Source organism: Pelobates fuscus, chromosome 1 (genome assembly GCF_036172605.1).
Source record: "Pelobates fuscus isolate aPelFus1 chromosome 1, aPelFus1.pri, whole genome shotgun sequence".
NCBI classification, from domain to species: domain Eukaryota; kingdom Metazoa; phylum Chordata; class Amphibia; order Anura; family Pelobatidae; genus Pelobates; species Pelobates fuscus.
In genome coordinates, this window is record NC_086317.1 from 292,218,838 (window position 1) to 292,290,926 (window position 72,089).

At 41.7% G+C, this 72,089-nt stretch overlaps 2 protein-coding genes across 3 annotated transcripts; one reads left to right on the top strand and one right to left on the bottom strand.

The window, feature by feature from the left end:
* Window positions 1-7,207: 7,207 nt before the first annotated feature.
* RPP21 (ribonuclease P/MRP subunit p21) lies at window positions 7,208-22,250 on the bottom strand. The gene is made up of 6 exons (XM_063457520.1): window positions 22,117-22,250; window positions 20,670-20,745; window positions 18,931-19,031; window positions 15,001-15,083; window positions 12,920-13,051; window positions 7,208-7,412 (listed from the first exon to the last, which is right to left on the bottom strand). Exons 2-6 carry the CDS (start codon window positions 20,724-20,726, stop codon window positions 7,339-7,341), a joined length of 447 nt encoding a protein of 148 aa, XP_063313590.1. The 5' UTR covers window positions 20,727-20,745; window positions 22,117-22,250; the 3' UTR covers window positions 7,208-7,338.
* Window positions 22,251-22,289: 39 nt separating this feature from the next.
* ZBTB11 (zinc finger and BTB domain containing 11) lies at window positions 22,290-47,568 on the top strand. 2 transcript variants are annotated; one of them, XM_063457475.1, is made up of 11 exons: window positions 22,290-22,700; window positions 25,716-25,945; window positions 26,331-26,562; window positions 28,376-29,475; window positions 33,166-33,342; window positions 33,921-34,133; window positions 38,188-38,332; window positions 39,624-39,741; window positions 44,159-44,290; window positions 45,573-45,748; window positions 46,712-47,568. In XM_063457475.1, exons 1-11 carry the CDS (start codon window positions 22,391-22,393, stop codon window positions 47,230-47,232), a joined length of 3,354 nt encoding a protein of 1,117 aa, XP_063313545.1. In that variant the 5' UTR covers window positions 22,290-22,390; the 3' UTR covers window positions 47,233-47,568. The 2 variants fall into 2 exon arrangements, with proteins under 2 accessions (XP_063313545.1, XP_063313544.1); XM_063457474.1 differs by having other exon boundaries at window positions 22,291-22,700; window positions 44,132-44,290.
* Window positions 47,569-72,089: the final 24,521 nt, after the last annotated feature.

A 72,089-nucleotide genomic window follows, 5' to 3' on the forward strand; every position in this document is an offset into this window, starting at 1 on the left:
TAGTAAAGGGACACTGTAGGCACCCAGACCACTTCAGCTCATTGAAGTGGTTTGGGTGCCAGGTCCCTCTAGTGTTAACCCTGAGCATGTAATTACTGCAATACTTACCTGCTAGGGTTTACTCCTCCTCTAGTGGGAGTCTACCAGACTAGAGGGACGAACGTGCTCAAAGGTGACTTTTGATTCGCCTAAATGATGCTGGGCATCCTCACGATATGCATGAGGACTTCCAGTGTCACCGGAATCCCCATAGGAAAGCATTGAATAATGCATTCCTATGGGGAAATCCTAATGCGAGCGTGGCCATTGCCGCGCATGCGCATTAGGTCTAACGATCGTTGGAGAAGGAGCATGGGCATAGCCAAATCGGTGCTGGACACAGGTAAGTGACAGAATGGGTCATTAACCCCTTCTGCACCAGGGGGGAGGCCTTGACAGAGGGGGAAGTTACAGTGCCAAGAAAACAAGTTTGTTTTCCTGGCATTATAGTTTTGTTGTGGGCATAGTCTTTAAGTCTGGAATCAGATTTTTATTGGGATGAGCACCCCTCTCTTTTGCCTGGCTGGGGGCCAGGGGTGTATCCTGGTTTTGTGCTGCCCTAGGCTGCCCTTTTTATCTCTTAAAGGCGCAGTACATCCAGCTCCGGAACCCTTTGTCATCATGCCCGACAGATTTGATGGTAACTACACGTCCTTCCAGTCATTCAGGATGGATTGCGAGGTATTGTTCTCTTTAAAGCCTCGAACTTACGCCACGGATTTCATCAGGGTCAGAGCGGCTATCAACCTGTTGTCTGGACGCATTAAAGCTTGGTCTTACCAAATGTTGCAGAGGAAGAGTCCTGTCCTTGTCAGCTGGGAGTCCTTTATTATTGCTTTGGACTCACAGTGCAGGATCACTAAGCCCAAGCCAGCTCCAACTACTAAAAAATCGCGGAGTCTACGTCACCACACCCCAGTGATACCCTCTTATGATCCAGTTCCCAGGAGAACTCCAGAGGTATCCTGTGTTCAACTTGATCCTGAGGAGCCTATGCAAATTGGACGTGTCCACTGCAAAGTCACACCGGGAGAGAGGGACCGAAGGAGAAGCCATGGTCTGTGCTTTTACTGTGGAGAAGGTGGACACTTCATCACGCTTTGTCCTGTTCGCCCTCCTAGACCTCCTGCTCCAGAGTCGTCTGCCTTTACTACCAAAGTTGCTTCCTGTATTACCACCACTACTTCCTACCCACTTGAAAAGGATTTACCTAAGGATTGTGTCATTTCTTCTAATGGCACTACGGTCTGTAAAAAAGACTTGGAAGTGTTCGAAAAAGCACTGCTAGCTGCGAGCACTGTCCCTTCCGAAGTTGTGGAAGTTTTTGTCACCCCTACCCGGAACCTAGACCGATCGTCCGCTGTACCAGAAACTGGTACTGGGAAATCCCGAGCTAATCAGGGATCCCATACTGAGGACTTTCACTATGGGGACTCGACGGATTCTGAGAGTGACTCTGGAGAGACGGATTACTTCGATGAGGAGCCTGCTTACGCCCAGAGGTCGTTTTTGAAGGGGGAGGTACTGTCAGGGTACTCACCTGTGAGACAGACAGCAAGACGTGGTCGCTCCTGGAATTCCCAACAGGGGACTTGAACCGGGGTACTTGTCCATCCCAGTCCTGCTCTCTACCTCTGAGCCACAGCGGCTTTACCTGAGACTTCTGATTCCGGCCTTGTTCATTCTGGCTTGGCTACTACACCGGGGGCTGCACCATAACTTGCCTGCTTCTCACCTGACTCTGATCTCCATTAGCAGGGTATTTAAACCCAGCCTCGCCCTGCACTCATTGTCAAGTCTTTGATCTTTGTTCCTGTGTCGTACCAGTGTTCCTGTTTATTCTGCTTCGTGTATTTGACCTCGGCTTGTGACTACGTTTATTCTACCTCTGGCATCCTTTGACCTCGGCTATCCCTCGACTATCCTGCTGGTTCTGTCCTTGCCTGTCCTGCGAATTTGGTACTGCATCCTGCACAGCCCCCGTGCACAGACCCACAGGCCAGGTGAATTCTTACCTGACCACCTCGGCCTGTGGCTATCTGCAAGGGTGAGCGTCATATCTGCGCTACAGACTCCCAACTCAGGTAAGACCCTGACACTTCTAAATACACACACACTGACAGATACGCATCCATTAGCTAACTGTTAGCTAATGGATGCGTATCTGTCAGTGTGTGTGTATGAGTGTGTCTGTGTGTGAGTGTGTCTGTTAGTGAGTGTGTCTGTTAGTGAGTGTGTCTGTTAGTGAGTGTGTCTGTTAGTGAGTGTGTCTGTTAGTGTGTGTGTCTGTTAGTGTGTGTATGTCAGTGTGTGTGAGTGTCTGTTAGTGAGTGTGTGAGTGTGTCTGTTAGCTGCTAACAGACACACTCACACACTCACTAACAGACACACTCACACACACTGACATACACACACTAACAGACACACACAGTCAGACACACACACACACTCTAACAGACAAACAGACACACTCACACTCACTAACAGACACACACTAACAGACACACTCACACACACTAACAGACACTAACAGACACACACAGTCAGACACACTCACACACACTCTCACACTCACTAACAGACACACTCACACACACTAACAGACACACACAGTCAGACACACACACACACACTAACAGACACACTCACTAACAGACACACACTAACAGACACACTCACTCACATTAACTCATTTTTTTTTTATTTACCCCCCCAGCCTCCTTACCTTTGGGAATGCTGGGGGGGTTCTCCCTCTCCCTGGGGTCTAGTGGGGCTGCCGGTCGGGCTGCTGGGCTGGTTGCTGGGTGGACGGCTGGCGAGGGAGCACTTCCTCTGAGCTGTCTGCTCAGCTCCCTCGCGCGCCGCAGAGTGAGGCTGGGAGGCGGAGCCGGAATATGACGTCATATTCCGGCTCCCAGCCTCACTCTGCGGCGCGCGAGGGAGCTGAGCAGACAGCTCAGAGGAAGTGCTCCCTCGCCAGCCGCCCGCCCGCCCAGCAACCAGCCCAGCAACCAGCCCAGCAGCCACCAGCCCAGGATGTCTGTTAGCCGCAAGGCTAACAAGGCATTTGCCCTGGGCGTTTGGGGGCGGCTTTTTTTGCCGCCCCCTGGAAAATGCCGCCCAAGGCAAATGCCTTGTTTGCCTCGCGGCAAATACGCCCCTGCTGGGGGCGCAAAACAATTTTTACATTTACAGTAGTGCGATTTCGCTACCACGACTACGTAAAATTAAATTACATACCTAGTAAATTTCTTTTTCTGACTATTTATCATGGCAGCATCACTTACAGGTAGCTCCACCCCTAACCAGATCAGGACAGGATTAACAAATTAAAAAAAAAAAAAAAAGAGAGAGAGAAAGAGCCTGGAGTCATAAAAAGTCCCTCCTACTTCCATACCCTCCTCCTAATTCCTTGAAGAATATCAATCTTGGGAGAAAACATTCGTAGCCAGTGCTGTCGGATCTGGTCTCCAACTGAAAAAACGGGTTGAGCATTTGGGGCTTGAGTTGGGGAGAAACTGCAGACCGCAAAGGAACCGGCCAGAAGTTCCAAACAATTGATGAGTGTCGATTCCAGGTCTGATCATCTGCCCTTGGGGAAAATATTTCCGCATTGAGCGCCCCAACCGTGCACACATACGTCGGATTTGATTATCAAATCTGGAGCTGTACCGAATATGGTGCATTCATTCCAAGCTTCCATGTGAAGAAGCCACCATTGGAGTTCGTCCTTCACTTCTGAGTCCAGACTTACCATATCTGTGTATGATGCGCTGCCCTTGAGATGAAGTTTGTATTCGTTGTAGGGCTCAATAGCAAAGAAGATCTGGAAAAATGGCCTGTATAGATGCCGCTAGAAGGCCTAACATTCTCGACAGTTGTTTGAGAGAGAGTTGAGAGGTTGCTAGTGTTCGCCTATCTCCTTCTTGATATTGGCTAATTTTGCCACCGGAAAGTGTAGAGTTTTAAGGGTAGGAATCTACAATAATCCAATATAACCCAGAAATTTGATTTGTTGCGTGGGAACGATAATGGATTTCTCCCAATTGATCAGGAAGCCTAGGTTCTCTGACAGAGTCAAAGCCATGCAAGGTATGTCCAGATTAATTGAATAGACTGAGCCAGAATTAAAATGCTGTCTAAATATATCATAAGACGTACTCCCAGGCTCTGTAGCAGGGCGACCATAGGTTTCATGAGCTTGGTGAAGTACCATGGAGTCGAAGATAGTCCGAATGGGAGGCACCTGAACCTCCATTTCCTGCCCTACCATGTTAACTGCAAGAAGTTCTTGATCTTGATGGAATCTTGATGTTGGACTGCGATGCAGATCTAATTTGGCCATCCAATCTGCTGGTTGGAGAAGATCCCTAATGCAATGCCCTTCCATCTTGGAAGTGCTGATATGCCTCATAACCATTGAGCTGTCTCAAATGTATCACTGGACGGATACCTTTGCCTTTTTTGGGAACCAAGAAAAGGTTGCTCACGTAACCCAGGGTATGGGCCAGAATCTCTACGATGGCTTGTTTGTGCATCAGTTCTTTTATTTCCACAGAGACAAGGTCTGTGTCTCGTTTGGAAAAAAACAATTTCCCTCGATGGGGAACATTGAACAGGTAGAGAAAGGAAGTCTATGCAAAACCCTTTTACAGTGTGAAGAAACTAAGCATCTGATAAAATGAGGGACCATACATGGGAAAAGTTTTACCACAAAAAACTGGGAAAACTTATTGACTCGAGTATAAGCCTAGGGTGGGAAATTCAGCAGTTACTGGTAAATTTCTAAATAAAATTAGATCCCAATAAAATTACATTAATCAAATATTTATTTACAGTGTGTGTAAATAATAATTACAGTGTATGTATATAATGAATGCAGAGTGTGTGTGTATATATATATATATATATATATATATATATATAAAATGAATGCAGTGTGTGTATATGATGCAGAGTGTGTGTGTTTGTGTAAACTGGGTGGGGGGAGGGCATGTTTATTATTTTACTTTTTTAAATTTAATATTATTTTAATTTTTCATTTTTTTTGTCCCCCCTTCCTGCTTGTTAGGGATGGGGCTATAGCAATCCCTGGTGGTCCAGTGGCATGGGCTGTGCGGGGGGCAGGGGGGCGGCAGCAAGCTGTTACTTACCTTTGTAGCAGCTCCAGTCACCTCCCCGTTCAGCTCACAGTGTAAGTCTCCGAGGTCCTGGTCTCTATTATGGCAATGTAAGTTGCTATAATACAGACCTTGACTCGAGTATAAGCAGAGTGGGACTTTTTCAGCACAAAAAATGCAGAAAAACAGCTTATACTGTAACTATAATAATAACTCTATTAACCACAGTAATGATATGAATAAAGTAAAAGATCCCACAGTTAAGAACCATGGGACCCAGTGTCACTTAACTGGGGGAGCAACAAAGAAAGAGGAAGTAGTTTACTGGACACTGCCTATTATGTTATGAAGACGAGGCTGATTGGCTGTTCCTGTTCCCCTGGAAGAGCCTTAATGGCAAAATGCGCATCTGGACATAGTATGGTGTTGGTCTAGAGATTTGGGACGACATGCATTAATACCTAAACGATATTACCACCCATACTTTATCTATTCATTTTATTTCTTTTCTCCATTTTTTTTTATTTATGTTCGATTTATTTCATCTGGTTACTATCCATTATAGCCGATTATATCTACGAGTTATCTTTACAGCCACTCAGCTTTCCTTGGGTTATCAGGCTGTACATCAGAGAGGAGGTGAGGGGGAATAGCATTTTTTTAATGGGTGCCCTCGAAGGCACAGCAGAACAGGGAAGTTACCATCTATCTATATTCAGGTTTACCCTGCAGGGCTTTCTTCTCCCTCTATTATTATAGCTGCTATTCTGTTGTGTCTCTCCCCTCCTGGCTAATTAGTTATGCTACAAATGTAACCTTTATGCTTTTGTTACTTTATCTTTAGTTTTAAAAAAATGTCCACACATTGCAACGCATGGTGCGATCACCAAGCCATCACTTATTTAATTATCAATTATTATTTCAAGTTTTTCATTGTATTTTATTAGTTTCACCTAGATTACCCATCTACTATATTCAAGATCTTCTTTATTATTATATTTTTTTGGTAATATTTTTTGTAGGATTTATTCCTATTACAGAAATCAATTATATCCATGACAGAGTATTTTAAATTAAATATTTTAAAAGTTATGTTTTATTAGGGTTACTCTTTGCACAAAAGGGTTTATCTTCCAAATGGTTAACGTTTGTGTTTCTTTTGTTTAATAGCTTATTCAACCTGGGGGTTACCTCCCCTCAGAGTATCCTAACACTTTCTCCCTAAAAGGTTTCCTTTACATAGTGCTAGGAAGATATACCTGTTATTTACTGGTTTATTTTATACTGATTTAATATTTTTCTTTGCTGCTGAGGGAAATAAAGAAAGAGTGCAGCATAATAGGAGCCTCCGTGTATTCAAGGGACACTATAGTCACCAGAACAACTACAGCTTATTGAATTTGTTCTGGTGTGTAGAATCATTACCTTCAAGCTTTTTGCTGTAAACACTGTCTTTTCAGAGAAAATGCAGTGTTTACATTACAGCCTAGTGATAACTTCACTGGACACTCCTTAGATGGCTGTTGGAGATCCTTCCTGGGTAATGGCTTCCTAAATGCATTCAAACATTCAGCGTCTCCTCCCTCTGCATGCAGACACTGAACTTTCCTCATAGAGATTGATTGATTCAATTCATCTCTATGAGGAGATGCTGATTGGCCAGGGCTGTGTTTGAGTTGTGCTGGCTTTGCCCCTGATCTGCCTCCTTGTCAGTCTCAGTCAATCCTATGGAGATGCACTGTGATTGGATCAGGCCACCACTTCGGATGATGTCAGCAGACAGCTTGCTATTCTGAGGCAAACAGCATGCAGAGCTACAGATTCAGGCTTTTGCTATATTTAGAGAGGCATGAGGAGCCCAGTGGTTTTAACACTATAGGGTCAGGAATACATGTTTGTGTTCCTGACCCTATAGTGTTCCTTTAATTATGCAGGGACATCAAAAATTTCAGAACAAAGTTTAAAAATAAAACAAAAAATGATGAGTAACTTTCAGTGAGCCATTTATTGAAATAAAAAAAATAAAATAATAATAAACCCCCGAAATATAAAAATAAATCTTTTTTTTTTTTTTTACATCTTGCTCAAAGTATGTTGTAAGGTGTATAGGATATGTACATAAATTAACCAGCCATGCAAAACAAATTACAAAGCTTTCAGTTTGATATAAGAATGTCATCTATGAAGTAGTTTTCTTTTCTTCATTCTTCAAATTAGTTTCTCTCTCTTTTGGTTCTTTTTGAGGATTTATATCTGGCAAAAAAAAATAAATAAAAAAATTACATATTTTATAAAAGAAATAACGTATGTATATTATATATGTGTATAAAAAAAAAATTAGAGGGTGTATATTTTCTAAATATACAAGTAGAAAAATGAAATGTAAAATGCCACAGTTGAACAACTTCTGTTATGGGAGTCCACACATTTTTTTGGGGGGGTCTCACATAAATTTTTAAATATTATGCACAAAGTACCAACAATTGCTATCAAAATTAGCAGCAGCTTCAGTTAGAAAGTTGTAGGCAGTAGCTAGGTACATTTAAGACACCACTCATATCGGCTTCAGATCACTGTACAAAGGGTTTTTGGAGGGAGTGAAAAAAAACCCCAAAAAACCAATACAATATGGCCATATAAAATAATTATTGTCACTAGATGCTACAACTACTCTCCAGTATTCCCACCACAAAATCCAGTGCCCATAAAGTGATCATGCACATATTACCAAGTGTTCCTACCACTTAGAGTTAACAATTCAATCTTTTCACCCCACCCAGCTCAACAAATGTGTACAAATAATAGAGCATGAATAATTTTTATAACTTTTCCCCCCCACTAGGATGAGCAAATCACAGATCTGTGTTTCAATTAACCCCTTAAGGACAGAGCTTCGGAAGCTTGTCTTTCACTTTATGACAACGGCATTTTTTGCTGTTTGCGTTCAACTGCAATTTGCATTTTACTAATTTATTGCACCAACGCATATTATATACCGTTTTTTAAAGGACAGAAAGGGCTTTAATTTGATGTAACATATATATATACACATAAATGCTTATTTATTATAAAAAAATACAGAAAAATGCAAAAAACTTTGAACATTTTTGAGTTTTTTTTTGTTTTGTTTTTACAGTTTTTGCAATAATAATGTGTGCATAATTAGTGCAGGTTAAGGAAAGTAATTAAAAATAAATTCATTTAGTTGTTCTGATTTACAGAATATATAATGTGTCTGGGATTTTAAGTTTTTTTTTTTTTTTGTAGTTACAGGTCACAAAGCACAAGGAGTAAAATAAACTTTTAATGTGGAGCGATTTTAGAATTTGGTAGGTTTGTCTTGTAAGCTTAATAGCCATAAAAGAAAACAAAATTGCCACACAAAAGTATATATTTATATAAAGTAGACATCACAGGCTATTTACCTAAGGTTGTTTTGACACTTTCTAAGTAGCCATTTTACCGCCAACTCTGCTAAATATTGAAGTAAAATTGTGTTTTTTGGGGGGTTTTGGCACACAAACTTATAACAAAGAACTTCTCATGTGTATTTTGTAAAGTTGGTGTGTGCTATTCCTGTACAAAGTTTTATTATGTGTTCAGTTACTTCTGCTGAGTACAACGGTACCCCCATTGTATGTCTTTGGCACTATTTCGTGAAGCTACAGTGCCATATAGGAGACCTGTCCTTTTCAGTATTCACAGTAGAGTTTTGAGAGACTGATTTAATGAGCCTTTTCTTCCATTCGGGGTATTATAACAGTTTGACTGTTCAAAAAAAAAAAAAAAAAAACACACAAAGGCCTACCATTTGTAAAAGTAGACACTCCAGGGTATCTCATAAGGTGCATATTGTGCCTTAGCATGCCCCCATTTTTCCACCAATATATGCCAAAGTATGTGGTAAAAAATTATTTTGGGCATTTTTTTTTTTACATACGGATTGCATTTTTGCTGGGCATTTTGTATATTTCATATGTGCCACTAAGTTCAAAACCCCCAAATTATGCTCAACCAAGTCTTCTGAGTAAAAAGACACCCCCAATGAATGTCTTTGGCACTGTTTCGTGAAGCTACAGTGCCATATAGGAGACCAAGCCATATCAGTTTTTACCGAACTTTGAATTTTGACGCTGGGCATATGTGCAATTTCCAAGCATCTTCACAGGTTTTAAATTCAAACTACCCCACAAAGGCCTACCATTTCTTAAAGTAGACACCCCAGGGTAAGGGGTATTTCAAAAGGCATATTTTGAACCTTAGCGTGGGATCAGTTTTCCGCTAGCTTGTACTAGGTGTAGTGGTAATAAGCGTTTTTTATGCCTTTTTGACAGACAAAGTGAGTTTGCACAGTATATTTTGCAAACCTTATGTGTGCTACGACTGTATAATACTTCATATGTTGCTCAGCTATGTGGTCTGAGTACAGCAATACCCCCGTATGTACCTTTGCCAGGTATATGTGGATGTTGAAGGGGCACATTTGAGACGCAGCCATTCAGTTTTTTTCTAACTTTGAAGTTTTACGATGTTCCAATTTGGAGTAGTTTAGATGGTTGGTTATTGAAACTTCCGCACAAACACATACTATTTATTAAAGAATACACCCTGGGGTAATTCAAAAGGCATATTTTGAACCTTGGCGTGGGATCATTTTTTCTCTAGTTTGTTCCAGGTGTAGTGGTAATGAGCGTTTTTAAAATGTATTTTTTAACTTTTTAAAACTTTTTAAACTATTTTTTAAACGTTTGTTTTGCTTATCAATTTTATTAAAGTTTCCTAAACTTTCTTAAAAAAAACTTTTTTTTTTTTTTTTTTTACAGATTTAGCATTTTTCTAAGCTTTTTCTTTACCGTTAACCCCTAACTAGCAGTAAGCAGCACTAAAAGTAAATTCCCCAGTTTCCCATAACTCCCACCCACCCTAGCTAGCAAAATATTTAATTAAACAATATTCAAATTAGTTAATTAAATAAATTTAACCCTTGAGGGTTAAAAAAAATAAAATAAAAGTTCATCGTCAGGGGTTAAAAATAATTAGATCACAGTATAATACTGTGATCTGTATTTTGATCACTGTAGGCAGTGATCGACTGGCAGGGAACGGGTTAATTTTTATTTGGACTGGGTAAAAGGGGGGGTATTTTTTACTTAAACGTTATTAAAACTTTTTTTTAACTTTTTAAAGCTTATTTTAAAGCTTTTTTTTTTTTTTTTTTTTTTAACGCTAACCCCTAGTTAGCTTAACACTAAATCCCCCAATTCCCCACTAACTTCTACCCTCCACAGCTAGCTAAATTTCGAATTTTAAAATATTTAAATGAATTCATAAAATAAATTTAACCCCTGAGGGTTAAAAAAAAATAACAAATAAATTAACCCTCAGAGGTTAAAAAAAAAAAAAAAAAAAAAGTCAGATCATAGTAAAATGAAATCCCTGCCAATTGATCACTGTAGTCAGTGATCAATTGGCAGGGAAGGGGTTAATTTTTTATTAAAATGGGTAGAGGGGGGCGGGATTTTAATTTAACTTTATTTTTTTTACAGGGGGTAGGATCAGCACTGATCCGTCTCCCTGCACTTCACAGTGGACCCGGAAGTGCAGGGAGGCGGAAGGTGAGTATACTGAGCACATGTGCCCGCTCTGACATGATGTCAGAGCGGGCACATGAGCTGGGACAGCCGGATCCGGTGCTCCCGGTCTGCCTCTAATACAGAGGCAGACCGGAGCACCATTAACCCCGCGATCGCTGCGATCTGGGGTTAATTTTAACGGGTGACGGACAAGGTCCGTCACGTCGTCGTTAAGGATTTCCCCTGCGTGACGGACCTTGTCCGTCACTCGTCATTAAGGGGTTAAGAGAAGGGAGATGCAGTCTTCAGAATTTAGTGAATGAAAGAATAGCAGAAAGGAAGGCTGTGCTAAACAAGCTGAATTCCAGAGAGAACAGTTGGACAGCACAGCGTGTATGCAAAGGTGGGCTCTATAGTGTTACTTTGCTTGTACACTGCTATCCTGGAAATGCATACATATATTTATTTATAAGATATTTTACCAGGAAGGATACATTGAGATTTCCTTCGTTTTTAAAGGGACACTATAGTCACCTGAACAACTACAGCTTAATGTATTTGTTCAGGTGAGATCTATAGCTCCCTGCAGGCAATCTAATGTTAACACTGTATTTTCAGAGAAAATACAGTGTTTACATTGATTGATAGGAATACCTCCAGTGGCTGTCACTCAGACGGCCACTAGAGGCACTTCCTATCATGCAGGGCCCTAAAAAGGCCCTGTACATGTCAGACGTTTGAAAATACGTCTGACGTGTGCGGTAGTGCGCTGAGGACTTCAGAGGGCGGCATGAATGCCGCCCTCTGAAGTCTGTGCACATGTGCGGCGAAGCTGCGCATGCGCACAAGGGAGCAATGACGTTTCCAAATGGAAGCTTCTGATTGCTCCCTGCTCGCGCTGCCTATTTCGTCATTTTGACGAAATAGGGGGCGCAGCTTCACGAGGCTCCCGGCGCTGGAACCAGGTGAGAAAACAGGGGCTGCCTGGAGAGTCCCTTTAAGTATGTATAATGTAATCACTCACAAATAAGGAATTTCATGGCTTTTAAATACCAATAAAGATAGGTCTACATTCCCTTAACTAAGACACTGATCTATAAGTACTCAACGGCATGATCACTCCAGTACCTGAATGTTGGTGGTGATCACTCAGCTACAGCTACCCCTTTTTTGTAAGGGCTATTTTTTTATTGTAGTTACAAGGGCTCTACTACTTCCACTTTTGGAAAGTAAAGGAAGATTAAAGGGACCCTATAGGGTCAGGAACACTAACATGTATTCCTGACCCTATAGTGCTAAACCCACCATTAAAGGTGGCTTGCCCTCCCCCTTAAAAGCATGAAAAACGCACCTTATTTCCAGCGCCATGCGAGTCTGCTGGCACTGGCCCGCCCCCTTGGTAACATCATCAGAACTGCCGATTTTTAACCAATCCAATGCTTTCCTATGGGGAAAGCATTGGATTGGCTAAAATCGACAAGGGGCGGGCCAGATGCTGTTTTGGCCACTCAGCACCTCCTCATAGAGATGCACTAAATCAATGCATCTCTATGAGGAAAATTCAGCGTCCCCATGCAGAGCGTGGGGACCCTGAATGGCAGAGCTGCCTACTGTGCAGCACTGAGCCAGGAAGCACCTCCAGTGGCCATCTAAGGAGTGGCCACTTGGAGGTGTTCCTAGGGGCAATTTAAACACTGTCTTTTCTCTGAAAAGGCAGTGTTTGCATGAAAATGCCTGCATATAATGATAATATTCACCAGAACAACTACATTAAGCTGTAGTTGTTCTGGTGACTATAGTGTCCCTTTAACACCTATATATCGTAATAGAATATCTAAATGTTAAGATAAATGTTGCAGGGTGCTTTCATATAAAGTTTCTCTCTTTGTAAATGAGAGGAAGACAAGCAGAGACCCAAGATACACTATAAAAGGTTTACACTTTGTGTTGAGGGGAAAAATTACAGCACATAGGAACTTATGATAGAAGACCTTATGTTATATTGTTAATTATGAAACTTCATAAAAATAGAATTATATATTTATAAAATCAAAAAAATCTGTAAACTGTAGTTAATTGTGGTTCAAAAGCTGAAATTGACAGTCTGCATGATAACATGTTTGTGTATGACTTTTAGTAAGTTTGCTGAAAAGCAAACAACATTCATTAACTAGAAATATAGTTTACCTGCTTTTGGCTGATTTTCGAGTAGAGCCTCTGGCTGTTCACACCATAACTTGTAATTTGGGTTACTGAGAAACCGTTTAATTAGGCCACAACTCAAACATCGTACAACAGTTTGCCTCTGCCCACGGTGTTCTATATATAAAAAAAAAAATCAATTTTAAAAAATCGTGTTCAAAAGACATTACTTTTAATGGGGAAAAAAAAAAAATTCAAAACATGATAAATTAAAATTATTTTACTAATTAAAATTTAAATCGAACACTTCCCAACGGTCCCAATTTGAGATGGACAGTTTTGATTTAGGAGTTATGTCCCACCAAGACAGTCCGCATTTATTCTCCATGCATTTATGACAGCCGGCTTTAGAAAAACTAAGCACACAGTGCTCATAATTCACATACCATGGGGGAGACTTCGGAGTGTGCCTGTTATTTCAAGGGATGCTCCTGGTTGTAGATCACCCACATACATGATTTATTATAACAGAGCTAGACAAATCCCAGGCGCCAGTTCGCTATTTGTACTAGGAGTTTCGTCCTGATGCCTGGGATTCTTTCAGCGGAGACGGCAGGGGAGAATGCAGGGGACCGGCTGATGGAAAGTAGAGGCAGGCAGCGAGGGACCTGCCATCTAATCGCATCTCCTCATAGAGATGCATTAAATCAATGCATCTCTATGGGGAATATTCAGCGCCTCCATGCATCATTGCACTAGGAATCACCTCTGGTGGCTGTCTGAGTGACAGCCACTCGAGGTGTCTCTAGGCTGCAATGTAAACACTGCCTTTTTCTGAAAAGGCAGTGTTTACATTGAAAAGCCTGCAATGACAGGCTATAGACACCAGAACCACTACATGAACCGTTAATGGTTCTGGTGACTGTAGTGTCCCTTTAAGAATTGCATTTTTGTAGCTTAGAAAAATAATGCAGGTTCCGGATCAACTATTCTACGGTCAGTAGAGCAAATAAGTTTGTAAATACTTTTTAAGGCAAATATTTCATATAGGGCTTTATGTTCCCAGATTCACACCCCCAAGGTCCAAATATATTTTAGCAATCAATCATATTTTACGTGACCGCCAAAAACTATTGTATGGGAGGAGAATGTAAAAATTATAAGCAAGTAACGCAAAAATTACATTTTTCCTAAAGTTTTTGAAAATGTATTTTAAATTTAAAATAGAAACATATAGCTTAATATTAAATGGTCTGTTTAATTTAACAAGTGTATTTAAAGGCAAGCTGTTTAAATACAGCCGTTTCACAGCTACTGAGGAAGCTCATACAAGAGTGAAACGCGTTTAGCTGGAGTTTGGACTTTCTATCATTTAGCTTATATGCTTTTGAGAAGTCTAAATATTGTTTTTATTATTATTTTTTATCTCTACAATAAATCGTTATTTTTTTTATATTAGTCCATATAGTCCTTTCTAGCCCCCAGGAACACGATGTGGGGAATGCTATCCCAATAAATTAGCATATTGCCAACAAACCTCAGAGCCAGGAATTCAAGGCTCTGTCTAAGGTGAGCATAATCATTACTATCTCACTATTTTGTATACACTATCTGTACAATACCACCCATGAGGTTCTCTCTCTCTGCTTGTTACATATCTTCGGGAGAACATCGTTTGGGATAAAGGGGTGTGTTGCTGCCTCAAGAGCAAAAAGGAGTCACTTACGGAGCCAATAGCTTATAGGCTCCAACCCACGTGAATTGCTACTATTATTCATTTTTTTTCATTTTTGTAAACCATCTGCACTATATTCTCTCTTTTTGTTGGTTTACTTTGTATGTACATTTGGACACATTGTAAAACTATGTTGGAGGGGTGAGTATACCCCCTCATTATTTATATTAATATTCATTATAGCGCTCCACTCGCTGGTATATTGTTTATACCTTTTTATTCTTATATTTTGCACTTTATTGTGGTTTAAGGTATTCCACTTTTTGTGTTGAGCTGCTTTTATTCAGGCACTTTAGTATATCACTCACTATCTCAGTAAGGGATAGTTATTGTTTTCTCTGTGTGTTTAAATAAGTTATATTTCACATTTCATACCTAAGAAAGTGCTTACTTTTTTGTCGTACAGTACAGGTGACTCCAGGAAGAAGCAGAGAGCTGCACCTTTTGCATATAGTTCTTTTAATAGATGGGTCCCTGGAGATAAAACAAAAGGATGGCTTAAAAGGTGGCAGAATTGTAGATTCATTTTACAAAATTCCTTCATAAATTATAATTATTATTATTGCAATTTATATAGCGCCAACAGATTCCGTAGCGCTTTACAATATTATGAGAGGGGATTTAACTATAAATAGGACAATTACAAATAAACTTACAGGAACAATAGGTTGAAGAGGACCCTGCTCGATCGAGCTTACATGCTATAGGAGGTGGGGTGTAAAACACATTAGGACAGGAATTTGCAATCAAATAAGGTGGACTGCCCTTTAGGAGAGGGCAAGAGACAGGTATGTGAGGTATTGGTTAGTCTTGGAGGCCATAAGCTTTCCTAAAGAGATGGGTTTTAAGGCACTTCTTAAAAGATGCAAGACTAGGGGAGAGTCTGATGGCGGTAGGCAGGCTATTCCATAGGAAGGGAGCCGCCCGCGAGAAGTCCTGCAAGCGTGAGTTGGCCGTACGAGTGCGGACAATGGACAGGAGGTGGTCACGGGCAGAGCGGAGAGACCGAGAAGGGACATACCTATGGATCTGTGAGGAGATATAAGAGGGGCTAGAGTTGTTCAGTGCTTTATAGGTGTGAGTTAGTACCTTGAATTGACTCCTATAGCATACAGGAAGCCAATGTAAGGACTGGCAGAGGGGTGAGGTGTGAGAGAAACGACTAGAGAGGAAAATCAGTCTAGCAGCAGCGTTCATTACGGACTGTAGGGGTGCAGTACGGCTTTTGGGAAGACCAATCAGGAGAGGGTTACAGTAATCCATGCGGGAAATTACTAGAGCACGGACAAGCTCCTTGGTAGTATCTGGTGCAAGAAAGGGGCGGATGCGGGCTATGTTTTTAAGATGGAATCTACAGGATTTGGCAACATGCTGGATGTGAGGCTCAAAGGTGAGACCAGAGTCAAGTATGACGCCAAGACAGCGCGCTTGCAAGGATGGACTGATGTTGGTACCACAAACTTGAAGGGAGAGCGAAAGAGGAGGATCAGTATTAGGAGGAGGAAAGACAAGGAGCTCAGTTTTTGAGAGATTAAGTTTCAGAAAGTGGAGGACATACAGTCAGAGATGGAAGAAAGGCAAGCAGTGACACATTGCAGGACGGCAGGGGAGAGGTCTGGGGAAGAGAGATATATCTGGGTGTCATCAGCGTACAGGTGGTAGTGGAATCCAAAAGAGATAATAAGGTTGCCAGGAGAGGCAGTATAAAGAGAAAAAAGAAGGGGACCAAGGACGGAGCCTTGGGGGACTCCAACTGAGACAGGGCGAGGGGAGGAGGTATCATTAGAAAAGGAGACACTGAATGAGCGTTGGGAGAGATAAGAGGACAGAGTCACAGAGACCAAGCGATTGAAGAGTTTGAAGAAGGAGAGCATGATCAACGGTGTCAAAGGCCGCCGAGAGGTCAAGAAGAATTAGTATGGAGTAGTGGCCTTTGGATTTAGCTGCGATTAGGTCGTTAGTGACTTTGATAAGGGCAGTCTCTGTAGAGTGAAGAGGGCGGAAGCCAGATTGAAGGGGGTCAAGGAGAGAGTTGGAATTGAGGAAATGAGACACACGGGTAAAGACAAGTCTTTCCAGAAGCTTTGAGGAACAAGGGAGCAGGGATATGGGACGGTAGATAGAGAGGGTGGATGGGTCGAGGGATGGTTTTTTTAGTATAGGTACTACAGTGGCATGTTTAAGGTCAGCAGGGACGATGCCAGAAGAGAGCGAGCAGTTGAAGATGTGTGTTAGAGAAGGCACGAGACAAGTGGAGAGAGATCTGATAAGGTGGGATGGGACAGGATCGAGCGGGCAAGTGGTGGGGCGAGAGGAGCAAAGAAGAGCAGCCACCTCTTGGTCAGTAGCTGGGGAGAATGTCTGAAGGGTAGGAAAGGCATGATCTATGTGTGATTGAGAAACAGAAAGGCAAGGAGGGGAGAATTCTTTCCTTAGCTGTTCAATCTTGTCAGTGAAGTAACATGCAAAGTTATCAGAAGTAAGGTTAGTTTTGGGGGTGGCCACAGCAGGGCGAAGAAGAGAATTAATGGTGTCAACGAGACGCCTGGGGTTGCGGGAACATGAACTAATGAGAGAGGAAAAATAGGACTGTTTGGCAAGGGCAAGGGCTGCACTGTATGAACACAATATGAATCTATAATGGAGAAAGTCTGATTGGGTACGAGACTTCCTCCAGGAGCGTTCCGAACAACGGGAGCATCTTTGCAGGTAGCGCGTTGATTTAGTATGCCATGGTTGGGGGCGGGTCCTCCTTGAGGTGCTTGTTTGGAGTGGCGCTGCAGTGTTCAAGGCAGATGTAAGAGTAGAGTTATATACGGAGATGGCCAGTGAAGGACAGGAGAGGGAAGGGATGGACAGCAGTTGTGAATCAATGTCAGCTGACAACTGTTGGAGATCAAGAGAATTAAGGTCCCTCCTGAGTTGAGGGGGGTTAGGCTGAGGTTGTTGGGTGAGGGGATACGCAAGAGCAAATGATAAGAGGTGGTGATCAGAGAGTGGATATGGAGTATTGCAGATATTAGTTACTGTACATGCATAAGTGAAGATTAGGTCAAGGGTATTGCCAGCTACATGGGTGGAAGAATTTGCCCACTGCGATAGCCCGAGGGAGGAAGTCATTGAAAGTAGTTTAGTGGCTGCAGAGGTCAAAGGTGGGTTTAAAGGAATATTGAAGTCCCCGAGAATTAGGGATGGAATGTTAGAAGAGAGGAAATAGGGTAGCCAGGCAGCAAAGTGGTCAAGGAAGAGAAGAGGGGAACCAGTTTGAAAAGGCGAATTGAGTGTATTTCAAATGACGGGAAAGAGAGGGAAGGGGGGGGTGGGAAGAGGTTTAAAAGAGCAGTGAGGGGAGAGGAGAAACCCAACACCACCACCTTTACATTCAGAGTTTCTAGGGTTATAATAACCCTATAATAACTTAATTATAATAACTTAATTATAATAACTTAATTATAATAACTTAAAGGGACACTATAGTCACTAGAACAACTACAGCTTATTGAATTTGTTCTGGTGAGTAGAATCATTACCTTCAGGCTTTTTGCTATAAACAGTGTCTTTTCAGAGAAAATGCAGTGTTTACATTACAGCCTAGTGATAACTTCTCTGGACACTCATCAGATGGCAGTTAGAGATCCTTCCTGGGTCATGGCTGCCTAAAATGCATGCAGACGTTGAACTTTCCTCATAGAGATTCATTGATTCAATGAAGAGATGCTGATTGGCCAGGGCTGTGTTTGAATCATGCTGCCGCTGCCCCTGATCTGCCGCTTTGTCAGTCTCAGCCAATCCTATGGGGAAGCATTGTGATTGGACCAGGCTACCACTTCGGATGATGTCAGCAGACTGCTTGTTTTTTTGAGGCAAACAGCATGCAGAGTTACAGCTTCAGGCTTGAATACAGTAAGATTTTGCTATTTTTAGGGAGGCATGAGGGGACCCAGGGGGGCTAGATGGTGGTTTTAACACTATACGGTCAGGAATACACGTTTGTGTTCCTGACCCTATAGTGATCCTTTAAGGTATGTAAAACAATAATGCAAACTGCAATTATTATATGGATGTGTTGGCATTAATTTGTAGTGATGACTATTCTTGCACAAATGAACTACTGCCAATTTCCAATATTATATGCCAAGGTAATGATGTTTAAATGTAATTTTTCTGAAGGCTCAAATTCACGTGTGTTTGTAAATAAAATATATATATATATATATATATATATATATTAAAAAGGACAAATTGTCTCTTTATATTGCTAAGCAAGATTATGTTATCAAGTAGAACTATAGGTCTATTCAAACAAGCAATGTATACTTACTGTCTAAGCACCAGTCGCTTGCTGATCATTTTTTCTGTATGACAATAGAAGCGAGCAAGTGCCACATTCTCAGGGTTTTGAGCCAATACACAGTGTGCAGCCTTGGGAAACAATTAAATGGGTGTAATCAGATACTGAATGCAATAATAAGCCTGAAAACATTTTACAGATACAAACAAATTACATGTAATATATATATATATATATATATATAAAAAAATATAATTGCATGAGAAATATAAAAAATACAAATAAAGATTTATTGTGGAAGAATAGAAGCTAAATAAAGTTGAAAACATTACCTCAATACTCAATTTTTACCAACTGAAAAATAGAATAGAAGAAGAAACTCTTCAGATTCTCAATATGTATAATTAAACAATCCCGGTTATCTCAGCCAATCTAATGTTTATCCCATAGGGAAGCATTGAGAGTCTAGTACGCATGCGAAGGAAATGACAGTGCTGTGCCAATTAGCATCTCCTCATAGAGATGCAGAGTCAGCATAGGGAGTGTTCAGTGTCTCAATGCAAGCGAGTAAACACTGAAAGTTGAGCCTTAGATCTTTGCAGGACCAAATCCAGGAAGTCTCTAGTCACAGCCACTAGTGGTGTACGGAAGCAGCATTGTAAACACTGTTCTCAGAAAACATTGTTCAGCCTTCAGGGACAGGCTTTAGACACAAGAACCATACATTCAGCTATAGTGGTTCTGGTGCCTACAGTGTCCCTTTTTACCCTTTTCATTTTTCTTAAGGCCAAGCTAGTAGACATTTGTGCCTAGCTTTAAACACAAATATGCAGAAAAACTATAATAATATTACATGACAGTCTTACCGCACAAACAATATATTTGCATGACTTTTGGCTAAAAGAAAAAAAAGTTGCAGAGCCTTCATGGAAAGAGTATTTTGGATAATTTTACATTTGATTGGTTTAGCCTCACGAGGATAATGTGGTCAACATGTATTTAGACAGTAATCAATTAAATTGAGTACTGATCTGCATTTTTTCACACTTGGGATTTTCATTTTAGAAATTAATAATGTTAGTGGTTAGCTTAAAGGTACACTCTACTCACCAGAACAACTACAGCTTATTGCATTTGTTCTGGTGAGTATAATAATTTGCTTCAGCCTTTTTGCAGTAAAAACTGTCTTTTCAGAGAAAAAAAGTGTTTACATTACAGCCTATGGATAACTTTACTGGTTGCTAGAGGTACTTCCTGGGGCAGTGCGCAGCACTGCCATTCAGTGTTTCCACTGAATTGATACAATGCATCTCTATGAGGGGATGCCGATTTGCCAGGGTTGTGTTTGGCTTGTGCTGGCTCTGCGCCCCGATGTGCCTCCTTGACTAGCTCCGCCAATCCTATGGGAAAGCATTGTAATTGGCTCAGAGAATCACTTCTGATGATGTCAATCAATCAGGCAGATCAGGCGAAGAGCCAACAACTGCAGACTTTAACAAAAGTAAGTTTTATTATATTAAGGGAGCACAGGTGGTCAGATGAGTTTTAACACTATAGGGTCAGAAATACATGTTTAGGTTCCTGACCCTATAGTGTTAATTTAAAGTAGTTGTAGCACATGAAAATTAAGTAATGTAGCCAATAAGCTAAATAGGAAATGTGTTGGGTTTTTAATTTGGATTATCATGCAACTGGTAGTAAAATGACTACTGAAATTATTTAAACACATAAAAATGTACAGTAGTAGTTTAACTATAATCTATAATTACCTGGTATAGAAAATTGATTCGCTGAAAAGCTTCTTTGTCCTTAATTTGTGTTGACATATTGAATAATGATAGCAAACTAAAAAAAAGGGGGAAATGGTTCCTGTTATTAGGTATATTTTTGATGGAGCAGTGTAACCTAAATAAAAATGTTCAACAGTTACAACAGCGAGTAATTTCCACAGTTTTAAAACAAGCTCTTGCAACTTATTTCAGTGTAAGAAGCATGCTTTTCCCCTCCAGTACTCAGAAAGTTCAGAGATGGTGGTTTCTAATTTACATAAGGCTAAGATCAAAACAATACAGAATTTTAAACCATTGGAAAAACGAGTCTCCCCTGAATAACAAATAAAGATTTTACAACAAATACTTATTGATATCTGTTAGCCCCTTAAGGATGGAGGCAATTGTACAAGTTCTAAACAAATAGTGATGTCACCACGATCACATGACAGTAAGTATAGATACTGGGGCCCAATCATTAGAAATGTTATGCTGCTCTAGCAGTGTTAAAGCCCTCCTTTTGTAGGACAGCATAGAACACCCTTGCATCCAGAAAGAGTTAAATAATTACTATAAGCAACATGAACACTTCAATGAGTTGAAGTGGTCATGGTGTTTGGAATCTGTTTGTGCAGCTTAAATAACAGCCCTGAGTGAGAGTTCTAGGTTGGTAATGTTAAATCTGAGGGAGTGATATCACTGGAGGAGGAAAGGGAAGGATGGGGAACAATAACCCAAATTTTTACAACATTATGTGTTTAAAGGACAAGAACATTGTGACTTTAGTGTCAAACAAATATGTATTCCTATAGAGTAGGAAATCGACATTTAGGTTATCAGCCCCCCTGTCGGTGTAAATAAAAGGTGATTTTACTAACCTTTATGTTATCATGCAGTGCAAGTCTTGCCCCATCTGACTCCACCTTCACAGCTGAGATCATCTATCTAGAGATGATCTCAGCCAATCCAAGCACTGGGAGGCTATTGCACAGAAGATGCATTAAATAAATGAATCTCTATGGGCAACCTTCAGAACCTCCATGCAGTGCATGGAGACAGTGAATGCCAGTACTGCACTGGCCCAGGAAGCCACTCTAGTGGCCGTATGAATGATTTCCATTAGAGGTGTCACCAGGCAGTAATGTAAACAGTGCCTCGTTTTTCCTGAAAAAGCGGTGTTTACATTAAAAAACCTGCAGGGACTGACTATACTCACCAACTTAGAAATGCTCCCCAAAACAGCACCTGAACCCAAACACAGGCTGTGCATTAAAGACCATGTACCCAACACCATTCATACAGCGCCACATAGAGCATTCTAGGCCAAAATTACAGATAAAAATTCAGAGTAACCCACCCCGCTATCTCTCTATGAACATGATACAGCTCGCCATGCTCTCTCCCAGACAGTCACACATGCATTGCTCGGTTATGGCGGCTCACCCACCAGCACGCTGCTCTCCTCCTCCTTCTCCTTCTCACTGAGTCTCTCCGCGTTCTCTCTGCCTACATTGTATCCACGCCGAGACTTGCATGACGTCACTTCCGCTGGTGCAGCAGCCATTTTGTGTTTCCGCGAAGCTGCTCGCCGGGCGTTCCGAGCCCAGCAGTTCCCCGTGTAGCTGTCACCCGCTATCCAGAGGGAGCACCGAGCTAGCCGCCCGGATACAGAGCGCGGCCTGCGCCCCCAGGGAGGCCGGTGGGGCCCCGTGCTGTCCGCCATGTCCAGCGAGGAGAGCTACCTGGCCATCCTGCGCTATCTGACCAACGAGCGGGAGCCCTACGCTCCGGGCACCGAGGGCAATGTCAAGCGCAAGATCCGCAAGGCCGCCGCCTGCTACGTGGTGCAATCCGGGACCCTGTACTACCAGCGGCGGCAGCGGGACAAGGAGCGCTTCACCGAGCTGGAGGTGGTGCTGCAGCCCGAGCGCAGGAAGGGGCTGATAGAAGCGGCGCACACCGGGGCGGGAGGGGAGCACCTGCCCCGGCATCAGACATGGCACAACCTGTCCCAGACCTACTGGTGGAGGGGTGAGAGCACATTGGGGATCTCACAATGGGGGGCACTGGGATCTGCTGCAGTAATGGCACTTGGCGAGCAAGGCATCTCGGGAAATGTAGTCTAGCTGCAGTTGCAGTGACACAAGGTTTTCTATCACAGAGTCCCTGATATAGAGCTATCACACTGCAATACACAGCGGAGTGCTCCATGTGCTGCTGGAATGACAGACAGTGACTGCTGCTGTGTTGTATTGTGTACATCTAATGCAGGGCTCGGCCAGCTCTGATTATATAGAGTTTTGCAATGTGTAAGAAGTTGTGTGACTTGGGCAGGGGAGTTAACGTGAACACAGTATTCATTGCTGCCATTGAAAGAGCTAGCAGGTTGGCCAAATGTTAAGTGATTGGAGCTAGATGGAAAGTGTGGGAGATAAATAACTGTGCACAGGAAGTGAGAGGTGGGTGTTGGTGACAGTGTGTTCCTCAGCTCATGGCTAGGGCACTGATTGTGATTGGAAAAGTGAAGCTATAGAACCACGAGTTTACTATTGGTGTTGGGATGTTCTATTTCCATGGCAAAACGAGCTGAATTAGTGAAAACACTTGGTTAAGATTTGTTATGCATTATTTAAGTATATAATGTATAACAATTTTTGATATACATCTGTTTAAAAAAAAAAAATCAAAATGGATAGGGACCAGTGAGTCATACCATGATTTTCTACACTTCAGAATTACTTTGTATTGAACAGCTTTTGGTGATGTTTTACTTATTGTACTTGACCTCTTTGTCAGATGAGATGGGGAGGAAGGGGAGGGGGGCTGATGCTTTAGCTGCTGCACTGACATATGCAATGTACACACTCCTAATGATATTTCATACTGGCAGTACTTTTTCATTTTTTTCTATTTTTCCAGTATTAAAGGAACACTGCTGAAGTTGCCCCTAATGCTATAGTGTTCCTAGTTCTATACAGGTGCCCTTGTGTAATAAAAATGAAACCAGAAGTGGTGCTTACATTCTAGGCACCATAGCCAGCACAGCACTCATCTCTCCACCTCCGTCATAGAGGCATGCCCTCCTGCGATGGTCCAGCATTGGAGAACTAATGCTCATCCAAGCTTTCCTATAGGAAAGCATTGTATTCAATGCTTTCCGGTGGACCTCTGCATCATGTGACCGTTTCACTTGGGCAGTGCAGCGGAAACACCTCTAGTGGCTGTCAGGAAAACAGCCTTTAGAGATGGATTTTATTTACAAAAAAATTGCAATGTTTCACATTGCAGAATTGAAAGGACATGGCAATTGAGATTAAGTTGTTTGGGTGACTTTAATCACATAATTTACATCTTTGTTTTTCCCTTCGTTTTGCCAGACACAAACATAGACCATCTCACCCAGCACTCAGTGCTATACATGCATAGATTTACACCAATACAGACACTGCACTCAGAGACATACATTCACAGATTTTCACACTCATAGGTTGTAGCTTGAAACTCCGTTATCTGGGGCTCAGGGTGCAAGTCCAACAAAATCTTAGTGCGGGGCTGGGGGTTTAAAGAACGTCTCCCCCCTCCCCGAACCTGTTGGTGCTATGCTGGTTATGGTGCTTAGAATGTTTAATTAAAGAGACTCTATAGGCACCTGAAGTCACTTTATCTCATTGAAGTGGTCTGTGTGCAGCGACCCTGTCCCTTAGCCGTGCAATGTAAAGCATTTCTTTTTAAAAGAAACTGCAGTGCTTACATTGCAGGGTTAATTCTTGCCTTGTAAACCCCCATAGGATAGCATTGATTCAGTGTTCATTCAGTGATTCATGGCAAGCGTGCATGTCATTTGCCACACATGTGCATTAGGTTTGTAGATAGCCATAATATTGCCGAAAGAGGAGACCGATCCATCAGTGCTGGAAGCAGGTAAGTGGAGAAAAAAGGGGTATTAACCCTTTTGTGACTTCCGGTGGGGGGGGGGGGGGGGTGGCGGCAAAGGCAGAGGGCCGATGTAGGACAGGGCTCAACAAATCCCAGGTCGCCATGGCAACGAGAAATTTTTCCCTGGCACCTGGGATTTATCTGCCCTTAAGCTCTTTCCCTGGGGAGCATTGTAGCTGGCCACCTGCTCTGGGGAGCATGGAGGTGTCTGGCTTAGGGGGTATTGTAGCCGGCCGGCCTGGGGAGCATCAAGGTGGTCGTCAGAGGAAGCGTGAGTGAGAAGTGATGTTCCTGCATCTCCTCTTTGCTCTCTCGCACTGTATAATGATGCTGGGAGCCGGAATATGAAGTAATTCCAGCCCCGGCATCACTACAGGGAGCAGAGAGGAACTGCAGGTAGATTGCTGCTCCCTCGCACGCAGGAAGAGAGAGCAGCCGCACTGGACCCCAGGGAAAGATCCACTCAGCTCTCCCAAAGGTATGGAGACTGGGTGGATGAAAATAAACAAATGTAAATCTGTGTGTGTAAGAAAATGTGTCTGCATGTCTCTGTCAGTGTGTGTGTGTGCCTCTGTCCCTTCGATCACATAAGGTATTTTCACTCACTTTTTTTCCCCACGGCATGCTGCGGCCCATTTTTTTGCCGTGGCTTTACCCGCCTCCATAGCTGAGATGATCAATCTTTATTATCTTAGCCAAGCCAATGCTTTACCATAGGAAAGTATTGGGATGATATCGCACATGTTCTCTATGGGTAACATTCGGCATCTCCATGCTGAACATAGGCCTCTCAAGTGGCCATCTGAGTGACTGGCACTAGAGATCTTTATAGGCAGCAATGTAAACACTGCCTTTTCTATGAAAAGGCAGTGTTTACATTTAATAAGCTACAGGGACAGGCTATAGGCACTAGAACAACTAAATTAATCTATAGTGGTTCTAGTGACTATACTGTCCCTTTAAAAATTGCATATTGCTAGTTTAAAAAAACTAAATTGTATATTGTGATTGGGGGGGGGGGGATAGGAAGGTATATAAACTCAAAAAGATATTCTTGTGTTTGATTTAAAGTAGTATTTTCATCTGACAATTTTCTTTTGCATTTTTTAGGTATCTTAAAACATGTGAAAGATTACATTAAGGAGTGCTCGAAATGCCAGGAAAAGCTAGACCGATCTCGTTCTGTGAACGATCCTTCAGATATGTTAGAAGAACTTGGTATAGAGATTCGATCGGATGGCAATGACACAGATGATGAACAGAGCAGTTCTGCCCCCAGTGCAAACCTTGTTGCAAAAGCTGCTAAAAAGAAGCCAGTGGCAAAACACGAATTAGTATTTGTGCGTTTTTGTTTTGTTTTGTTTGTTTTATATACATATATAATTATAATGTGAGTCCTAAGTCTCCCTCATAGTTTTCTTCAAAGGAGCTAAAATCTGTAAATAAATGGAGGTTTATTGACTAAATAAAAGACTATAGAGAATGAGCAATGGAATTTCAAAGTCAAAACTTGTAATCTCAGACTTTGCTATTGCTTCACAATATAGTGATGAAATTCTATTATTTTCCCTCTCTGTAGTTCTAATCTACCTAATGTTACTAAGGAAGCAGAGAATGTACTAGATTTATTTCTTCTGAATGTAATATAGCAACATCTGCAAATGTAGTATTTAAGACATATATTGTAAGACCTGAACTCAATGACATTATGCTTTTCACTTCTAGGTTGATAGCAAGGGAATTGTAAAGCAGTCCTCTTCTAAACATGGCCAAAAAGTCTTAGACCAGCTGAACCAGCAACGCCTTTCTAATCAGTTCTGTGATGTTACGCTCCTCATAGAAGGAGAAGAATTTAAAGCACATAAGTCTGTGCTGGCTGCTAGCAGTGAATATTTTAGAGAGCTCTTCATTGAAAAAGGAGCTGTTTCAAGTCATGAAGCTTTAGTCGATCTTTCAGGTACATGCATGATTTCTTCCAACATAACTAAAAGTCCAAAAATGCCTAATGATAAGAATGAAATGTACATCTTTAAATAGATCCTCAGTCTTTAAACTTCAGAAGTGTTTTTTTTTGTCATTTAGATTTTATACAGCATATTCTTACACTTGCTTGATGAGTAAAGGCAAGTGTATTTCTAAATTAAAGGGACACTATAGTCACCAAAACAACTACAGCTTATTGTAATTGTTCTGGTGAGTATAGTTAGTTCCTACAGGCGTTTTCTGTGTTTTCAGAGAAAATGTAGTTGTTTACATTACAGCCTAGTGATAACTCCACTAGCCACTCCTTAGATGGCTACTAGAGGTGCTTCCTGGGGCAGTGCTGCATACTGTTCAGCACTGACATTTAGTGTTTCCACCCTCTTCATGGAGATACTGAACTTTCCTCGTAGAAATGCATTGATTAAATGCATCTCAATCAGGAGATGCTGATTTATTCAGAGTTGTGTTTGTCTCATCCCCCTGCCCACCCCTTGGTTATCTCTGCTAAACCAATGCTTCCCTATAAGAAAGCATAGTGATTGGCTGAGATCATCACTGATGTCAACCAAGAGGGCAGAACCAGCACTAGCAGACTAAAATAAAGGTAAGATTTTACTATTTTTAGGGTCGCAAGAAGGAGGCCTAGATAGTAATTTTAACACTATAGGGTCATGGATACATGTTTGTGTTCCTGGTCCTAAAGTGTTCCTTTAAACAGACTTTGTCACATTTCCATTTTTACTGTTTTATTGGGAATTTTCCTAGTACACTACAAATTTTCATGGTTATGTCACATAAAAAGCAGATTAACCTAGTACCATGCCAAATGTTTGTGATGTTCCTGCTTTAGCACAGCTGAGTTGATTAGCTTGATGCAATGGTAAGATCTTCAAATCTAATCCTGTCTGTTTCATTGATAAAGTAGAAAAGTTTGTTTCAAGAATACGGATGTAATGCACAGGAAATAATCACTGCTGAACACTATCTCTCTTAGTAATTCTTGCTTTTGGAAAATCTAAAGATTTATTTAAGATTTCTAACTCATGAGATTTTTATGAATTATATATTGGAGTCATCTGTTTCACTATGTGGTATTCATGCTCTTAACATAGTTAAAGGGCCACTATAGGCACCCAGACCACTTCAGCTTAATGAAGTGGTCTGGGTGCCTGGTCCAGCTAGGGTTAACCCTTTTTTCTTTTACAAACATAGCAGTTTCAGAGAAACTGCTATGTTTACACTGAGGGTTAATCCAGCCTCTAGAGCCTCTAGTGGCTGTCTCATTGACAGCCGCTAGAGGCGCTTGTGTGCTTCTCACTGTGAAAATCACAGTGAGAAGACGCCAGCGTCCACAGAAAAGCATTGTAAATGCTTTCCTATGAACTGGCTGAATGCGCACGCGGCTCCTGCCGTGCATGCGCATTCAGCCAATGACGTCGCTAGGAAGGAGGAGAGGAGGAGGAAAGGTCCCCGCCCGGCGCTGGAGAAAGGTAAGATTTTAACCCCTTCCTCTCTCCAGAGCCCGGCGGGAGGGGAACCCTGAGGGTGGGGGCACCCTCAGGGCACTATGGCAATATAGTGGTCCTTTAACCCCTTAAGGACACATGACATATGTGACACGTCATAATTCATTTTATTCCAGAAGTTTGGTCCTTAAGAGGTTGTTATATTTCAATGTTCTTAAGGTTATTTGTGAGTCAAATGCACCAATATGGTCTGTTTGACATTAACACTTAACTGGCAGAATAATATCTCATAATCCTTTTGTTTCTTGGCTTCTCCTACAGGATTCTGCAAGTCCAGCTTTCTCCCATTGCTTGAATTTGCTTACACATCTGAACTAAGTTTCGATTTCTGTACCATGGCTGAGATTGCTGTTCTGGCTCGACATCTCTATATGTATGAAGTATTGGAAGTCTGTGAATCTGTTCACAAGCAGATGGAAGACAAACAGCTCATGCTATACCAAAAAGGCAATGTGCAGACTGTTGCATCAGAAAAAAGCTTACTGAGTGACCATGCAGCAAAGCCTGTGGAATTAGTATCTGATACAGCCTCTTTACTGGCTAATGTGCTGGATGGAGATCAGGCATCTGTTGTGGTCAAACAAAATGTAAAATGTGCAGTTGCAGCACAGACAGAAACTCTGACCGTTCAAAGCACAACTCCTAATCTAGATGGATTATCTCAGTTGTCTATGGACTCTACAGTGGAGCTTGTTAGTGAAAGTGAACTTCCCATCAGCTCCTTGACTGGCACCACTGCAATTTATATTTCGGGTGTGGACTCAGACCTCAACCCAGCAGTCATCATTCCAGCAGTACTAAATGTATCTGCAGAGACATCAGAGACTGAACAAACTGTGTGTACCACTCCAGAACTTTGCGTATCGTCTGCATCTACAGATAACCAAACAAATTCCTATATTGACAGTGTGAGCGAGTCTCATGATATTTCTGACTCACACATACTCACCAGTTGTGTTGGTGAAGTCAAAGTAACTGCAGATCACATGCAGCCAGACACTGCTTTTAATGAATCTGGTTTCACAAGTGTGCAGTTGGATGAACAGTGTAAAGAGACTAAAAGTACAGAATCCTCTTCCGTCTTTGCTCTAGAGAAACCTTGTGTTGATCATGTGGGAACAGTGCCAAAATCAAAGAGCAGAGACCTCCCTAAACGGAAACGTGGTAGGCCTCCAAAGTCCACAGTAATGGGACAGATCATTAATAGTGCCAACCCAGAGAATTCAACATCCGATGACAGTCCTTATAAAAGTAAACTGCGAGACCGATTGGTAGGGGAAGGTGGATATGTCCAGATGCACAAAGGCCAGGAAAAGAAACTCTCTAATCGAAAAGCAAACCCTAAATCTGCAGTTCAACAGGTAGTTTCTTTTTTACAATGCTTTCTTGTTCACAGTAAACATGGTATTCATCGTATATTCAGTGGCATACCAAATATCTAAGAAATTGTAGGAAAGTAACTAACATGTAATTAATACATCGCAGTAGTATATTTATGAAAAACATATGTTTTACCTTTTAATAAATACAGTGCATGCTTTTGGTTGAATAACAAGTGCAACATGTTTGTTAGTTTCTCAGTTATTCATTGTTATGTTATGTTCATTAACAATAGCTTGTGTTTTTTAAAAACAAAAATTTTATTACATATTTATATTTTCTGTTAGATTTTTTCTTCCCTCCATGGGATGGTACCAGGAAACTCCTCAAATGTGCGAAACACCTTCTGGGGGAGTAACGTTGACGTGACATGCTCTTCATGTGACTCAGTCAACTGCATTGGATAATCTGTGTGCCAGTGGTACTTAGTAGGGATCGACCGATATTGAATTTTTTAGAGCCGATAATCTGTGAACTTTTAGGTCGATAGCTTACTGATATTCTGTACATTTACCATATTATTAATATTTTAATTAAGTGGTTAATGCACAAAATATACATGCCAGTCAGATTTTTTTTATGATTTCAAGAATATTTATTGATGTGTGTTGTGGATGCAGTGAGTGTACTTGCTTAGTAAATGCAGCGTGTGTAGTGGGTGCAGTGTGTTTGTGTGTAAAAATGTGCGGTACTACCTCCCCTCCCCCACCCCTTACCTGTCTCTTAGTGCCCCCCCCCCCCCATTCCCCTTAATGTTCCTCTCCATTCTTTTTTAGTGGGTCCCCCCCCCCCACCCCAGTGTTCCTTTTCCCTTCCCTCCCCTGTACCTTAGTTTCCTCCCTTAATGTTCCTCTCTCAACCCTAGTGTTCTCCCCCCCTTCCCTGTCCTATAGTGTTCTTCACCCCCCTTCCCTGTCCTATAGTGTTATTCACCCCCCCTTCCCTGTCCTATAGTGTTCTTCACCCCCCTTCCCTGTCCTATAGTGTTCTTCACCCCCTTCCCTGTCCTATAGTGTTCTTCACCCCCCTTCCCTGTCCTATAGTGTTCTTCACACCCCCCTTCCCTGTCCTATAGTGTTATTCACCCCCCCTTCCCTGTCCTATAGTGTTATTCACCCCCCTTCCCTGTCCTATAGTGTTATTCACCCCCCTTCCCTGTCCTATAGTGTTCTTCACCCCCCCTTCCCTGTCCTATAGTGTTCTTCACCCCCCCCTTCCCTGTCCTATAGTGTTCTTCACCCCCCTTCCCTGTCCTATAGTGTTCTTCACACCCCCCTTCCCTGTCCTATAGTGTTATTCACCCCCTTCCCTGTCCTATAGTGTTATTCACCCCCCTTCCCTGTCCTATAGTGTTATTCACCCCCCTTCCCTGTCCTATAGTGTTATTCACCCCCCTTCCTTGTCCTATAGTGTTATTCACCCCCCCCTTCCCTGTCCTATAGTGTTATTCACCCCCCTTCCCTGTCCTATAGTGTTATTCACCCCCCTTCCCTGTCCTATAGTGTTATTCACCCCCCTTCCCTGTCCTATAGTGTTATTCACCCCCCCTTCCCTGTCCTATAGTGTTATTCACCCCCCCCCTTCCCTGTCCTATAGTGTTATTCACCCCCCTTCCCTGTCCTATAGTGTTATTCACCCCCCCTTCCCTGTCCTATAGTGTTATTCACCCCCCCTTCCCTGTCCTATAGTGTTATTCACCCCCCCCTTCCCTGTCCTATAGTGTTATTCACCCCCCCTTCCCTGTCCTATAGTGTTATTCACCCCCCCTTCCCTGTCCTATAGTGTTATTCACCCCCCCTTCCCTGTCCTATAGTGTTATTCACCCCCCCCTTCCCTGTCCTATAGTGTTATTCACCCCCCCCTTCCCTGTCCTATAGTGTTATTCACCCCCCCTTCCCTGTCCTATAGTGTTCTTCACCCCCCTTCCCTGTCCCATCGTGTTCTTCACCCCCCTTCCCTGTCCCATCGTGTTCTTCACCCCCCTTCCCTGTCCTATAGTGTTCTTCACCCCCCTTCCCTGTCCTATAGTGTTCTTCACCCCCCTTCCCTGTCCTATAGTGTTCTTCACCCCCCTTCCCTGTCCTATAGTGTTCTTCACCCCCCTTCCCTGTCCTATAGTGTTCTTCACCCCCCTTCCCTGTCCTATAGTGCTCTTCACCCCCCTTCCCTGTCCTATAGTGTTATTCACCCCCCCTTCCCTGTCCTATAGTGTTATTCACCCCCTTCCCTGTCCTATAGTGTTATTCACCCCCCCTTCCCTGTCCTATAGTGTTATTCACCCCCCCTTCCCTGTCCCTTAGTGTTCTTCCCCGACCGAAACATAAGTTCCTGTACCGCAGTGCGCCCACCTCGCGCCGGCCCACCCATTCATTATCGGTATTGCCGGTGATTATCGGCCGATAGCGATACTTACAAAAAATCTGAATATCAGTTGATAATATCGGCAAAGCCGATAATTGGTCGAACCTAGTACCTAGATTCAATGTAGAGGATTGAGTGACAGAGCTTTTAATTCAAATTTATACATTTGCTAGAATTTCTCAAATTGGAAAAATTCTCCCAAGTCAGCCATGTTTTCAGTTTGACTATTTTGGCCTAAATTTTGAAAATCCTTTTTGGGCATTTTTTATTAACTCCGAATTATAGCAAAATGAAATCCAAATGGTAACATTTGGGCACAAATAGCTGATCTGGAAACATTCTCAAATTCTCTGCTAGAAGCAAAGTTTAGTCAATTTTGCAATTCAGTTTATATTTTGTTGGTAATAATTAGGCATCGGAAATTCATCATGTCATTCATGGAGAAAGGGTCTACTCATTCACTTACTAGAAAATATCCGTGTTCCATAGAATAACGTGGGGTTTAATTTTCTAGATATTCCTGTAGCAAATCTTCACGGTAGCGTATTCTATATACAGTGTGTACATGGGTCAGTTTTAGCAGGTACACAGGATTTGTTGGCATTGTGTGAAACCCATCTTGTAGTTTGCACTCGTGTGTATGAAATTGTTAAATGTAGTTGTCTCCAGATAGCAGGCCCCATACTATACTAAATGTAGTTCACACTAATGTTTGCTATAAGTGATCGATGACCTATAAAGTGAATGACTAAATATATGTATGCAGGGGTGTGGCATTTCAAGATACAAAAAACAACAACTTTGTGTCATGACACACAAAATAATTAGAGATTATAGCACCTGCCTAGAGCCTTCCATTATTCACTAAACTCAAGCTTTTAGCAAATTCAATTCAAATGGAAAACCTAAGAGAAAAAAAGCTCACCTGGAAAACCTATCCAACTCTGCTATAGTGACAACCTTCTGCCTCCATTTTAGTGGATAATCCTGAGTGTCTCATTCTCTACCTCTCCCCATATTGTATGTGGTGAATGTGTGCTTTCTTCACGGAGCTGTCTATGGTCTCTCGGTTTGACTTCTTACCTGGGGTCCAATGGTCACTGCTAGAAGCTCTCTTCGCTTCGCTCAGTGATGCTCTAAGCAAGACCTTTGGCACCTCACAAAGTAAGTAACCAGGAAGTTTGGTTATGGTGCTTGGAGTATTCATTTAACAAGTGGGGGCTCTTTAGAACTTCAGTAGTTTTGAGACAGCAGTCAAGTCTTATCTAAAATTGCTTTATTACCATTTTTCTCCCTGTTGTGCAATGCAGGCTGCCATGAAACTGGTGCAGCGAGGTAAAAAGAGAATAATTGCCCCCAAAAGTGAAGGGCCCAATGTGGAAGCAGAACACAAGTGTAATGAATGTGGACTGCTTTTCCAGCGACGTTATGCTCTTATAATGCACAGCATGAAGCATGACAAGATAAAAAAAGAATTCAAGTGTCCAGTAAGTAAACCGAGCACAACAAATCATATCTTATTCTATCCATGTTTTCTTAAAGAGACTAGTAGTCATTCAATGTAGTAGTTCTAATATCAGGATATCTGCAAACAAATTTTTAGCTGCGCAGCCAGTTAAATTCTTAAAGGTGCACTCCAGACACAAAGCACTTAAGCCTGTTTTGGGGTATATCTACAAAGTAGTTGAAGAATTGCAATGTGGTGTTCCTTTAATATTAAACCTAATTTTGTGTAACTATTAAAGTGGTATACTCCAGTAATTACAATTTGTCCTCATACCACAGGTTCCCCACTTCAATTCACTACTAGAATTGTGTTGCATATTGCCATAGTCTGACCACAAACAGTAAGGATAAAGCTTACTTTTACAATAATTTCTGCCACTGCTGACGTGTGGTTTTTTTTTTTTTTTTTTTTAACTATATTTGCTTATATTTTTTGTTTAGTGCACACTCAAATTAATTAAAATCGCAGCATTCCTTTGTTTCCTGTAGTGTCTAGGTAATGAAACTATGGAGTTAAATATTGGGACATTAGATATAAATATTTTTTCCTTCTACACAGTTGTGTACAAAAGAATTTCAATACAAGGCATCTCTGCGTGCTCATCTCATTAGACACACCCGCAAGCCAGACATCTGCGTTCCTGAACCAGAAGTGGAAGGGCCCACAAAAAGGCAATTTATTTGTGACATCTGTGGACGGACACTACCGAAACTTTATTCTTTGCGACTGCACATGCTCAGACATACGGGAGTGAAGCCACATGCATGCAAGGTAACATGACTGAAAACACATTCTATCCCAGCTCAGCAAATCCTGGTCACCATGATGACTCAGAAATGGGGGTTGACAGCTTTTTTTTCTCCTTGTCCATCTCTGTAACCCTACACTACAACAGTGGTCTTTCTTTCTGATCTATGGAGTCTCCTCTTATCCCATAAATGTATGTACGGACTCTTAGCTTTTTTTTCTGCTGATTGTCTCAGGAAATGAATGCTGTTAAAACACTAACAAAAGTAATAGTAATAATGCAGGAATGTAATTTCTAAATTAGAGATATGAATTATGAGGGCTGGCCACAATTCTCTGGGGAATTGTTTATGTAAAACCCATAGTCCTGCTGGGACCATAACACCTTAAGAGTGGAAGCAATTTCCAAGTTTTGATGCAGTAAAGTAATTTAAGTGTTTCTCTTAATTTGTATGTATGTATAAATACATGCATATATACACACACACACACACACACACACACACACACACACACACACACACACACACACACATACATATATATGTATATACTTACATACACATATTTATATATTCATATATACAAGCTTTTATTTAACATCCTATATGTAACACAACATTATGTGGGAATAAAATGCTGGGGGGGGGGGGGGGGGGGGAGAACGGAACGGAACGGACGACATACTTTCCCCCCCAGTTTTTGCTTATAATTATTACTCATGCTGTGAAACTAATGAAAAAAGAATAGAAAAATAGATTAATATATCAGTCATGATTTTTAAATACCTAATATGTTTAGGATCTAAATACATTTTTTTTTTTTTGTCAATCTTTCTTTTATTGAGGCATTTATAAGACTGGGTACAGAATAAAGAGTAGGGAATGCACATTTCTGTACAGGTTGGGAGCAGGATAACACAATATAGCATCTCCTATGAGTATCAGCCTCAGTTTATATTAATACGGTATAGCATAGTTATACTAACAAGTTGAACGATCAGTAGTAAAAGTAACGAAGCATCGTAACCACAGGCTTAATACATATCAGAACATTTTAGTCGTGAAGCACGTGTTTGCAGCAGCTTTTCAGTCTAGCACAGATAGGGTGACTGGGAAATTAAGGCTAAACTGTGGGCCAACATGGCGTGTTCGTGGGCTTAATGTGCTTGTCGTTAACAGGCTATGTTTCGAGGGTCAGTTTACGAGAATATAATAAAATAACATACCCCACCTATACCCGTGGTGCTAGGCCTAATCAATAATAAAACAACAGTAAAACCTAAAGCATAACTGCACGTGGTATTCAGTCTCCCGGCCCACGAGCTTTATGTGGCTGTAAATTTATGCCCTTGGGCAGCATGGTGCGTCGGGCTGAGCTGGTGTCAGGTGGGAGGGGGAGACTGCGGTCTGTAGACCGTCTACTCGTGTATGTAGCGAGTAGCTACCTGTAACGTGTGTTGGCACTCTTATGTTGGGCAAAAGTAAAGAAAACAACAATATATATTCTCCTAAGCGGGGCTGCTTCATTTTATATGTTAAGAGTAAGTTGCTTAATCCAAGTAGCTATGTAAAGCCAGTTAGTAGGTTTTGAATATGCAGGCTATGCCCAGTGCTGAAAACATGTAAATTAACCTTTGTGAGGGTCACAGGTAAGGCTCGGTATTGAGACTAGTAGTACACTCTAGATATAAGATTATAGGTAACGAACTAAAGCTTACTAAAATACTTGAAATAAGTATTATTATTTATTATTATTTAGTTTCTATGCTAAACAGAAGCACAGGTATAGCATGACTGTGATAGTTAAAAGTCTGAATAGCTGTCTCCCTGGGACACGCGAGCATCGCTGGGTCAGGGAGTTCTTCAGTCCTGGGGATCCCCAGGGGGGACTAGGTTAACATTTAGTCCATGGGAATCCTGCATCTATATAGTCCCAGGGGTGTCCGCTTATAAGGGTCTTGCGTTGCTGGATAGTAGCGGTGCTGTAAACCTTGTAAGTCAGTCCTGATGGAGTGCACAGCCCCTGGCCTAATCGCTGGTCACGGCCCACTTCCTCAGCCGATCCCTTCACGTGGCTTTGTGGAGGTTGATGCTTGAAGGGTCCATAGGGTGCAGGTGTATTGCGAGGATGTGACGACCTCCGCCTGGCCCCATGTGGGGTCTGCATCTTGGTGCCACAAACTCGGGTGCTCGTGGAGGCAGAGTTTTTCCCTGCATGGGCGCCATGGAGAGCCCCGGTGGTTCGGCGCCGCCAGCGTGGCCGATGCCGTGGAGGTAACCTCCTTTTGACCCTCGGTCCGGGTGATAGGTCGGTGGTCGTTGCTGGGGTAGGAGGGTGTGTAGTGCCCGGAATAGGCCCGCTCTCCCTCTGCTTCCCTGTTTCCCGTGACGGGCCTTCGTGTAATAAGAAGGGTCTTGTGAGGAGTTGCTCCCACCTGTCCCAGAATTGCTGAAATGCCAGGTCCAGGCCTGTGGGCTGCGGGTTCGTGGGCGCTGGACTTGTGAGGTGGACTGCGTCCGCCATGTTGTCAGTTCCGGAGCATCCGGAGCCCAGGCTTGAGTGGGCAGCTGCAGTCCGATGGGTTGTGTGTGTCAGCTTGGTAAGGACCGGGGTAACCCCCGCCGGTCCATAGGGGGGGGGGTAACGGGAACTCAAACTCTGCCTTGCTGTACTTGTGGACGGCGGGAGAGCGGCTGTCTCCCCCACCCGCCGCCATGCTTGTAGGCCACAACATCAGGGAGCACTGACCTGTTTTCAAAATCCACGTATGTGGTGCCTACTCACGGGTCTCGGTCTCCCCTATCGATTGGGTTCCACCGTGAGTCTGATCGCGGCCTCCGCTTGTCAAAAATCGGCTTTAGGTCAGGTTAGCTACGGGAGCAGCAGCTACATGCGTCTGCTCCATTCTGCAGTCAGGCCCCGCCCCTCCTAAATACATTTTTGATGATTAAAGCGAACCCTATACCAACCCCACATTAACGCTATACTAACCGTACTCCTTACCCAATGCTTACACAATCTCTAACCATATACCTATCCTAATCTTACCCTTAACCTCAACTCGACAGTATACCTAACCTTTACAACAAAATTAATACATAGAAATGGGTTATTACTATTACTATTTAAAGGGACACAAAGGTCATCAGAACCAATACAGCTTAATGTAGGGGTTGTGCTGTCTATAACATGTCTCTACAGGTTCAGTATTGTAAACTCTGCATTTTCAGAGAAAAGGAAGTGTTTTTATTGCTGCCTAGTAACACCTCTAGGTGACGTCACTCAGACTGCCTCTAGAGTTACTTCTTATTTCAGTCCTGCATTGTGTGCAGGACCTACGTTCAGTGTCTCAATGCTCTTCATGCTAATTGCTCCCCATTAATTCAATGCATCTCTATAAAGAGATGCTGATTTAGCACGATGCAGCGTTTTGCCACACTTAGTGTAATTCTGAATGAAGCCTGGTTCCAAACATATTCTATGGAGATTGGTTCTGGGAAGCTGGCAAAGTCCAATACTGGTCCAACTCAGATCCAGGATGGTTTCCGCAAGCTGTACTCCAGAGAAAACACAGCTGAGCACAATCGCTCTCAGCCACAGTTTTATGAATGAGTTAAAGGGTTTTGTGCAGCGCTGATTTCCAGCACTGCACAGAGCTTATTGGTCAGTCTAGTGATGCTAACAATGGCCCCAGCTGATTTACAGGAGCCCCATGTATCCATTGATACCTTGGGTTAGTGGTGTGAACAGGGATTTAATCCTGCTCACAGCACAATATCTATATAGGCATAAAAAAATCTTCGGGCACTAAATCATTGCCTCAGCAGATTGGGGGAGCCTCAGGTATCCATCGAATTTTACCATGCTCTGTCCAAATATGCTGGATATTCTATGCTGCCCAACAGGCTTTTAAGCCCACTTTATGTAGGACGTCATAGAGCAACATAACATCCTTAAAGGGTTAACTAGTTAGTGATTTTTTTTTTTTTCACTGTTCATTTTATGTTATGCTAGTTAAAACAATTTTAAAAAAATGTGTGCGCATAATATGTAATCTATGTTCCTTACATCTTAGATATGTGAGAAGGCATTTACTCACAAACATGGCTTAAGGATGCATCAAGCCTTACATGAATCCCAAAAGCAGTTCAAATGTGAAATGTGTGATAAGTCGTTTGTAACAAAACGCAATCTCCAGGAACACGTGAGCACTCATACAGGTAATGTTTCTTTGACTTAATATAAGTGCATATTCTTGCATGGTTATGTTTGATCATGACAGACCCAATGCATTCAATACTATTTGTTTTTAAAAGTAATTACATTTTATTCCAAGGCCAGATGTATTTTTTTTTTTCCTTTATTGCAAAGTATGTTTAATTTAGAATCTCTTATCTCCTACACTGATGGTGGCTTGCTAGACCCTGCAGGAGCCTCCTGTGTTTAAAGTTCAATTTACAGAGCACAAGATGAAAAACTTTTACAGTAAGGTAACATGTGATTGAAAAGGAAATCAAAAAACATAATAATCATGCAGGCTGTGTCAGTCACAGCCAGGGGAAGTGTGACTAGAGCTGCATAAAAAGAAACCATTATAACCAGTGCAACTAGAAAAGGCAAGTTTGTTTGTCTTGTTTGTTAAATGCTTCATATGTGCAAAAATTCAATAATTTTTGTGGAAACATTGGTGAATAAAAAATCCTAATAAGACTCCTTTATTGCTACAATAAAGGTATTTTACCTCTATATGCCCTCATCCGGTAGGTGGGAGGCATATCTACCAAACATTAAAACTATCGACTGGACAGCCATTGCTTCCCAGTTGCTAGAAAAGGCCTATAGGAAGGGGATGGGGGCCTAAGAAATAACTAAGAGGACATATGTGGGGTATGCTAGGGACCTATGCCCCCACCCATGGGGTTACATTATATGACTATATAGTGTTAAGCCCACCACTATGTCACAGTACCACACTATCGATAGTTCCTGCGCTAATTTTACCATGGGAGAATAACATGCTAACTGCAATACTTACTATATTTATTGAATGATTGCAATCATTTATCATAGCGATTGATATCTTTAATTGCTATAGGAAATGTAAATTTGCCTAGAGTGGTAACAGCTCCTCACGTGGTTAACACCTTCCCCATTATGTGTACACACTGGCTTTGTTGCCAATTCTATATATTCATCAGAGAAATGATCAAAGCGACTTCGGCACATAATGTATAGTAGCTGTGATAAAAAGGAGAAATGTAGGAGGAATGTCATGCTCGCCTGTACCATCTGCATAGACCTCAATAGAGATAATTAACACATGCGGGAATTGTTTTTTCTTTTAATGAAAAATCTGTACATTCTAGCAATTCCTATAGCATAATCTGTAGATGCTTTCTGATAATTTAAGTTTAACATATGTCCCAGAACAGTTACACATTAAACTATGCCACATAATGATATATGTAAAAATAAATTCTTGTACACAATCATATTCTTCTCTTTTTTCAGGAGTATCCAAATATCTTTGCTCTATATGTGGAAAGGCTTTCCACAGAGCATCAGGTCTTAGTAAGCATATAAGGAAGCACAAGCCAAGAGTTGAGAATCGTGGATTTCACTGTACACAGTAAGTTTATGTAGTTATGGTAACAACCAAAAGGTTCTTAGAGGGTAGTTATCTATGTATTTTACTGAATAGAAAACCATTATAAGTAAATGTCACATTTATTTTGTCAAGTTCAATACTGCTGATCATAAATAATTACTTGTTCACAATAGTTATATGTATCTGCAAATACTGCAACAACCCAAATCTGGAACCACGCTTTCTTTGTTTACCCATACTTAACTATTTAAAACAAAAAGTCTTCACCGGCTATAAGAGTCGAAAGGTACACTTGGATGCAAAAATAAACTCAATTTCTGCAGTAGTGATTTTTTTTTTTTTAATTCTTTATTTTTGTTGTGCAGGTGAGTACAAAGCATAGACATACGCCACAACAGCGTACATTTATATTTAAACATAGATAGGTTAAACAGTGGCATGGAAAATTTGCACAAATTTTTCTTTTAAAAACATAATAAAGTAGGCAGGGATGTCTAAACGATAACAATCTGTTTGAGAACGACCATGTTTGCAGCATCCTGACAGTATTGGCACTCAGAGTTGAATATAAGAAATAATATCGTGACATGGCATAAGCATGTAAACCATTCTGCGGTGCTGTGTCATGAAGATTAATGTGTCTGGTAGCAACTGATTAACCCTTAGTTTACCTTAAGGTTTCAAAAGGCTGTCTAGTGTTCATAGTATAAGCTAGCATGCAACTGAAACATCTCTAACATATGAATTTTAAGTCATGGGTTGTATTAAAATATTTGTAAATGTGCCTCGCTAGGTGAGTAAAATACACTAAAAATTAATAACGAGTGGGAACAAGCTAATTACACATGTCTAGGCTGGAAGAAAAGTTTATCTTGAATCAAAGAAGGCTAGCTAGGGATGTGGGTTAGGGCACAGTAAAATGTCGCCAGACGTAACAGTGTTGCCTGAGTGAGGAGCCACTGATCTGGTTCGCTTATCGTATTTCTACTTTACGAAGGAGGTTAACTGAATGCAAAATACTTAAATGAAAGTTTAAATAAAATCATTGCTTATATTGTGGAGAAGATGCTTAACGCGAACAGAGTCACCTCTCCGCTCAGTCCCAGCTTCCCGTTCAGCCTATTCCCTCCAAGGGTAGTGCACAGTCCTGTAACACAGAAGCAAGCTGTATGCTATGTAGCCAAGGTGTTTGGTGCCGGGCTCGAGCTCCTGTCCAGCTTGGGGTTCCCCTCTGGATCATCGACTTGCGTGGTCTGCCTCTGCTCCGCTTGGGTGTGTGAGTCTGTGCTGTCTTGTGCTTGAGGGGCGCGTGTTGTTTGATTCTCCGCCAGGGTGAGGTTATAGCCGCTAGTACAGCCGAGGACCGTGGTATGTGTTTGCTCTTTTTCGGAGGAGCAGCTGTGCGTCCCAGCGAGGTCCGTTTCCCACCCCGCCGCCATGTTAGGGCTCGATGCTTTGTCGCGGCTGTGGACTTCAGCTGGATGTTTGGAGACGGCATGTGCGGTGAGTGGTCGCCTGGGTAGTTCAGAGCTGGTTGGCACATTCTGGTTTCCAGCTTGCACCAGAAATCATTGAAAATACGGTCAAGTCTGGACAGGATGTCATATTTTACTTCAGGGTTGCTGGGGGCAGCCGCCATTTTGGTCTTGTCGCCGTAGTTTGCAGGAGTTGGTATGGCTTTGCTTTCATCTTCCACCATCTCAGGGCATCCTCCAGGGGTTTGACTGGGATCACCCCCACCAGTCCATGGGGGGGGTAACAGGGCTTCGGTTCAGAGCTTGTCGCCATCGAGCGGTCCCGGCTCAGGAAATCGGCCGCCTCCCCTGTCCGGTGCACGACAGGCCGCATTGATAGAGCTGTGCCGCTGGTTCGCCTCCTACACCCTTTATCGCTCTGCAGTGGGTCTCCGGTGAGTCAGGGATTGTGTAAGTTGCTTATTCCGCTCCCACTGAGGTTGGATGAGGGTTAAAACCGCAGTTTTGGCTCGTGGAGGAGAGGAGCTCGAGCAAAGCACGTCTCTCCTCCATGACAGTTAGGCCCCACCCCCCTCTGCAGAAGTGATTTAATAATAGTTTGACATGCTACTTGAGGTAAAGAGAGGAAGGTTGCGCCAAAGGAAAAAAACGTATTACTGAGAAAAAAAATATCTAAAAGAGAGTTAAATAACAATGGTAGGAGGTCACAAACTCAAACCACAAATAATGCCAAATAGAGTCCTTATCCAAATCTTGCCAATGGAACAACCTACAATCTTATGGGAGGAATGTTCTCTGTAGGAGGCAGATGGGAACAACTTGTGGGATCCATATGTGGAAACAAAGAAAGGATAATAGTGCAAAAAGTCCAATAAAAAATAAATCAATATTTCTAAGGCAACCGGGTCTAATTTAGTCCTACTCATGTGTAATAGAGCTTTAAAACAGCTCTAGTATGAAAGGCATACAGCGGTACAATCCCCACTTTTATAGGACACGTGAAGAGATGTAAGTGTCACAGCAGATTTGTAGACCATAAAAGGGTTAAAAAAGGAGACCACTAATAGTGCTCACTGTATGAAAAGGATAGTAGGTGTGTGTATGTGTGTGTATGTATATATATATATAAGTGTGTGTGTGTGTGTGTGTACTCACATTTTATTGAGCAGGCGGACTGCTCAATGAATCAGGCGTGAGTATGGGGGGAACATACATAATTTATTTTTTTTATTGTACTTACTGAATTATTATGCTTTCTTTGTTTCCACATACGGATCCCACAAGTTGTTCCCATCTGACTGCTACAGAGCACATTCCTCCTAAAACACTGTTGGTTGTTCCATTGGCAAGATTTGGATTAGGACTTGGCATTATTTGTGGTTTGAGTCCTACCATTGTTATTTAACTCTCTTTTAGATATTTTTTCTCAGTAATACGTTTTTTCCTTTGGCGCAACCTTCCTCTCTTTACCTTTTGTATTACTCTTGTTAGTAGGGTTTAGGGGAAACCTAATCTTTTATAGCATTGGTTTTATTACCGCTGTTTCCTTTGTTTTGTATTCTGACATTCTACTTGGCAAAAAATATCCAACTATTCCAGCTTTTGATGCACACAACCACATTTTTTAAACAAACAAAAAAAAATGGTCTTGATTATACCTGATGACTTCATTGAGACCCACCCTTAGGTCATGCTGTTAAACATGTCTGTTCTTCATGCATCATCTATACTGTATTTCACAAGCTGCTCAGTAGATTAAATCACATGGGGACATCAGAGGCAACCAAACTAATTCTTCCCAATTAAGTGCCTGTGGCGTTGTATCTCTGCAGTTGGAAAAATTGCTGCTTAGTAGAAACGGCAATGTTATGATTGCAAGGCTAAACACTCCTCTAGTGGCTGTCTTCCTGATGGCCATCATAGATGTTTTTGCATAAACAAACTGAGTCTCAATCTGTTCTGTGATTCACTCTTTTGACCTAGTTCGGGGGGGGGGGCCTGCCTAGTGTTCATTTAAATGGTTACTCCAGGCACCATGACCAGTTTACTGGTATGAAGTGGTCATGGAGCCTGGAGTTGGTATGGGTAGCGTTTTGCTATAATATTCTGCAGTTTTAGCCCCTTTGCTGCTGGGTGACAAATTTGGCATCTGATACCAGCACGCGCCAGACAATGGCAGCTTGGCTCCCCTCAACTCGTCCAGCATGCAGGAGTGACATCAGCTGTGGCCTCAACCCTGAATTGAGGTTATTTATTTTTAATTATTATGGGGGAGGTGGTGGCAGACTTGAACAGCAAGGGTTACTCTTACCTAAACCAGTGTTTTATGAAAACACTCTTTTTTTGGATGGAGTAACCCTATACCAAATAACGTAGACCTATAATTGTTAAAAATTGAAACAGTCATTATAGTATAATGCAGTCCCATAAATCTATGTGCTCACGGTTACAACAGCACAGACTTGGAAGATTCTCTTTTTAATGTATGGGGTACCTAGTCATATAAATCGGTGTCCCACTCACTTTAATAAATCATGTCTACTTTCATTTTTTTATTTTAGTTTTCAAGCAGGAAAGTGTGGTTTTAGTGGGACAGGGGGTGTTTATACATAAGTTCAGAGACAAATTTGTAATCAGAGTTGTAGAAACATACATGTTGGAGAGTAGGGGTGATCTGTGGAGAGAATAGTGAATTCCGTCTATGCAAAAATAATTAAAAAAATAATTCTGTGAATGAACAATGGTGACGGTTGTGATTTGTTTCTTCATACTATTCCGTACTTTAACATGAAAATGTCATACAGTTTTGGATTTGTACAGTACAGCATAAGAATAACGATATTGACATTAACTAATGTAAAAACTGCTTGAAGTTCGTATTTTGTGTATGCACTTAGTAATGATCACTATGGTCATATTAACCTTGTTTAATGTAGGTGTGATAAGAGTTTCTTTGGCTCCAGGGATCTACAACAACACATGAATAAGCACCTTGGCGTAAAGCCATTTGAATGTGAATTTTGTGGAAAGTGCTACAGTTGGAAAAAAGATTGGTATTCGCATGTAAAATCTCACTCTGTTACTGAACCCTATAAGTAAGTATCATTCCTTTTATTTATTTATTTTAATACAATTTTTTTAACCTTCTTAAAAAAAGTTGAGTGACTGTTCTAGTCATTCCATTTTGAATAATATTCTCACCAGGCTTAGTTTAAAATTGTTGCAAGCAAATAGAATAGCACAGAGAGTCTTGGAGGCAGGTTGCAGTGTGTAATTATTCTGCTGCAGTTATTGGCTATTTACCATTCATGTTCTATTGAAGGCTGGGGCAAGCTGAAGTATGGTTACTGCTATAGTTAGGGTACCATTTGCTCTGAGATGAGACAGTCCAAATACACTGCTTCTATGAAAGGTATTGCCAGTGAGCATCAAACAATACTTGACAATACTTTTTCTGTCTTGTATATCCCCCAACACATACAGTTTATCCAAACTACAGTGACCAAATAGGGACCCTATTTTGTTGGATGTTAGTCTTCCTGTCCTTGCTTCATTACAAATGTAACAAGCACAGTACCCCAGTGTAGGTTTTTCTTCAGTAGTTTTAAACTTTTGATCCGATAACACTTTCTTGTTAATGATGGTATTTGAAACTGTGATCTGCCTGTTTAAAGGAATACTATTTGGTCAGGAACACAAACATGTATTCCTGACCATAAAGTGTGAAAAACGTCATGTAGTCCCCCTTACTTCCCTAAATATAGTAAAATTTTACTTTTATTCAAAATATGTCTGCTTGGCTGACATCATCAGAAGTGATGAACTGAGCCAATCACAATGGTTTTCCATAGGAAAGCATTGAATTGTCTGAGACTGTCAATGAGGCAGTTTAGGGGTAGAGCCAGCACAGCTCTGGCCAATCAGCATCTCCTCAGAGAGATGCTTTGAATCAATGCATCTCTGAGTAAAGTTCAGTGTCTCCATTCAGAGTGTGGAGACACTTAATGTCAGTGGTGCCCCAGGAAGCAACTCTAGTAGCCATATAAGGAGTGGCCAGTGGAGGTATCTGAATGCTATAATGTAAACGCTGCCTTTTCTCTGGGGGGGGGAATCAGTCCCTTCAGAAAGTCTGAAGGGACTGATTCTACTCACCAAAACAAATAAAATAAGCTGTTCTGGTGACTGTAGTGTCCCTATAAGTAAGAAGTGGGTAATGCACTGTGCTTTTAGATGTTTAGATATAGATTCCTGTGTTTACTTATGCATTCTATATTAAATAAGGAATTGAAAAAACCTGATAAACTTAACTAGTGTAAATGTGCATAGGCAGTGTTACCTTTCTCTACCTAATTGAATGTTGTTGTTTTTTCTCTCTAGATGTAATGTTTGTGGGAAGGAGTTCTTTGAAAAGTCTCTATTCAGAAGGCATGTAAATAAGGCTACACATGGGAAGAAAGGGAGAACAAAGCAAAATGTGGAGAGAGTCTGTGAACACTGTGGAAAAACATTCACTCAGTTAAGAGAATACAGAAGACACATTAACAATCATGAAGGTATCTATCTACTCTTCATAAAAAGTCTCAAGAATACTTATGTTTTCGCAGATGATTTACTTACACGAACTATATCATATTATAATTTAATGTTTTGCCAAAATCTGTAATTATTAACCTCTGCAAGCACATGCAGTCCTCACGGTCTGCTCCTTGCAATAGCAAGTTGATGCTGAGCTGCTGAGTAAATCAGGGAAACCTGTCTATTTGTGATCTAAGATTCGGCCTGGAAAAGAAGCCAGTATGGCAGAGATCAGAGCTAGGTTCCCTGGATTATACTAGCAGTTAATATATATTTTAAAGAGTTGCTGTCACAGTGCCTACAACTTAATTAGATTGCTCTCATTTTGAATACATTGATACATTGCACAGCTAAATACACTTCTAGTTGCTGTCATCCTGAAGCCAACTAGTTGGTACTTCTGCACCCGTCATGGTTCTGTGACATTCAAATCCCTCATGAGGTAGCCAATATCTCAATATTTTATATTGAACATATCATGCGTTTATTATATATGATATATTAAATGCATTTATGGGGGGGGGGGGGTTACATTAATTTGAATTTGTCATAACTGCTTTACTTTGTTTTCCAATTTATTTTTCCCTGCGTGACCATCTGAGTTTGTGTGTGATTTGCTAGTGCCTGGATGTAAGTGTTAAAATGTCAGGTTTCCATAGCATTTTTTATGAAGAAAGAAATGTAGCAACACTATTATTATTTATTTACTAAATAAAAAAAATAAAAATGTTCCCTTAAAAAAAAAAAATCCCTAATTGAATTTAAACAAGTAATGCTGCTGGTGGGCACTGGGGAACATCACTCATGTTTTACACATGGGACCTGAATAACCAAGTCTTGCTCTGCTCTTATACAGATATATGTTGTACAAGTTTAGGTATTTCAGTTGCTTAATGACTAATTTATTCTTGCTAGCTGATCCTGTTTTGTTATTTTATTAGGGGTAAAGCCGTTTGAATGTTTGACATGTGGAGTAGCTTGGGCAGACGCTCGCTCTCTGAAACGCCATGTAAGGACACACACTGGAGAGCGGCCCTACGTCTGTCCTGTGTGCAATGAAGCCTATATAGATGCACGTACATTACGCAAGCACATGACCAAGTATCACAGTGATTATGTACCTTGCAAAATTATGTTGGAAAAGGATACTCTACAATTCCATAACCAGGGAACACAGGTGGAGCACGCTGTCAACATCCTGTCCACTGATTTACAGGAGCCGCATGCTGATGTTGTAACAGAAGAGATTGAGACAGTATTGGTTTCTGGAGACACAATTGAAGCCATCGAAGCAGTATCTGATGCCCAGGAATGTACGGGTGTTGCTACACTGTCAGACCAAAGCATCATGCAAGTAGTAAATTATGTACTGGCCCAGCAAGGGCAAAAAATTGGGGATGTGACTGAACAGAACATAGAGACAGTAGAAGTGGAGGTTGACAACATTTCAGAGGAAGTTTAATCTTGAAATGCCTGTGTTAATCTGGATTTGTATATATCTGTACTGTATATTATAGCACTTATCCAGAACCCTTAAGTGCTGCTGGCAAGTACTGATGCTTGTTCGATCTCTTTGGATGCATTCATTAATGTGAAGTATATGCTTTGACACTTTTTTTCCTTATAATCCCTCATTTCCCATGTACATTATCTCATGCTAATGACTTTGAAGTACTAGTTATAAAACGCTATTACAATTTGTTATTCTATTGCATTTCTTAGGCTAAAAGTGTTTTTGGCATTTACTCTTTAATGAGAAGAGAATGAAAATAAAAACAAAATTGTTTTCAGTCTAAAATCTTCCTTCTTATTATGTGAATGTCACTATGTAAATGTCATCTTATTGTGACACTCATTGAGCAAGTTGAGGCTAAAAATACTGTCAGACAAACATATCTTATTCTGATAAAATATCATATAGAGAGAGAGATTCAAACGTGTGAGCTGGACTGCTAAAAGAATATATGCATTATATTTTTAAATAATATTATAATAGACTAGCTCATCTGTTTGAATCTCAGTTGCAAGCTTGATTGGCTGCTAGTATAAGAATTAAAGTTCTTGATGTATGCTGATATTGGCTATAGCTATTGCACGTCACATGGTAATATGTTAATTCTATTATTTAATCAATAACTACCACCTAAACAATTATAACACCGTTCCTAGATTTGGCCACTACACACAGAAATACTGTGATTATCAAGTGGTAATTACAGCTAAACTAGCTAGTTTAGATACTTTAAAGTATTTTTTTCTGGCTATAGTATTTTATAGAATTTCATGGGATGGTTTCATTTTGAAAAGAGGAGTTCATAGTGTGGTGTGTCTCAAAAGTGTTTGGAATATAATGACACAGCTCAAAACTTGCTGTAAATACTAATGCAGGTAGGCTATATTTTTGTTTTCAGTTTTAGCTATAAAACCGTTGGAAACAAATTAGACAATTATGTTTATAAATGTTCATTATGAAATGTGAGGTATGGTGTGTTGGTTAAAGGACCACTATAGGCACCCAGACCACTTCAGCTTAATAAAGCGGTCTGGGTGCCAGGTCCATCTAGGTTTAACCCTGCCTGCTGTAAATATAGCAGTTTCAGAGAAACTGCTATGTTTACATATGGGTTAATCCAGCCTCTAGTGGTTGTCTCATTGACAGCCGCTAGAGGCGCTTCCCCACTTCTCACTGTGATTTTCACAGTGAGAAGACGCCAGCATCCATATGTTCTCAATGTTATCAATTCTCAATGCTTTCCTATGGACTGGCTGAATGCGCGCGCGGCTCTTGCCGCGCATGCGCATTCAGCCGATGAAGACCGAAGGAGGAGGAGAGTCCCCAGTGCCGAGGAAGCCCGGCGCTGGAGAAAGGTGAGTGTTTAACCCCCTTCCTCCCCGTTCAGCCCGGCGGGAGTGGGACCCTGAGGCACCCTCAGGGCACTATAGTGCCAGGAAAACGAGTGGTCCTTTGCTGCATGTTTTTGGTTAGTTAATTTGTTACTGCCTCTCCCTCCAGACCTGCACTTTTTTTGTGTGTGTTTTTTCCTCCAGAAACACTGCTATACATGATGCCATGATTTAAGTTTCTAAAGTTGTAGTTCAGCTTTTTTTTAAATTTATTTATTTTGTTATGGTAAATATTTAGTTTTGAAACTGCTCAGTTAGCCAAAGCTTAAGCCACAGTCTACTCCCAACCCAGCACCTGACCTGCTATTCTGGACATATTGTTCTGAAAGGGACACTAAGCACCAAAGTGAGACGGGCATCTGACTGGACAAAGGTAATCAGATTTCATGCCTGTGCTTTCAGTTTGGTTAGTTGGCCTTAAAGTTGAGATTCATTTTTAAAGTGAAACTATAGTGCCAGGAAAATAAACTAGTTTGAGTTGTGAATTATCATGTCTGCTGCTTTGGTCCACTAAAGTTCTTGATGTATGCTGATATTGGCTATAGCGCTTCAGCTCATTGAAGTGGTCTAGGCGCAGTGTCCCTGCCAGTTTAACTCTGCAATTGTAATAAATGCAGTTATTGATAAACTGCAATAATTAAATTGCAAGGTCAACTCCACCTCTAGTGGCTGTCTACCAGATAGCCACTAGAGGTGCTTTTCAAGTCGTTAGGCGACATTTGGTTGTCTGACACTGGGTGTCCTCATGCTCTGCATGACGACATCCAGCGTCAGCTAAAAGCCCTTGGGAAAGCATTGATTCAATACTTTCCTAGGAGATAGTCTAAATGTGAGCCTGGCGCTTGCGGTGCATGTTCATTAAGTCCGACATCACGGGAGGAGGAGCTCAGGTGGAGCCTGAGCCAGTCCCCAAGGACATCAGTGCTGGATTCAGGTAAGTGACAGAATGGTTTTTAACCTTTTCTGTGCTGTGGAGGGGGCACATAAAGTACTATTGTGCTACAAATACAAAAAACTTTGTATTCCTGGCACTTTAGTTTCCCTTTATAGGGACACTCCAAGCTGAAATGTGTTTATTTTTAAAGGATTAATCCAAGCATCAGATCCACTACAGCAGTTATGTCAGGAGTACCCTAGCACCATTCCCCATTATTGGGCAAATCATTTAGCAACAATTATAGTTAAACCTCTTGCACCAGTATAATAACTATGTATGTGCTGCATTTCTTACTGTATTACTTCACTTACAGATTCCAAGCATAATGATACATTCAAAACACAGAAATGGTTATGCTTGTAGTAACCCTTGTAGTAGGTATGTAGGTAAGAATTGTGCATAATTCAGCATGCAAACAAAGACAATATATCAATGTGGTTGAATGCATTAAAGTTGTTTTAGTGCCCGGCTTTATAATAACAATACTATTACCGGTAAGTATATAACGAGTACCATGTTTTTTGTGATGAATGAGACTCAGACGGTATTATGTCTTACAAGCTCTAAATCAGTAGTTATTCAGTCATTCAAAAAAAAAAAAAGAAGACTGAATACCACCTACCAAGTACCACCTACCAGTCCAGGATTTAGGGATTACCCAATTGTATGTAAGGTGTTTTTAGAGAAAAAAAAAAACACTTTAGACATACCTGGGTAATCCCTAAATCCTGGACTGGTAGGTGGTACTTGAGGACTGGATTGGGAACCCCTGGTCTAGATAGCTCTAAAATAAATTATCTATAGTGCCTATATGATGGGAAATAACTTTATTTTGTGCCTTTAAATATAATTCATTAGTGCATTGTATGTTAAGGTGTCATTAAAAAGGATTGGCCTAAGGCTGGTTCTTGTGGCTATAAATGTGTAAATACACACAAAAACAGTAATACGGCAGTTTACCATTTATTTCATTAAATTGCATACAGTTTGAGCCTGTTAACTTTAAGTTTTGTTGCGTTCATATTTATTGTATTTATTATTTTTATTTTTTTTTCAACAGCTATTTAAATAACTAGACTATCCATGTAATACAGAGAGATGTATTCATTAAACTGGGAACTGACCTGGGAATTTTAAATATTAATCTTAAAGAGTGGAATTATAAAAATGTTCCAACTTGGCTATATATCTAGCTCTATTTTAGTTAACATTTAGAGTGTCCATATCATTCCTGGTTTTGTGAATAAACCCCAAAATGTTTGTTTTTAACTGTGGAACATAAAGGGAATGTATATAGTTTGTATTATTCACTTTTAAAGCTCTTAATAGTGTACATTTGACATTTTTTGTATAGGTGCCATTTGGCATTGAATTCTGTATTTATTTGTTGAATAAAGCAATCATTGTGGCTATTATTTGCTATTCGAACTCCCCATGTCGTTGCAATAAATTCGATATTAATCTACTGTTTAACATAGCTACAGATGAAACTACCTTAATTTTACATTCTAAAAGTTCAGGGACGGTGGTGGTTCCACCAAACATACCAAGACGTCTCCTTTGAAACTCCTGGGAGTATACTCAGAGCAACCACGGAAAGTTAGACCTTAAAAGGGCGGCGCTAAGCAACATAATCAATTCAGCCTACTGTAGTGCTTATGATGCCAACATTCCTCTACCACCATCTGTTATCTTTCCAACTGCTTCAAACAATTTGACTCAAACTGAGCTTCCCCTGGGTACCCATGACTGGCCTCTCGTTGTCCAGCTCTCCGATCAATGAACGCACCCCTGCAAATAAATGCTGTATAAACATGGACCAAATAGATATTGCTAAAGAGAGAGTAACTGGTAAAAAAAAAAGAAAAGAAAATACCATGTAAGTGTGCCCCAGGGCCTATTGGAACCAGTCACTCCAGCAGGTAGCAGTTACAATTATTAGAGTACCCCTTTAATTAGAAAATGCAGCCCTTATAAGCTTTCAATATTCTTTAACAAGTAGTTTCAGATATATACGTTATACGGACAAACGTCACACCTCTTTATTGAATTTAGGCATGTTAACCCGACCCATTGCCACAAGGTGTTTAAAAATAAAGTGCCTAACCAAGCAGTCTGCATTTACAAACATTTGGGAAAAAATGGGAAGAGCTCAGTGAATTCAAGTTTAGTACTCTGAAAGGAATCAACCTTTGCAATAGGTCAGTTAGTGAAATGTCATTCCTGCTAGATATTCCAGTCAACTGCGCGTGTCACAGTGCTGAGGTGCATGGTGCGTAAAAAAGTCACCAATGCTGTGCTGATCCTATAGCTGAATAATTCCACACTTCCACTAGCATTAATTGCATAAAACCTGTGCTGCGGCAGCTTCATGGAATGGGTTTCCGTGGCTAAACAACTGCATGCAAGCCTTACATTACCAAGTACAATGCCAAGTGTCTGATCGAGAGGTGTAAAGCACAATGCCATTGGACTCTGGAGCAGTGGAAAAGTATTCTGTAGAATGAAGAATCATGCTTCTCCATTTGGCAGTCTGATGCGTGATTATGGGTTTGGTGAATGCCAGGAGAATGTTGCCTGCCTGACTGCATTGTGCCAACTTTAGAGTTTGCTGGAGGAAGGATAATTGCATGGGGCTATTTTTTAGGGGTTGGGCTAGGCCTCTTACTTTCAGTAAAGGGAATCAATACTTCAGCATACCAAGACATTTTGGATAATGCTATGCTTCTAACTTTGTGGAATCAGTTTGGAGAAGGCTCTTTTCTATTCCAGCATGACTATGCCCCAGTGCACAAAGCAAGGTCCATAAAAACATGGATGAGTTTGGTGTGAAAGAAACTTGACTGGCTTGCACAAAGCCCTGACCTCAACTCCTTTAAACAGGGGTGAGTTTTCCAATCCCGTTAATGCACTAGCACAGTGAAGTATAAACAAAAATAAATTGTGGTATGGTTCAAACTTTTTATATATATATATATATATATATATATATATATATATATATATATATATATATATATATTTAAAAGAATGGCAGTTGCGTTGAAAGTTTTTAGACCAATCAGTAGTGTAATAGTTTATTTCAATACATATAGTGTATATTCTTCCACTACATAAAGTTAGAATAAGAAAAAAAGTGCTATGTTAGTTGTCAACCTGATAAAATACCTTTGAAATACCAATTGAATATCTTTATCAACCCAGCTGAATGTGACTTATCATATAGACCACTCGAGGTCGCTATGGCACTGTTATGGTACTTTTTAGCAGTAAACCAAAATGTTTAAATGTCTATCTGTTCCTGTCCAAATCAATAAAATAAATTGCGTATATACGCTGAAGTAATTAAGTCTGACACACAAGGTTCAGGTTAAAATAACTTCGAGAAAATTTATTGGCAAGTGATTAAAAAGCGGACACGCAGGTCCTTTTAAGAGACATTTTACGTCATCATTGCTTATTAGAATATCAGTAAATAAACATCATTAATTGGATTAATTGTCAAGTGTCGGGATTAGTGTCCACCTATCAATATTATTAATTGGCTCAAAAGACTAAGTGGTTAATCCCGTGTCCACCCACCAAGAGGTGGGATTGTTCTGGACACGGGTGGGGGACAAGGGGTCTTGAGCGTCATTTTACACGGTCGGTGATCTCAGGCCTCGTGGCCAGGTGCAAGGTCTCTTATGAATAGAACATTTCATTACTACTGTGTTCGCATGGCCTTCAAATTATACTTTGTTGCAAATCTAAGGAAAAGTCAGCAATTCCTGTGTTAATCATATCTTTATAGAAAATACAGTCTTTGTTCTATTGTATTAGATGTGCTGGGAAATTCTGTCATGTAAGGTGATTTTAAAATGAACAAGTTAGGTTATGAGGACAAAATGGAGGATTGAAGAAGTCAGGTTAGGGGGACAAAATGGAGGATTGTCACAGTATAAAGTTAAAATGGAGTTAGTGCAATAATTGAATACAAATACAATAAGGTTTTTTAAATAATCCCACATCAGTCCCCCCTATGAAATGTTAGATTCTAAGAGATAAAACTTTATTAAGTTAGTACCAGGAAGACGTGTTAACCCAAAGGCACAGAAACCCCGTGGCCGCTAGCTAGGTGTTAATGCAAAGTGCAAGGCTGTCCCTAGATCTGACCCTAGTAGGCTAACTCATCCGTCAGTATGGCTCTCGAACACTTCACACCCATGGGTATCCCATGGCAGCTAACCCACCACTTCTCCAACACGGGGTCTTTACCATTCACTGACAGATGCTGTCCCTGAGCTAGTCCCTTCCTAGAATTCCTGCACTTTATCAACAAAAGGGATTGTTTGCAGCGGCAGACAGGGTGAGTTGATGTCTTGGAGCTCTTGGTCATCAACTTCGAGATGGGTGAAAGTGGGTGCCGCTTGGTCAACAGTCTTCAGGAGGGATTTTCTCAGACATGGGAGAATACAACAAAAGAGAAGAGCAAAGAGAAAAAGAAAAATTAGTATAGCCATACCAATATGCATTAAAGCCTTTTGCCATCCCGTCATCCAGCCAAACCATCTTTCCCAGGGATCTTGTATCCCAGAATTCCTTTTCAACTCTATAGACAGGTCATTTAATTTCTCTATGGCTAATGTAACTTTACCATTAGGGCCTGTGTTTTCTGGGATATAGGTACAACATGTCAAGGTGTCGGGCAAAATTTTACAAACTCCTCCTTTTTCGGCTAAGATCATATCTAGGGCCATTCTATTCTGGAAAGCCATTTGGGATGTGGCCTGCAATTGTTCGGCCAATCCCTGGAGGGCGTCTCTGGTATAATTAACAAAGCGCTGTTGATTATAATAAATGTAATTTATCCAATTTAAATTCTTGTTTGTGGTAACTATGGCAAAAAGTGATTCAAATCCTGCAGCAACTTCATCTCTTGCTTTAAATTCATTGGGCACCCCCCTAGGCACCCCAATGGCATCAATATAGACATGAGGATCAAAACTTCCTTTTACTGGGGCGTCACGCTTAACCTTAGTGTGTCTGGACTCATGGGTGTTGAGGTGTGTGTCAGAGATGATATGTATAGGCATAATAGCTTTAGCCAAAGTACACTCCCCCCACCACTCCTTGTCCATTCTGGATCTTAACTGTAAATCCCCACACAACCAGTAGATATCCCCTAATGACCTGGTGTGAAACTGCAACAAGTTCATAGAGACACTCCTGTAGGTAGCACAATACCCCTTAGAGAAGTTACCCAAGAATTTACCAATCCCATCATAATTAGCATAACAAGTGTAATTACCTTTATACACGGTAATACCATCTGGGGGTTTGACATCCTTGGTTAGGAGAGGATACTCCTTTGTCCATGCACTACATATGGACCTGTTAAAATCATAGTGATAGGCAAAAAGGCTTAAAACACATTCCTCTATATCTACTGGCAGGATTAGAGGTACGGTACCCAGGTGAGGCCGGGCACCACCACACACATAACATGCAGTCTTATTATGCTTATTAGCATTATATTTCATCCATTCTAACCATAAATTTACATCATTAAAACCTGTTTCAGCGGCCATGGTATCTTCAAAGGTGGGGTTAGCAATGGCCATCATGTCTTGAAAGGTCTGGATATGAGGTTTTAATGGGTTAGGGACCATATGGGTGGCCCCTTGCCACTCGGAAGAGTTGCACATATCTTTTAGGAAGAAATGCCCTAATTTACGGTAGGAACCCTTTTTCCAATACATTCCCATCACATACTGGTCGGCATCCGTTGGGCTTGGATGCTCAATGTTAAGGATTAATTTCATTGGTGTACCTCCCCCAGGCTTTCTCAAAGTCATTCTCTGGAGAAGGGATCTACCTTGTTCATCTACTTTAGATAAGGCACTTTTTGGTTTGTAACCCCAGGCAGGCCCGGCATTCCATCCCGCTGCCCCCCAATGATTACAATTGTGCCCCCATTGTTTGTCAACTACACAAACATATGGGTCTTTTGAATGAGGGATATCTCTGTAAATACTCTGGATTTGTGATGTGGGGAACGGGCATTCTACAATATCACAATAGTCAAAGGTGTAAGTAGCCACATGGGTGCATGATGAATTGTACCAGAAGGTATACCCACTAATATCTTTGGTGATGGCTACTTGTTGGGCCTTTATGAGGCTGATTAAGGAGAAGATGTGCCAGAGGTACATGCTTGTGCGGTATCTGCTTCCTCTGGGGCAGGAGATTTCTTGCAGTGGGAAGCGTGGATCCAATTTGGCCTACCGGCCAGTTTGACGGAAGTTGCGGTAATCAGGAGAACTTGGAATGGACCGTCAAATCTTGGTTCCAGGGTATTTTTCCGCACAAACTTCTTGACCAGAACCCAATCTCCGGGGAGCAGGTTATGGGCACCTGTATCCAATTCGGGATCTGGAATTGAAGAGAAAACTTGGGCATGTATTTTGTTTAAGGCACTTGCAAGTTCAGTTACATAATCTACTAAAACATCTGATTGGAGCTGTAACTGCTGCGGATAATAACAACCTAGTCTGGGTGCTGTCCCAAATAGAATCTCATATGGGGACAGTGAATGCTTCCCTCTAGGTGTGTGCCTAACACTGAATAAAGCTATTGACAGGCTTTCTGGCCAGGGCATCTTTGTTTCTTGCGACATTTTTAACATTCTGGCTTTTAGAGTGCCATTCATGCGCTCTACTTTACCACTACTTTGTGGGTGGTAAGGGGTGTGGAAGGCTAGGGTCACCCCTAGAGCAGTCCAAATTTCTTTAGTCACTGTTGCTGTGAAGGCTGGGCCTTGATCACTTTCAATGACTTCTGGGAGTCCAAATCTACATACTATCTCTGTAAGTAGGCGTCTTGCGGTTGTCTTTGCAGTGATATTGGCCACTGGGTAGGCCTCTGGCCACCCTGAGAACATGTCCACTATGACTAGTGCATATTCATGGGGCCCACTCTTGGGCATTTGGATGTGGTCAATTTGAATTCGCTGGAAGGGGTACATGGGCTTTGCCAGGTGTTTTGCAGGCACCTTGATTGGTCTTCCTGGATTGCATTTTGCACAAATAACACAGGCCTTACAGAAGCTGTTGATCAATGTTGTGATTCCGGGTGCTTCATAATACTTCTGTATGAGGGCGGCCATCAATTCTTTTGACAGGTGTGCAGGCCCATGTGCCCATTGGACAACTGCTGGATATAAATTTTTTGGAAGGCAAAATTTGAAGTTGTTGTAATATACTCCGTCCTTTTGGACAGCTCCTTTATTTTTCCATTTTTGGGTTTCTTCAGGAGTGACTGCAGCTTGCTGTTCTCGCAAAATTCGCAAATCAGTAGGAAGAGTTTGCAGAGCAAAAATAGGGACTTCTTCTTCTTCTTGTCCGGACACTTCTTCATCCACTTCCTGCAGATCCCTGGCTGCTAGCTTAGCAGCCTGATCAGCCAAATGGTTGCCCTTTGCTTCATCTGTATCCAATTTCCCATGGGCCTTTACCTTCAAAACGGCTACTTCTTCAGGGAGTAGGAGGGCATCCATTAGCTCCTTAATTGCAGTACTATGTTTGACTGGTGTACCGGCGGTGGTAAGAAATCCTCTTGTCTTCCAAATTAGGCCGAAGTCATGTGCCACACCCAGAGCATATCTTGAATCTGTATAGATGTTGGCACGTTTTCCTTCGGAAATTTTGCATGCTGAAGTCAGAGCCTGTAATTCGGCTTCTTGCGCAGACATTGCTGGCGGTAAAGCTGATGATTTGATAACTTCGTCTGTTGTGGTTACGGCATATCCTGTATGATATCTTCCTTCTTCATCAGCATATCTTGAGCCGTCCACAAACAGGGTGAAATCTGGATCTGGTAATGGGTTCTCGTGCACAGTTGGTAGGTGCACTGTCTCCATCTTCATCTGTTCAAAACAGTCATGAGGTGTTTCGGGGTCATAATCATTCACTATGACCAGATCTTGAAATTCCTTTTCTAGGAAGTGGCGTGGCCATGCTTCCAGAAGGTCAGTTGTTGGGTATTTGACAATACCATTTTCCTGTAGCTGTTCTTCATCCATGGTGGCCCATAACTTTGCCATGGGCCCAAGATCATTCCATGACCTTGTCTTCAATTTGGTAACAGGAATATGTGGGATAGCAGTATCCCAATGGCGGTAGAGGTAGTTAAGTTGTTGAGGTAGTTGGACCAAGACCATGCTATTGCCTTCAGAGTCACAATAGAAATCTTGAGCAGTGAGCTTAACATCAGTCCAATGGTAGAGCTCATCTTCATAGCAAGGCTCGGGAGTAATGTCTGGTTTGTACCACATGGTACAGAAGGCGTGATCTGGGCCTTCACAGAGAGGCTTTTCACCTTCATAAAATGTCAAATGTGGATGCATGACTTTCTTGATACATCCACAAAGCAGGTAAATGTAGGTTTCATCTGTGATAAATCCATAATAGATACCCCCCTCAGGGAGTGGAAGAAGAGTGGATGGGTTAAGAACTTGACATCTTTGGATGGAAATGTTGTCAGGTAGAAGAAGATGGCACTGGAGGCGTAGGTGTCTGGCTGGAGACACGTGCTTGAGCTGGACTTGGTTGATGATGGCAGAAATGTCATGAGGGGCCAAAACAACCAGGGGGTGGCCAAGGACCAGGTCTGAGGTTCTTTCTATGAGCTCTCTTGCAGCAAAAACAGCCCTGAGACAGGAAGGAGTCCCTCTGGCCACAATGTCCAGTTGACATGAGAAATATCCAATAGGCCTCTGGCGGCCTCTTAAGTCATTAGTTTGGGTGAGAACTCCTGTTGCATGGCCTTGTCTTTCAGAGACAAATAATTTGAAAGGTTTGGAGTAATCAGGCAGGCCCAAGGCAGGAGCAGAAGCAATGGCACGTTTTAGAGCATTGAAATTGTCTATTGCTTCATTAGTTAAACAGAAAGGGTCAGACTTAAGTGCGTCATAGAGAGGTTGCATGAGCAGGGAGGCCTCTGGGATCCATGCTCTGCAGTAGGAAATAAGGCCTAGGAAGGCATGGAGAGATTTTGAAGTTCTTGGAGTTGGAATATCCAGTACGGCTCTTACCCGGTCCCGGGTAAGATGTCTGGTACCTTGAGATAGGCAATGTCCAAGGAAAATTACTGAGGGTTGGCAGAACTGTAGCTTGATGAGTGAAGCTTTGCATCCTTGTTCTGCCAAATAACAAAGCAGGCTAATTGAGCACTTTTCAGTAGTGGGTATATCATCTCCACAAAGCAGCAAATCATCCACATACTGAAGCAGAACAACTTCTGGGTGCTCGGCTTGCCATGGGTCAAGGATGGTGGCCATGGCCTTTGCAAACTGACTTGGTGAATTTTGTGCCCCTTGGGGCATGACAGTCCAGGTATACTGTTGCATCTCATGGGTGAAAGCAAACAGGTATTGGCAGGATGGGTCCAGTGGAACACTGAAAAAGGCATTTGCTAGGTCAATGACTGTGAAAAATTTTGCAGATGGTGGGACTCCAGAGAGCAGAGTATGGGGATTTGGTACAAGAGGGGTGTCCAGGACGGTAGCTTCATTAACAGCACGGAGATCCTGAACCATCCTGTACTTCTCTGGCTCACCTTTTGGAGTTTTCTTTTTCACAGGGAATAATGGGGTGTTGCATTCAGATTTGCATTTCACTAGGGCACCCTTCTCCAAGAGTGCCTTGATGTGGGTAGAAATGGCAGCAGCCTGTGCTGGTTTTAATGGATATTGTGGTTTTCTTGGTAATTTAGCCCCTGGAATAAGCTTTACCACCACAGGGGGAACATTTAGGTGACCTATGTCCTCTGGGCCTGAGGACCATAACTTGGCGGGCACCTGTGTTTTTAATGCCTCTGGGAAATTGGACCTTAATTCTGCTGCTTTCTCACGGGGCTTTTCTAAATGCAGCATTAGAGGCAAGGAGCACAAGGCTGAGGTGTCTGATTCAGATAGAGGTGTGGACATTTCTACCTGCCCATCCGGGGTAAAGGTGATGGATGCTTGCAGGCGTGAAAGAACATCAGCACCTAATAGGTTAATTGGGCATGTGGAGGATACCACAAAGCGAGCAAGCAGGCTAGAGCCAACTCGTAATGGAGTTGTTAAAGGGCTATGTCTTGGCTGGCCATCCACTCCAACACAAGAGACGTCAATATTTGACAGAAAGGATGGGTCTGGCAGGTCTTGTTCTCGCAGAACACTACGGGCTGCACCTGTGTGAACTAGAAATGTGGTAGGGTGGCCTTCAATGGGCAAAGTCACTGTGGCAAGTGGCCCCCCTTTATCCCCTGTAGACACTGCCATGACAGGGGTTGCAGACACAGGCTTGCCAATTTCCTAATCATCTGGTTCCTCAATTATCGGAACCTGTTTGGTGGCTTTGGGAGCTGGGGCAGGTTTGGAGGGCTTTCTGGGCTCCCTTGGCTCCTTTTTAGGTTCTGGGCAGTCACTTCTAAAGTGCCCCTTGGCTCCACAATTAAAACAATGTCCCCCCTCCTCCGGTCTAGTACCTTTTGGGACTGGGGTGGAGCGGGATACCATGAGAGGCGCTGAAGTGGATCTTCTTGGGGTCTGAGCGGATTCCAAACCTCTAGCAACTAAAAGTAGGGTGTCCAGGGGAACAACCTTATATTCAGGGCGTGCAGCAATGATTCCCTTGCGTATAGAGTCCTTAACACCTTGGACAAACGCACCTGACAGCATTTGTGAATGAATTTTGTCAGTAAGATCAAACCCCAAATCTGTAAACATTTGATACAGTCTTGCATGAAACCTTTCCACTGATTCTCCTTTATCTTGAATAACATCAGTAAGGCCAGCAGCCTGATCTGCAAGTTTGTCCTTAGCCCATTCTTTTAATTGGGTGCAAAAAGTTACTCCAGAGGGGTAATCAACATCACTGTTGAGCTGATCTGTACTGAGGTGTCGGGCCATACTTGGCCAATATGCATCCCCTGCTTTAATAGCACAAATGCTCAATAGATCACGCCATGCGGCTGAATAAGTCTTTTGAATTTGAACTATCCCTCGGTAGAAGGGCATGGGCTGCTTTTCTGGGTCCGGGAGTGATTTCATCAGAGCACTAGCTTGAGTGGGGTTGAAAGCTACATATTTAGGAGGGGCCTGTTCTCCCCGACCCTTGTGGCCGAAGGGATCATCGATAGAACGATGAGATGGGGCTCCCGCAGCAAGTTCCGATGAGACATGGGACACCCTGTCCATCTCGTCATCATCGAATTCTATGATATTGACTCTTCTACGCGGTGCAGGTCCCGCGTGAGGTGAAAGGGTCGGTGGCTGGGAATGAGCCCCAGATGCAGGGGTGGCTAGCGAGTCGTAACCTGGGGACAGGTAGTCGCCGGGAATTACTGGCATCAGGGCTGAACTGGGAGCCGCCATATTGGAGGCGGGGAAAGGAGTTGCTTCAGGATTAAGGGAAGGAGTGGCGGCCATATTTGATATGGGCACTTCCGGGGTAGATTGGGCCGGACTGGGCATGACCGGAACCTGGGGAGTGGCTTGGGGAAAGGGAGGGTAACCGGGGTAGGGCAGGGCCATGGGATATGGGAAGGGGTAGGGCCAGGCAGGGGAGGGCAAAAGAGTAGGGTGGGCAGGTACGGTTAAGGAGGTAGGATATTGGACTGGGGCGGAGCTGGTTATCGGAGGAGACAGGACAGGATTAGTAGGGATGGATGCAGAAAGAGGAGTCGTAGCATGGGAGGGAGGGGTAGTTAGCTGGACGGGTGCTGATGGAAGGGGATTAACCATAGAGAGGGATTGCAGGGAGGAGGCGGCAGATGAGATGTTAGGATTAGGCATGGAAGGAAGCGTGGGGATGGCTGAGGATGATGGGACCGTTAGAGAAAGGGAAGGGGTAAAGAAAGATCCATCAGAATTCAGGACCGGGCAGACAGGGGAGGTGATGGGATGGGATTCGGGAGGATCGGGAGTGGGGAACATAGTCAGCTGGCTATCACCTATGGCTGACTGAACCTTGGGGACGGACATCCCCTGGGCGCCATTTTGGGGCGCTGGCTGAGGGTAAACCCCAGCAACACAATTTTTATGATACACAAACAATTTTACACCTTTGTGATTTACTTCTTCCTCAACCCAACCTTCTAACTGAATAGCCTTCGCTACTCTGTACCATGCTTCAGCAGTCTTTAATAAACCATTATCTGTAAGCTTGCCTTTCATTTCTGCTAGTAACTTGCGCCAACTTTCTGGTTGCAATCTCCCACATGTCGGTACAGCAATTTTACATACTTTTGCAATCTTTTCAACACCTTTAACCATCTCTTCACCCTCTCTGTTCTCTACCAAATCACATGCTAACCAGCCCTTGCTGGGCTTATCTAAATCCTGTCCCATAGTCCCTTTACCCCTATACCAGCGTCCTAGATATAGAGAGAGAGAGGGAAATTTGAACAAGAACGTCTACAATGCTCGACTGCCACCCGAGAATCTTGGGACTTTCTCAGGTGCGTCTTCCCAAAACGTAGACTAGTCACTTAATCCGCCTACCCGGGGTGGTAGACACGGATTGGAGCGAGGTGAGAAGTGTGTGACCAATCACTTCTCTTTTAAGAGGAATGGGAGTGGATAGTATAATAATATAGAAAGTGTAGAAAAGATGAAAGGCAAGGAAAAATCCTTAGAGACAGACACAGGAGTACATGAGACTCCTCATTAAACAAACAAGACAACAATACAGTTGAAATACAGTGTATGCATCACAGTTCAAATGAAATCAACAGTAATTCCTTTCCTTTACTCATGTGCTTACTCCAAAGTCACCTCCCTCAACCCCGTAGTGCCCCTATAAAACCCACTTACAAGTCTCACTACCACAAATAAACAGAAAAACTGGAATTCCACCAGCCCCCAGCGCTCAGGGCGGCGGTTACCAAGAGAAAACTGGAATCCCCCCAGCCGAAGCTGAGGTTTACCAAAACTGGAATCCCCCCAGCCTCGGTACTCGGGACAGTGGTTACCAAAATTGGAATTCCACTAGCCCCAGTACTCGAAACTGTGGGTTACCATGTGCACAATGAGGCTAGCTAAGCTCTCAGAGTGTCACGAGAAGGATCACAGGAAATTATGAGTCTACACAAAATCCACAGTTCCAACAATCCCCTTTTTCCTTACAGCCACAGCCACGAGGCTCCTAAAAGAGGTAAACAGGCAAAGAAGACCCCCAGGAACGCATCCACAGGTCAACCCCCCTTTTTCCCTACAACCACGGCACCGTGGTTCCTAAAAGGAGTAAAACAGGCAACAGAAGACCCAGGCAAATCCCCTCGGGTCCACCCCCCCTTTATCCCAAAAGGGGCAAAATACAAACAGATAAACAGACAAAACAGAAGACCCAGGCAAATCCCCTCAGGTCCACCCCCCTTTATCCCAAAAAGGGGAAAACAAGCAAGACAGAACCCCAGGCAAATCCCCTGCAGGTCCACCCCCCCTTTATCTCAAAATGGGGAAACAGGCAAACAATTCAAACACAATTCAAACACACCCAGGCAACAGATAGACTAAAATGCAGGTAAACAAATGAGTAACGAGACACCGGGCAAGATATTACCTGTCTTTGATGTCCTCCCGGGAAGCAGTCACAGACACGTGGACGGGTCAATCAAAGGGGCCGGAACGTACCGGTGGCTCTGCAGAAGTCTCTACCGTGTATCTGGAGGTGATCAATCTCCCTTCCTTCCCCCTGGATTCCTCCGTCCAACAGCGTCTTCCTTAGGACGGCTCACCGGCCAGACATAGCCCGGTGCCCCACGTTGGGCAGCCAAGTTGTTATGGTACTTTTTAGCAGTAAACCAAAATGTTTAAATGTCTATCTGTTCCTGTCCAAATCAATAAAATAAATTGCGTATATACGCTGAAGTAATTAAGTCTGACACACAAGGTTCAGGTTAAAATAACTTCGAGAAAATTTATTGGCAAGTGATTAAAAAGCGGACACGCAGGTCCTTTTAAGAGACATTTTACGTCTTCATTGCTTATTAGAATATCAGTAAATAAACATCATTAATTGGATTAATTGTCAAGTGTCGGGATTAGTGTCCACCTATCAATATTATTAATTGGCTCAAAAGACTAAGTGGTTAATCCCGTGTCCACCCACCAAGAGGTGGGATTGTTCTGGACACGGGTGGGGGACAAGGGGTCTTGAGCGTCATTTTACACGGTCGGTGATCTCAGGCCTCGTGGCCAGGTGCAAGGTCTCTTATGAATAGAACATTTCATTACTACTGTGTTCGCATGGCCTTCAAATTATACTTTGTTGCAAATCTAAGGAAAAGTCAGCAATTCCTGTGTTAATCATATCTTTATAGAAAATACAGTCTTTGTTCTATTGTATTAGATGTGCTGGGAAATTCTGTCATGTAAGGTGATTTTAAAATGAACAAGTTAGGTTATGAGGACAAAATGGAGGATTGAAGAAGTCAGGTTAGGGGGACAAAATGGAGGATTGTCACAGTATAAAGTTAAAATGGAGTTAGTGCAATAATTGAATACAAATACAATAAGGTTTTTTAAATAATCCCACATCAGCACCACATTCAATACTTTGCTTACTTCAAATTTAAAATTACCTAGGCGAAGAATCGCACAAGGTTGCTGCTGATCAATGTTCTGTCAACCTACACAAGTGAGATTCAATACACTATTGACAAAGCTGCAAAGGTGCAGGAGTTATTCGAGCATATTGGGTGTTCAGACTAGGGATCGACCGATATTGATTTTTGAGAGCCGATACTGGTAATCTGTGAACTTTCAGGGCGATAGCCGAAACTGATGCTCCTGTACCGCGGTCTGCTCTGCTCGACCATGCTATACTGAGTGACTGGTAGGGTGGAGAACTGTGCGCTTCCTTCCTGCCGGTCACTCGATTGTTGCGCCCAGTGATGTATTTAGTATCTGTGCTGCCCTAGGCATGACGGAACTCGGGCACCCCCTAATTTACATTTGCCCCACCCCTCCCTGTCAATGCCACACCTCTTCCTGTTAAACGACTAGCACACACTTTGACTGACAGACACACTTTCAGATACACCGATTTGACACAAACAATCACTGACATACACACAACACTGACATACACACACAATGATGCAGACACACACACACACACACTGACAGGCATACGCAATCACACACATTCAATCAGACACACAGGCCCCCTCACAGGCGCAATCACTCAGAAACGTTACATTCCGGCTCCCGGCATCACTCTGCGGCGCGCGAGGGAGCTGAGCAGAGAGCTCACAAATCAGTGCTCCCTCGCCAGTGCCGCCCGCCCGCCAAGATTGTTAGTTAGCCGCCAGGCTAACAAGGCATTTGGGGGCGGCATTTTTTCCGCCCCCTGGAAAAACGTCCCTGGTTGCGCCCCCATAGCCGGTGCTCCCTAAGGCCGCCTCTCACATTATCGGCAATTTTATTTATAATGCTGCTGTGTTGTCTGAGTAGCATTTGCCGGATATCCCCATGCATAGAGACCTACAAGGTTGTGCGGTTGCCATGATGGGGTATACTTCGAAGAGAGAAGAAGTTTAACTAAAAGAGAGTAGGCTGCGCCTCTCTGAGGGCCATATGTCACAGAACCACTTATTCTTGAAAATGGCTGCAAAACCACTGTGGACAGTGGCATCAGAACAGATAACTGGGGATTCGTCGGACAGTGGGGGAATGAACATGACTTTCCCGCTTCAGTGGCATACCAAGTCTAACCCCATGAATGGGTCTGCTCAAGTCTGAGTGTCAAGTGTCTTTGTGCAATTGTCGGTAGATAACCAAGGAACAGGCTTAGTAGTCTGGAAATGAAGTAGCGACCTTGTGGTATACGTGTTTGTCAAAGGTCAGAGAACCAAGGAGAGGCTGGAGATTCAAACAGGACTAGGCATCTTTGCCCAGGAAGGACTCGCCCAATTTGTCTTTAAGCCCTTGTGTTCGACTCTGATAGAACTGGAGGTAGCCGATTCTGATAGAACTAGAGGTAGCACGACTCTTAATGGGCGAGCAGAGTTCGAAATAACATAAATCAATGGAGTGGAAGTTAGAGGCACCAAACGGTGGTTTGATGCCTGCAAAATGATAGCAGATTAGTTCTGTGTCTAATAGGCTCTGATCTGAATGGGTTTTGAATTGAGCCAAAGCTGTAGCCAATAGTCATAGCGATAGTCATAGAATGTATAACCACCATACCTGTGCCACAGGTCCACCATTTTATGTAAAATAGAGATCTAGGTCTTCCCATTAGTGTGGGGACATGCATCAGATGATGCCGCCATAGAGACCAAAGGCCAGAATGAATGTGGGTATAGTCAGCTTTGTCCAGTCTGGGGTTCATTGCTTTCAAAACTACTGACAAGTCTCCGTAGTAGTACGCCTAGTTCTCTACAAGGTCTTGGGAGGCAACCAACAAGGCCAAATTGATGTCTCAGCCTTCCAGTATGTCCTTCCTAATTGACAGGGGAACTAAATGTCCTGGTGTAATAACGTGAGAAGAGGGAACATGTGCTGAATAGTAACTAGTGATGTTACCCTGAGAGGATGCAAGTAATGGGTATGAAGTAGGGTACTTTGTGGGAGGGTTAGGAATTCCTGAGTTAGGAGTTTCTAACTTCTCCAGTTTGTCATTATCATATTTCCTGAGGTGTGAGACATACTGCGATGACTAGTAAATGTGACGGCCATGCTAGTGATAGTGTAACCTGCGTCAACTGGTGGCTTGTATAGTGCCAAATGGTAACAAGATTAGCTAAACAAATGGTAGGTGAGGCCCTACTAAATGCCAAGTGGCTGTGAGAGGCTCTAGTTATGACCTGGCCGAGGGACTGAGGTCACCGAATGAAGTGGCGGGAATGTTGGCCTCTCAGTGAAAAGGAAGATATTGAAATGAGTGGCCGTGACAGATGAGGCTAGATCTAATAACCTGGAGAGGCTGGAGCGAGACTTTAGCTATTAGTTGGGCCGATGGACAAATATCTCTGCATAAGGAGAGGAGTTGGCCTCGCTGGACTGAATTATAATTACAGTAGAATATAGTCCGCACCAATACCCTTTACAGCTAGTTCTAAGGAATGTAGGCGGATAGAAAAGTAATGAATGAATAGAAAGTATGTTGGAATGTACATATCTCATATGCCCCCAGTTATGCGAATGTGTATATGTCAGGCTGGGAAAATAAATATATATATGAGAGCCCAGAGTGGGGGGGGGGGGGGGGGGGCAAGCCTGGTCCTATATTATAGGTATATTGATGATTTCATTTTTATATGGGATGGAGCGGAGGAAGATCTTATCAAATTTCTAGTAAGAGTAAATAATAATAATTGGGGCATAACCTTAACCAGTGTTTTTAGCAAATCACATATCAATTATTTAGATCTAGAAATATATATAGAAAATAATGAGATCAAAACATAACATTTCTTTAAAAAGGTGGATGCTAATAATTATGTTTTATACAATAGCGGCCACTAGACTCCCTGGCTCAATAACATCCCTAAGGGGCAGCTACAGAGAATTAGGAGAAATTGCACTGATAAAGAAAAATTTGAGGAACAAGCTAAGGTAATTATAGACAAATTCAAACAAAAAAAGTATTCACAACAAATTTTAGAAAAAGCATACAATGAAGTGAACAGTTTAGAACCTAGTCATCTATTAAATAAACAAAATAATGTAAATATGAAAAAGGAAGTGTTTTTACCCTTAGTTTTTGATTTTAATCAGGATTGCAATAACATAAGATCTATAATTAATAAACACTGGCATGTCCTTAAAAAAGATAATGAACTTAATAAAATTATCCCAGAGAAGCCTTTTATTACTTTTAGAGGAGCACCTAATTTTAAACGCATTCTAACTTTTAACCATCCAAAAAAAGTAATCCCTAAGACCTTTTTAGATAATAAAAAAAGGGTTTTATTCATGTAACAAATGTGCAGGATGTAGATGTAGTAGAAACGTGACTTTAAAAGGTATTAGTAAGTTTAAAAGTAAAACAAATGAGGCTGAATTTTTTATAAATGATTTCATTACTTGTTTTAGCAAAATTTTTATTTATTTATTAATATGCCCATGTGGACTCCAATACGTAGGGCGAACAATTCGCCCACTACACAAAAGAATATACGAACATGTGAACAATATTATCAAGGGTTACGATAATCACAGTGTCTCTGCACATTTTAAGAAATACCATAATAAGGATCCAAAGGGCTTAATATTTTTAGGGATAGAGATAGTTAAGAAGTCATGGCGAGGAGGAAATCACATTATAGATATAGGTAAAAAAGAGATGCAATGGGTCCACAGAATAAAAACTCTAGAACCTAGGGGGCTCAACATAGAATTTGACTTGTTTAATTTTTTAGGCTAAAATATTATTAATTTAGGCTTCTATAAAAAATAGAAAAGAAAGAAATAATCCTTCATTTTTATAAATATAATTTTTAAATCATTTTTTAGACATATTTTCAGTTTTTCAAAAAATGCATTATTATTTAGATATATGTACTAATCTTTATCTTTTATATTTTATACAGCTATCATGTAATTTTCTAACATATTTTTCATCAATTGCAATAAGATAGAACTTCTAAGGTATAATTATCATCTTTTTTATTGTTTTCATATGTTGTGTACTGTCTCTTTAAATGTTAAATGTATTTTCGTGCATTAGGTTTTTTCTGGATTATAATACACTGATATTGGCCACATATAATTTTAAGCCAATGGACTTTTATATAAATAGGTTTTAATAGATTTATATGTGAAATAAAGTTGATTTTTAAATACTCTTATGTATTTAAGAAGTATATACTGTTAAGAAGTGTTTGTGTGCTCAGAATAAAGACTTTTGATGCCAATCAGCTGAACACACCCATGGAGGTGTGTATAAAAGACTAAAGAGGACGTGAACGGACAGATCTGATGAAGCCGTGAGTACGGCGAAATGCGTCATCACGCAAATTACGCACCACGTAATTGGAAGCCCCTCCTCCCGGAAGTCGGAATCAGCAATAGCGGCAAAAACAGCGGCGGAATAACAAGGGACTTGTCGACACCCCAAAGTATACACGACCCATTCCGTTTGACTATACACTGTCTGCAGAGGAAGGTGGAGTACCTGTGCTAAGTTGGGCATTAAAATACGTGAAAAATAATCTTTTGTCCGTGCTGTCTTTTTCCTTAAAGGAAATATTTGAAGAAGCTGATACAGCTAGAGCAGGCTTTTACTGCTCTATCTTTGTGAGTGAAATTTTTTTAAAACACCGTATTAATAAGTTTTTAAAATAGATTTACACTATTATTGTTTCTTATCTCTCCCTTTATATGTTCATTGCTATTGGAGAGGACGCATACATGTATGTATAAATTTGTTTAACACTTTAAGTGCACTTTTTTAAATCTTTGCACTTTATCACATATTGCACATTTGGCACTTTAGATATTTTGGTCTTAAAGACACAGCGCACCTTTATTTGGAGTTATTTTGTAATGTACATATCTTGCCCAACTAGTGTGTGGTTGAGCTTGAGAAAGGAATATCATAGAGAGGAACCTAAATACACAATGGGAATGCTAATGGGAATATGTCCAAGATGAAGTGCTAATTGAGATAAGGGTATAACGTATCTGTGTTGTGGTTAAGAATTAAATGTAAACAACAGGATGATAAGTAGGGATCGTATAAACCTAGATAATAATGGAAGTTATTATGACCATTAGCCAAGGCTAATCAATATGTATATGAAAAAGGGATACCTAGTAATGCTGCATCTGAGTTCCCACTGTGCGTCCTTCCACAAGAAGGACCTGTATTATGTATGAGAAAGATAGGGAACATCTCTAGTTTACTAGCAGGGAGTGAAATATGTTAGATCTAGTAAGTGCCTGTGACAGGAGTTGTGGATTATACAAGGCTTAGGTAAAACTGTGACATACTGAGGAGGCCTGAATATGGTTAAATGTGTAATGAGTGGTTCTAGGTTCTCAGGAGACCAGAGAGACGGTCGTATAGGAAGGAATTATGTGGGCCTATGAAGGAATAGTCAACTGTAGTATGACAGGGTTGTAGTACACCCCTGTAAAGCTGGAAATGTATGTTATTGACCACATAAAGGGCTGAAATAGTGTTGTAGTGGATTGTCCATTGAGGGTCATATGTAATGTATGGAGTTGAGGCCTAGGGGGCCTTGTAAGTCTTGAGCTGCTGAATGGATAATGGGCTGTATGGATTATGGCATGAAGAAATGTAAGTTAATTGTACCAAAGTTGTAGAAAGTTGTGAAATGCATTGCGAATTATGCATGGACAGTAGTGATGCGCTGGTGTTCAAACTTTTTTTATTTTTACACCATGTGGTGTATTTAATAGTAGTATAAAAGGGCAATATATATATATAACATCTGAGCGGCAGGTAGGGCAAAATTTGGTTGTCGCTTTAAGCCCACCAAGGGCTGTATGAAGCATATGTAATGGAGACCTAGAGAGGGCTGTGTGACAAGGTATAGGAGTAGAAGGCCGAGAGAGCTGTTGCCATTTATGAGTAGGGGGGGTGGCCATTTAAAGGCAGTATGAGAATTAATGGGTGTATGAAATGATAGGATGCGGGTTGATTATTGGTTGTTGAGCTGTGGAACAGTTGCAATTTACACATAGTGAAGCAAAGTGATGGACCTGCTCCATATCCTAACGTGTATATAACCAACTTGACTGGTAAAGGCCCGTAATGGCAGGACTGCTAATTAGAGATAATAATGATGAGATATTTGAGTAACGGGGCACCACTGATGGAAGGAAGGGTGGATGGATGGCAGGATAGGCAGTACCATAAATATAAACCACATGGGCCTGACATAAATTTATACTGTCAGGTGCAACACCTAGCCATATAATTACTAAACAATGTAGACACAAATAAGTGCCTGAATACTAGGGATCGACCGATTATCGGTCTGGCCGATATTCGTTACTTTTGGCAATATTGGTTATCGGCCTTTGGAGATACTGATATTGCCGATAATGCAGACCAGGACCACCGTACCCATGACAAGCCTGGCGGTCCAGGAGGGCCCGCAGCAAGCTCTTACTTACTTTCCCAGCAGCTCCCTTCAGCTCTCCTCACTAAATCTCGCGAATACTGCGGCCGTCAGCGCGTTGTCACTGGTTACCATGGCAACGATGTGCGTGGCACGGTGGCCGCGAGATTTAGAGAGGGGAGCTGAAGGGAGCTGCTGGGAAGGTAAGGAAGAGCTTGCTGCGGGCCCCCACTGTACAGTCCATGCCACCAGGGAATGCCATATTTCCCCTCCCTTGCCAAGTAAGAAGCAGGGAGGGGTGACTAAAAAAATAAAAATATTTTAAAAAACATTTAGAATAAAAATGCCCCTCCACCCCCATTTTACACACATACATACCTACACAAACACACTCTGCATTATATAAACACACTACACAAACACAGTTCATTCACTATAACACACTACACAAACACAGTTCATTCACTATAACACACTACATTCACTATAAACACACTACACAAACACTCTGAATTCATTACATACACTACACAAACACACTGCATTCACTATAACACACTACCCAAACACTCACACACTGCATTCACTATAACACTACACAACCACACACACTACACAAACACTCACTGCATTCACTTTACACACTACACAAACACTCTGCATTCATTATATACACACTACACAAACCAACTCTGCATTCATTACACCCTGTTCTAAATTATTATGCAAATGATATTTTTCTCATTTACCTAAATAATTGATGGAAATAACAGTCAGCATAATTCTCATGTTATCCACATTTTATTGAACAAACCTCCTAATGATAACAGTATTTTTTTTTAAATAAGAGAGCCCTGAGACACAATGCCATCCTTGAGTTAAACTGAGAAACAAAATATTTAATCTTTGTGACACTTAAATAGAATTTGCATTATAATTTGGAACAGGGTGTATATACACACTACACAAACATATATTCTTGAAAACATAAAAAATTCTTACTGGCATGTACATTTTCTGCATTTACCTTAATAAAAAAAAAATAATAAACATGTTCAGTTAGCAGTAGATTTGTGTAGAAATAGTTTATTTTTTCAAAATGGTAAATGGACAGAATATCTGTAAGTTATCGGCCATCAGCCTGAAAGTTTACAGATTATCGGTATCGTCTCTAAAAAATCAATATCGGTCGATCCCTACTGAATACCCAGAGGACAGACATATAGAATACATATAGGTATTGAGGCTGTAAGAGGCCTGATGACCATAAGCAACAAATGCTGATCTGTTTAAAGCTGACATGTATTACTAAGACCCTGTGGGCTTACATTAATAAGCTGCAAATATGAAAAACTGAATGTGGCATAACATGTATTATACATTAAAATTAAGTGTAACTTACTGAATTGATA

Excerpts from the sequence above, each read along its gene's own strand:
- ZBTB11 (XM_063457474.1), top strand. The coding sequence starts at position 22,391 with ATGTCCAGCGAGGAGAGCTACCTGGCCATCCTGCGCTATCTGACCAAC. Across the intron at positions 29,476-33,165 it reads CTAAATCTGCAGTTCAACAG|GCTGCCATGAAACTGGTGCA; the intron begins GTAGTTTCTTTT and ends TGTGCAATGCAG. Across the intron at positions 33,343-33,920 it reads AAAAAGAATTCAAGTGTCCA|TTGTGTACAAAAGAATTTCA; the intron begins GTAAGTAAACCG and ends CCTTCTACACAG.
- RPP21 (XM_063457520.1), bottom strand. The coding sequence starts at position 20,726 with ATGTCAACACAAATTAAGGACAAAGAAGCTTTTCAGCGAATCAATTTT. Across the intron at positions 19,032-20,669 it reads GAATCAATTTTCTATACCAG|GCTGCACACTGTGTATTGGC; the intron begins GTAATTATAGAT and ends TTGTTTCCCAAG. Across the intron at positions 13,052-15,000 it reads CTGTACTGTACGACAAAAAA|AACACCGTGGGCAGAGGCAA; the intron begins GTAAGCACTTTC and ends TTTTATATATAG.